This window comes from Thalassophryne amazonica, chromosome 2 (assembly GCF_902500255.1).
Source record: "Thalassophryne amazonica chromosome 2, fThaAma1.1, whole genome shotgun sequence".
NCBI classification, from domain to species: Eukaryota; Metazoa; Chordata; class Actinopteri; order Batrachoidiformes; family Batrachoididae; genus Thalassophryne; species Thalassophryne amazonica.
Window position 1 is genome coordinate 152,651,069 of NC_047104.1, and position 65,050 is coordinate 152,716,118.

General features: G+C 41.6%; 1 protein-coding gene across 1 annotated transcript; it reads left to right on the forward strand.

Annotated features, from left to right (window-relative positions):
- Positions 1-33,881: 33,881 nt before the first annotated feature.
- e2f8 (E2F transcription factor 8) lies at positions 33,882-60,110 on the forward strand. The gene is given in 19 exon segments (XM_034159468.1): positions 33,882-33,957; positions 36,162-36,412; positions 36,536-36,689; positions 40,230-40,544; positions 47,517-47,678; positions 48,837-48,928; positions 48,930-48,975; positions 49,500-49,703; positions 49,783-49,818; positions 49,821-49,863; positions 51,512-51,633; positions 51,636-51,752; positions 51,755-51,981; positions 52,073-52,315; positions 52,318-52,341; positions 53,037-53,064; positions 53,067-53,168; positions 56,667-56,980; positions 59,819-60,110. Coding segments are annotated over 18 exon segments (2,568 nt in total). The 5' UTR covers positions 33,882-33,957; positions 36,162-36,241; the 3' UTR covers positions 59,987-60,110.
- Positions 60,111-65,050: the final 4,940 nt, after the last annotated feature.

Here is a 65,050-nt window from a genome sequence, read left to right on the forward strand (position 1 = left end):
ATCAAACTGTGTCAGTGTCCTACAGCTTATGCCTGGTTCACACGGCAAGATTTTAAAATTGTCTGTAGGTTTCCAAAACCTGAGAGACCACACACATGGAGATAACAAAAAAGTCATAGATCTAACAGTTTTGGTGGTACAGTGTGTGTGTGTGGAGTGTGTGGAGTGTGTGTGTGTGTGTGTGTGTGTGTGTGTGTGTGTGTGTGTGTGTGGTGTGTGTGTGTGTGTGTGTGTGTGTGTGTGTGGTGTGCAACCACACGGCAAAGACAACACACCACACACGAACAGATTTTCGCACACCAACATTCATTCCCAGGTCAGACAGGAAATTTCACAAACCTCTCGAGATTAAACGTGACTTCGGAGTTAAAAAAAAAAACACTGTGGATGAGGAAGAAGTAACGGAGATAAGTTTGTGGACTAATTCTAACAGAGAAAAAAAAAACGATACAAAAAGAAAAAGAAAAAGACGTTGTTTAAAGGAGTGGAGACAGCGCGACCACCTTTCTGGACTTTCTGGTGCACCATAACAGCCGTTTGATTTTGGATTCTGCTCCGTGTGTCCGTCACCTGGCTTTCTGATTGGCTACATGTCACATTCAGCAGGGCTGCGTGCTCGTTTATGGTCGGGGGGGACACCACACATGCTGGGATATCGGGCCAAGACATCCAACATGTTGAATATCCCCGATTTGCGGTCTGAGCGCTCCTGATGTCTTTCCAAGTAGACTACAGCGCTCTTAATGCAACACACACGGCAGGAATATCTGGTAAGATTATCTTTAGAGCCATCACGATAGTTGGGGCGTCCTTAAGATTGTCTGAAAGGGAAGATCGGGGTCTAAACCGACATAATTATCTTGCCGTGTGAACCAGGCTTTACACTCTTATCTATTGTTTTACCACATGTAAAATATGCATTTTTAAATGTGGAAAGTGGTACATATTTGACATATTTTTAAGGTTGTAGAGATAAAGTGCTCAAAGGTGCAGCAACACTCACAAACACATGTACACATTATATATCCCTAAAAAGATTTTTTTTTTAAATCTCATAAAAGCAATATTTGTGTGGATTTTTTTCGGATGCTTTTCCTCACAGAAAGTTGAACAATCGTTTGTGACAGCTTTCAGACTCTAGTTGTCCAATCATGTAGCCCTGAAGCCAACGTCCAGGCTACCCCACCAGCTGCTGCCACCTGTCCTTCTTCCTCCCCCAGGACTTGGGGAGAGGGTGGTGGCCAGATGGCTCTGGAGGCTCAAGCAGCATCCTGGGTCTATCATCTTCCCCACCCCCAGTCTCACAGCTCCAAGCCTGGTCCCGGCTCCACTCGCTGACCTCCCTGCACATCCCCAGTCCAAACCCCTGAGTCCCAGCCCTCGTCAGTGCTGCATGAGTGGGCAAACACAGTCCTTCACCAAACTAAATCCGCTGTTACGTCTCTACAGCTGCCTGACTTGAAGGAGAAGCTTAGCTGTCAACAAACGAGCTCTTATCCCTGCTGACGAAGTGTGATTCAGGAAATTAATATTTTCATTATCACAAACAGCCAGGAAGCTGCTTCTGATTATTTCTGCAACAATTAGGCAATTAACTACAAAAAACAAATAGCAAATATAAAAAAAAGGGGGGGGGGAGCCATATAAGCTGCTCATTGCACTGCAGGAAATCTTGATGAGCATTCTGTCACCTTTTTTGAGACTTTACAGACCAAGCAATAGAAAAAAATAAAGATTTGAATTAAAAACACCAAAAAAAGCACGTGGTTGCTATTTCCTTACCTCTTAAAGGATATGTTCACTTTTTGATAGCTATAACGGTACTACTAGTCTTAGTCTTAGTCTGATATTAGGGAGGTGATGGTCTAGTGGTTACGCGTTGGCTTGAGACCAGAGGATCCTGGTTTAAATCCCATCCTGACCAGAAAATCACTAAGGGCCCTTAGGCAAGGTCCTTAATCCCCTCGTTGCTCCCGGTGTGTAGTGACTATCTTGTATGGCAGCACCCTGACATCGGGGTGAATGTGAGGCATTATTGTAAAGCACTTTGAGCATCTGATGCAAATGGAAGAGTGCTATATAAATGCAGTCCATTTATATAAGAAGGTGGAGTAATGTAATTTTCATTACAATGGAATACCACATGATGAGCGAGAGAGAGAGAGAGAAAGAGAGAGAGAGAGAGCTCTCTTCTAGATTGGAAATATCAAATATGTGTCAATTTATCTTCTTTATTTCTCCAGTACCGAAAGCAGTACCATTAACATCAAACCTTAATGATAATCTGGTGTCCTATAATTTAGCCCCAGGACCCATTTAATACCAAGTTTGGTACCCAACCAAGCCATGAGGTCACCTGGAAAGAGGTTTTTGGCAATGGTGATATCTCTGCAGAACAAATAAGGTCCAAGTCTTATGCTTTCTGGTGTATCCTGTCTAACTGTGTGTTACAAAGATGCTAACCAGTGTCCTAAGGGGACGACTGGAGGTCTGTGATACTGACCTGACCTGATCCACTGACATTATGTCTGCTTGAAAGGCAAGATATGTCCAAAAATGGCCTTACTTTGAGTCCAGGATATCTGTCCCAGTCATTACTGTTGAACCCTCTTATAATAAAATGTTTGTACATCTGCTTCAGTTTGGGAACGGTCTAAATAAGACACTGATCACAAAAGAAACTATTTGTGCTAACGAGTCAGGCGCCAGCTGAGAGAAAGAGGAGTAATGTCGACACTGGGTTAGAAATGACCACATAATACGGCTCCTTCATCATCACACCCTTCTGTTCCTCTGATATTCCACTCAATTAGATTCAGATAGCAGCAATGTGGGGCTTCAAGCACAGGCAATCAATCAAACCTCGCCAGTGACACAGTGTCACCCCTGCAGTCCCGCTCCACACTCAGGCGACTGGAATGTAGAGAGAGAGGTTCAGTAAGTGTAATGGTTTCTTTCAGCGCGGGTGGGACCTGAGCCTCAATTCACCAAGACCAAGGAGATAGGTCATTTTCTCATCCGTGTATGACAGAAAAACACACAATTGTCTGGACCGGTCCAAAGGCTGCACTGTAGACACATTCAACATGAATGTTGTTTTTATTTCGAGCATGTCAACTGACGCTCAGTGGCGGGTTAGCAGATGTTTTCAGGTCCTCACGGACAGGTTTGCACCTCCAGCGGTACGGCCACGGTGACCTTGGCACGTTTTTGGCAAAAGTGCCGCAGTTTCCGACGCACGGTACAAACAACCAGTAAACAGAGTGTTGTTTTAAGATGTCTAATTCATCTTTGATGTTTAAAGATGTGTCAGGCCGTCAAACTGTACAGGAGTAACAGGAAGACAGAGGACGGGAAGGAGAGGAACAGTAGTAGCCAGTAAACCAGTAACAAGCAGTATTTCTGGTATTTATATTTGTGTATTTATATTTACCTTTGCAAATTGTTTTTAACTTTCACTTTTGATACTCTGTGTGCTTCTTACCCTGTGTGCTGCTATACAATGCTGCTGGAACCTCAATTTCCCTAAAAGAGTCTTCCCACGGGATTAATAAACTTCTGTCTATTCTAATCTAAAGAAATGTTCTGTCAGCTAAAATGATCACATACAAGAGCAAGCAGCCAGCAATGTGTCAAAACTTGATCTCTGTCCAGATTATTCACACCACACAGCAGGTGGACTGGTTTTGATTCATCCTGCTATTGTTGGCAAAAGGATGACATCTCTGTTCAACGTGTCCTGCAGATCCAACTACTTTCAAAAATGGCAAGTATATGTTTGTTTTTTACCCTGCAGAATCTGACAGCAGCTCCAAGTGAAGTGCACAGCTCCACTCATCACTCTTACAAAAGCATCAATATACAGTAGATACACACGTATGATATCTGTGCGGTAAAAGTAGGTGATGATGGACATGCATGCATCTCGGTCTGATTTGGATTCTGCAACATAAATCCCATGAAAAGCATGTTGCACTCTTTAACAGAAGATTGAGATGTTTTGCACTTTAGTGTTGTGGAAAAGTGTGGTACTAACCACCATGGAGGTAAGTGCATGGGCTGTATGGAGTACCTTATGTGTGTGCAAGCCCACAAGCACTTGTGGGCTTGCACACACTGCGTCTGGGGCTATCATTGGTATACAACAGTGTGAAATAATAAGTTTGACTTGCTGTTTTAATAAATCAGGTGTGATTTATTTATTTTTTGGAATCGGAGCAGAAATCGGGGTGGAAAATCTACAATGGGAGAGCAGATTAATTTGCAGCGACATCCTGACTTAAGTAAAATTTGTAAATCAGAGAGTCCTATCACCATATACAAACTCTACAATGTTGAATATGGTCCCAATTCATCAATGACACAAATATTTTTAGAAGTTATCATGGAACAGATCAGGGCCCTCATTTATGAAACTGTGCATAGAAAACGTTCTAAATGCTGTCGTGCAAAGATAAATGAATGTGTGTAAGTACAAAAAAGTCTGTATTCATCAAACAGATGCCATTCGTAAGTACATCACTATCAGTTATTGAGAAATCCTACACATTAGCACATGCTTGTGCACGCTTATGGTCATTTGCATTCAAAAACGTACTCAATTCACCACATATGGGAACAAAACATCATTTTGTTGCTTATGTTCCTCACCGGAATAACAGCTAATCAATCAATCAATCAATTTTATTTATATAGCGCCAAATCACAACAAACAGTTGCCCCAAGGCGCTTTATATTGTAAGGCAAGGCCATACAATAATTACGTAAAAACCCCAACGGTCAAAACGACCCTCTGTGAGCAAGCACTTGGCGACAGTGGGAAGGAAAAACTCCCTTTTAACAGGAAGAAACCTCCAGCAGAACCAGGCTCAGGGAGGGGCAGTCTTCTGCTGGGACTGGTTGGGGCTGAGGGAGAGAACCAGGAAAAAGACATGCTGTGGAGGGGAGCAGAGATCGATCACTAATGATTAAATGCAGAGTGGTGCATATAGAGCAAAAAGAGAAAGAAACACTCAGTGCATCATGGGAACCCCCCAGCAGTCTAAGTCTATAGCAGCATAACTAAGGGATGGTTCAGGGTCACCTGATCCAGCCCTAACTATAAGCTTTAGCAAAAAGAAAAGTTTTAAGCCTAATCTTAAAAGTAGAGAGGGTGTCTGTCTCCCTGATCTGAATTGGGAGCTGGTTCCACAGGAGAGGAGCCTGAAAGCTGAAGGCTCTGCCTCCCATTCTACTCTTACAAACCCTAGGAACTACAAGTAAGCCTGCAGTCTGAGAGCGAAGCGCTCTATTGCGGTGATATGGTACTATGAGGTCCCTAAGATAAGATGGGACCTGATTATTCAAAACCTTATAAGTAAGAAGAAGAATTTTAAATTCTATTGTAGAATTAACAGGAAGCCAATGAAGAGAGGCCAATATGGGTGAGATATGCTCTCTCCTTCTAGTCCCTGTCAGTACTCTAGCTGCAGCATTTTGAATTAACTGAAGGCTTTTCAGGGAACTTTTAGGACAACCTGATAATAATGAATTACAATAGTCCAGCCTAGAGGAAATAAATGCATGAATTAGTTTTTCAGCATCACTCTGAGGCAAGACCTTTCTAATTTTAGAGATATTGCGTAAATGCAAAAAAGCAGTCTTACATATTTGTTTAATATGCGCTTTGAATGACATATCCTGATCAAAAATGACTCCAAGATTTCTCACAGTATTACTAGAGGTCAGGGTAATGCCATCCAGAGTAAGGATCTGGTTAGACACCATGTTTCTAAGATTTGTGGGGCCAAGTACAATAACTTCAGTTTTATCTGAGTTTAAAAGCAGGAAAATTAGAGGTCATCCATGTCTTTATGTCTGTAAGACAATCCTGCAGTTTAGCTAATTGGTGTGTGTCCTCTGGCTTCATGGATAGATAAAGCTGGGTATCATCTGCGTAACAATGAAAATTTAAGCAATGCCGTCTAATAATACTGCCTAAGGGAAGCATGTATAAAGTGAATAAAATTGGTCCTAGCACAGAACCTTGTGGAACTCCATATTAACCTTAGTCTGTGAAGAAGATTCCCCATTTACATGAACAAATTGTAATCTATTAGATAAATATGATTCAAACCACCACAGCGCAGTGCCTTTAATACCTATGGCATGCTCTAATCTCTGTAATAAAATTTTATGGTCAACAGTATCAAAAGCAGCACTGAGGTCTACCAGAACAAGCACAGAGATGAGTCCACTGTCTGAGGCCATAAGAACATCATTTGTAACCTTCACTAATGCTGTTTCTGTACTATGATGAATTCTAAAACCTGACTGAAACTCTTCAAATAGACCATTCCTCTGCAGATGATCAGTTAGCTGTTTTACAACTACCCTTTCAAGAATTTTTGAGAGAAAAGGAAGGAGATTGTTGTTGGAGATTGGCCTATAATTAGCTAGGATAGCTGGGTCAAGTGATGGCTTTTTAAGTAATGGTTTAATTACTGCCACCTTAAAAGCCTGTGGTACATAGCCAACTAATAAAGATAGATTGATCATATTTAAGATCGAAGCATTAAATAATGGTAGGGCTTCCTTGAGCAGCCTGGTAGGAATGGGGTCTAATAGACATGTTGATGGTTTGGATGAAGTAACTAATGAAATAACTCAGACAGAACAATCTGAGAGAAAAAGTCTAACCAAATACCGGCATCACTGAAAGCAGCCAAGATAACGATACGTCTTTGGATGGTTATGAGTAATTTTTTCTCTAATAGTTAAAATTTTATTAGCAAAGAAAGTCATGAAGTCATTACTAGTTAAAGTTAAAGGAATACTCGGCTCATAGAGCTCTGACTCTTTGTCAGCCTGGCTACAGTGCTGAAAAGAAACCTGGGGTTGTTCTTATTTTCTTCAATTAGTGATGAGTAGTAAGATGTCCTAGCTTTACGGAGGGCTTTTTTATAGAGCAACAGACTGTTTTCCAGGCTAAGTGAGATCTTCTAAATTAGTGAGACGCCATTTCCTCTCCAATTTACGGGTTATCTGCTTTAAGCTGCGAGTTTGTGGATTATACCCGGAGTCAGGCACTTCTGATTAAAGCTCTCTTTTTCAGAGGAGCTACAGCATCCAAAGTTGTCTTCAATGAGGATGTAAAACTATTGACGAGATACTCTATCTCACTTACAGAGTTTTAGGTAGCTACTCTGCACTGTGTTGGTATATGGCATTAGAGAACATAAAGAAGGAATCATATCCTAAACCTAGTTACAGCGCTTTCTGAAAGACTCTAGTGTAAGAAACTTATTCCCCACTGCTGGTAGTCCATCAGAGTAAATGTAAATGTTATTAAGAAATGATCAGACAGAAGGGAGTTTTCAGGGAATACTGTTAAGTCTTCAATTTCCATACCATAAGTCAGAACAAGATCTAACATATGATTTAAAGTGGTGGTGGACTCATTTACAGTTTGAGCAAAGCCAATTGAGTCTAATAATAGATTAAATGCAGTGTTGAGGCTGTCATTCTCAGCATCTGTGTGGATGTTAAAATCGCCCACTATAATTATCTTATCTGAGCTAAGCACTAAGTCAGACAAAAGTTCTGAAAATTCACAGAGAAACTCACAGTAACGACCAGGAGGATGATAGATAACAACAAATAAAACTGGTTTTGGGACTTTCCAATTTGGATGGACAAGACTAAGAGTCAAGCTTTCAAATGAATTAAAGCTCTGTCTGGGTTTTTGATTAATTAATAAGCTGGAATGGAAGATTGCTGCTAATCCTCCGCCTCGGCCCGTGCTACAAGCATTCGGGCAGTTAGTGTGACTCGGGGGTGTTGACTCATTTAAACTAACATATTCATCCTGCTGTAACCAGGTTTCTGTAAGGCAGAATAAATCAATATGTTGATCAATTATTATATCATTTACTAACAGGGACTTAGAAGAGAGAGACCTAATGTTTAATAGACCACATTGAACTTGTTTTAGTCTGTGGTGCAGTTGAAGGTGCTATATTATTTTTCTTTTTGAATTTTTATGCTTAAATAGATTTTTGCTGGTTATTGGTGGTCTGGGAGCAGGCACCGTCTCTACGGGGATGGGGTAATGAGGGGATGGCAGGGGAGAGAAGCTGCAGAGAGGTGTGTAAGACTACAACTCTGCTTCCTGGTCCCAACCCTGGATAGTCCACGGTTTGGAGGATTTAAGAAAATTGGCCAGATTTCTAGAAATGAGAGCTGCTCCATCCAAAGTGGGATGGATGCCGTCTCTCCTAACAAGACCAGGTTTTCCCCAGAAGCTTTGCCAATTATCTATGAAGCTCACCTCATTTTTTGGACACCACTCAGACAGCTAGCAATTCAAGGAGAACATGCGGCTAAACATGTCACTCCCGGTCCGATTGGGGAGGGGCCCAGAGAAAACTACAGAGTCCGACATTGTTTTTGCAAAGTTACAGACCGATTCAATGTTAATTTTAGTGACTTCCGACTGACGTAACCGGGTGTCATTACTGCCGACGTGAATTACAATCTTACCAAATTTACGCTTAGCCTTAGCCAGCAGTTTCAAATTTCCTTCAATGTCGCCTGCTCTGGCCCCCGGAAGACAATTGACTATGGTTGCTGGTGTCGCTAACTTCACATTTCTCAAACAGAAGTCGCCAATAACCAGAGTTTGATCCTCGGCGGGTGTGTCGTCGAGTGGGGAAAAACGGTTAGAAATGTGAAAGGGTTGGCGGTGTACACGGGGCTTCTGTTTAGGACTACGCTTCCTCCTCACAGTCACCCAGTCGGCCTGCTTTCCCGGCTGCTCGGGATCTGCCAGAGGGAAACTAAAGGCGGCTAAGCTACCTTGGTCCGCACCGACTACAGCGGCCTGGCTAGCTGTAGAATTTTCCATGGTGTGGAGCCGAGTCTCCAATTCGCCCAGCCTGGCCTCCAAAGCTACGAATAAGCTACACTTATTACAAGTACCATTACTGCTAAAGGAGGCCGAGGAATAACTAAACATTTCACACCCAGAGCAGAAAAGTGCGGGAGAGACAGGAGAAGCCGCCATGCTAAACCGGCTAAGAGCTAGTAGCTGCGCTAAGCTAGCGGATTCCTAAAAACACACAAACTGAATAATGTGTAAATAATTTAGAGGTGATTCAGCAGAGGGAGTGCTTAGTTAAGGCACGTGAAGATTACACTGTGAAACAAATCGTTATCTAGGTAACTAGATCAATCTAACTGCGCAGATTAAACAGCTAACAGATACAGCAAAACACCGCTGTGCTCCGGAACAGGAAGTGATGAGTGTAAGCTAAGAGTGTAAAGAAAAGAAACTTTTGTGAAATGGAGATCGAAGTGTTTGAGCACAGCAGTAAGACAAAAATCTGAAAAATTAAATAAAATAAATGTGCTGTGAGGTGGCGACAGTCTGTTCATCAGTAATTTCAAACCCCAGCATTCTTGCCAACCATTCATTCATGGTGTCATGATGTTTCTTAATTTAGACATCAAAATCACTTATAGACATACGAGTATTTTTAACGAGCTTTAAGAAGGTTGAACACGCTTATCACAACAACTCATAAAACTTTGTAATGAACAGAATAAGCAGACAATTATGTATTATTATGGTTATCTCAGAATCTTTTGCACTCCTGTGATGTCACTGCGCTGCTGTCTTTATGAAGATAAAATTCTTCTTGAAGAAATATGGGAAGAGAAAATAACCTGGGCCCATTTTTAATATAAAATTGCAGTTGAGAAATGATTTAATTTAATATTAAAAGGCAGAGATGGAGATGGAGGAATGAAGCTGGACGACGGTTAAACGATGTCTTCGAAAGTCAACGTAAGTCCAGATTTCTTGTTTTGTTTTGTCTTCAGTGTCCTTCGTTAGTGCTGTGTGACAGGGGCTTAAGGCTGGAGGATCCTAGCCTTCAGCTGAACTAAGAGATCCCCCAAAACACTCTGCGTGTCCATTTCTCAGAATACTTCTGTGTGATTCCACAAACAAAGAGTCTGCTTACTGTCACCAAACTGTCTCGCTCTTCTTCAAAAGTAGAATCTCTGCAGACAAAGTCGACCTTTTGGTTCCACGATGCTACACTGCCTGTGTGCACCTGAAGGTCTTTAAATACTAAATGGAGCATTGTGGACATCTCGAGTGTCTCCAAAGACAATGTCCTCTGTTTTATTTGTGTTAAGAAAGAGACAAAACTGCACCATTTTATTAATGCTGTCCAAATATCAGGTCTGCCCCTGTCCTACCTTCCAACAGCACTGTATCATCAACGAGGGATTAGGTACACAGCTGATCCACACACTGGCGTAACATGGAAAAACCATAACAGAGCTGACACAATCCTGAGACACCATACAACAAAGAGTAACCAGGGGGACGTATTATATTCAGTCTGACCAGCTGCTGACTGGTGGAGACGAAAGCTGTGGATAAGGAAAGAGTTTAAATCTCTTCCTCACAAAGTTACAGACACTTTACAAGTATGTTCATGGTGGAAGTTCAGTGTGTTGTGTTGGCTGATAGCTGGAAAAAATAATATCATGAAAAGTAGACCAATGTAACATGGCATTTTTTAACATGTTACATAACAACGTAACATGACCTCCAAATACAATTCTGCCCCAATCCAGAGAAACACCCAAATCCAGTAGACTTTTGTCAGTGATGGGGGTATGTTCTTGGGATACTTGCATTTACGTTAAACAGACCATAAATCATTGCAGACGTAATCATTGGTGCTAGTAACTAGTCTGTCCTGTCCAGTTAGTTCTCCCAGCAAGACTCAAGAGGCCAGGATTGCAATAAAGAATTTTAATCCTGAATAGGATAGATGTCACAATAAGAAATGAGGTAATATTCCAGTCTAAAAGTATGTCTTTGGGGTAGGTTCCTGCTCACTAAGAGGCCCCAGGGACCCCCACATCTCAGATCCTGTCATTGGAAGTAGGTAGGGGTGAGGAGCCTTACCATTAATTGACCCATTGGTGAAGGAGGTGGAGTCTAAGTTGGAGTGCCTCAGGAAGGAGAAAGGTGAGATAGAAGTGACATTTTAAGTACACTCTTGGTCACAAGTTGATTTCTTAATTGACAACTAGGCCACCAAACTGTGATTTAATAGCTAATTATGAAATGTAAAATTTGAGTCTTGGTAGTAGAGCTTTCACAACTGCTAACATTTCTTTATAGTTTTAATACATCAGATTTTTCTGGGACCCACAAAACTTGATGCCATCTGTTGGCGACTGCACTGACAAACACAAGTAATCCCGCTCACTTTCAAATTTGTGTTTGTATGTGTCTACCATGTGTGCCTTAAGCAGGAACTCACTAAAGACTTTCCTGCACATGAAACCTTGAGTGATCCGCTGGCTATGATTCATGAGCTTTAAAAATTATGTCCATGTGTTGTTACAAAAACCATAAATCTTACTGCACTACAACAAAATTTTACCACTGACACAATTTTCCAATCAATCACAAGCACCTGTTTCACTGTGAAGTTATAGTATACAGTTAGTTTTGTTCCTTATGCTGCGTTTACACATAGGCAAGACACGTTATGAATGTCATATTTACGTCATTCTTGGCACATTCCTGACATCCTTAAAGTGACTTAACGCATCTGAATAGGTTTCTTAATAGTGCATGTTGGTGTATGATATTCGTGGAGCATGTTTTTGGCTGTCAAAAAATCTTCCACAAATGTCACGCACCACCCTCATTTCACCTCATGTCGTGGAGGTCGCAACTGAGAGTGTTGATCCATCTTGATTAGTGGTGATCCTTAATAGAGCGTGACAGCATTCTTCTCTGACGTGCGCACAATTAAACCCTGCTGCACCGCATTCAGTTTCATTGCTGCAGTATACTGAAGAAGGACAGTGATGCCAAGTCCACTAAAAGCCTAGTTCCAATGCTCCTCAGCACACTCCTGCAGGTGTTACACCTGCTGCATGTGCCTGATGTTTGGGAAAACGAGCGAGACGAGAGCCGCATGGAGCCACACATCTAGCTCTCTCAGTCTCCTCCTCTGCGTACTTGGCAACTTCACTTCACAGTCATGGGGGCACTTCACCGTCAGCTCGAAAGTGATCGTCTGCTGACTGTTTTCGTGATGATAGCATGAATGGCCACACATTTTCTAAGTGCCAAGCGAACGGTGTAGATGTTCGTGTGTGTCACCTGGAATTTGGCCAACACTTGCCGCAAGAGGGATCGAATGTGCTCTCACAGGGCACACTCTGTCTGTCAGCCAGTGGTGTGTGCAAGTAGTTGTAGCAACAGGTGTACGAGGCGTTGGGAGGCAGCTACAATTTTACATGTATTGTATAGGGTTCGTACTTCATACGCAATTCATACGCAGTTCAACCACATTCGTATTATGTGTGAAGGGGCCCTAAGCACAGTTTTCTTGCCAAGCACAGAAAAAAATGATCTGTGATAGCAAAAAGAGTTCACCTGCCTGGAGTTACACAAGTTTTCCCTGACTTGCTTAACGTGAGGATGTGATCAAGAACAAGGTCAGGCGACAGCTTCTTGAGAAAATCAGTTGAGGTGTGCAGTTACTCAGCACCTTAAAGGAAATTAGTCCATTAATAATACCAAATAATTAAATGCAAGTCGACCAGGCTTATGATATTACAAGGGAAGCACTGTGGTGATGTTACTTCAGTAAAATTATACTCAGGTTGTCATCTAACACCTCTCTGAACCCATTACTGTAATGTTGATTCAAAGTTAAATCCATTTAACTGAGACGGGAGGGTGTGTGGTGGAGTATGAATTTTATTTCAGCTTCTAAAGGGGTTCTTGGCAGGACTTTTGCAAACTACTGATCACAGATCATTTCTCCTTTCTTTCCTGTAGATGGGACAATTCTTTACACAAAAGATCCCATCGCTAGGAATCTTTTTTCCCCTTAATAAAAGGCAGGTTTGTGGTAACAGTATATTGTACTTTGCCGCACACTAAGCCGGGATTCACCACAATACATCTCTGACTCTCCTTTAATGCTCTGTGCTTTGCGACGGAGGTTCATGATTGCTGCTCAGTGTGCATTAATATACGGAGCAGCGGACGCGTGAGACTAAATCTACAAAGAGAAAAAAAAAAATCCAATTACCTCCTGCTGAGGAGAGTATCACATATGGAATTCACGGAGGCAAGGTAATTGTCAGGGGACCCCGAGTTTTGTTGCACGAACGCCGGGGGTAATTCTCCAACAATGTGAGCCGGTGTGTTCAGGTTACTACCTCAGTGCTTTCAATTTATTTAAGTCAACTAATGTCCACTGAGGGAGAAGGTGAATATTTGCTCAGTCTTCCCTGGAGAACAACAAATGACTGGATGAGGATACCGCCATGTTTGCAACTACAGCTCGGGCAGATTTTTTATTTTTTTTAAAGAGGTTGTGTTGTTATCAGCACCAGGCTGTTCTTTTGGCCACTGGTCACTAGTTAGCGCTCTGTTTGGAGTGAGACACATATCACTTTCACAATTTACTGCATACATTTTCTTTTTGAAGATAAATAATGTGAATTATTGCCGTAATTATAGTAGCATTATGATGAGGTCTTTTTTGACTCCGCTTTGCTTGTGGTTGCCAAGTAAGGGCTTCAAATCCTGGAGGTTCTCGGTTTGAGTGCGAACCACTGCTCCACCATGTACAATTTGTTGAATGAAAGCAACAAAAGTAACAACTTACTTGGAAGTTGTTGTTTTTTTATGTTTGATAGAATTCCAAATTTAACCCTCCGGGGCCGACGCCGTCGTATTCGACGGCTAAAACCAAGCTTAACTAAATTATAAATAACTTTTTAATGATATGAAATAGAAAGTCTTTTTTTTTTTTTTGCTGAAACGTTAACGCCACAGACTTTCGAGCCAGCCAGCGGCCATCTTTGTACTCCTCATAGAAGCTGTGTGATGATGTGTGCAATGTGAGTGTCCAATCGGAACTGGTTCACCATCACATGGTTTTCCAAAATCCAATCGTAGGGCAGATTCACCTCACGTGAAAAGCCAAAGATTGTTTTCAGGAGTAATATGTTACTAGTTGGCCTGTTTGAATAGACCCCTGGGTGCTCCAATGAGTACATAATATTGGGCTCCAAATGCACCCTGCGCCATTACACACAGCGATCAGTGAAAGCAGAGGAGCAGACGGAGAGCCTCTGATAACAATCTCACGTGCTCAAACAAAGAGTGTGTAACTATCAGGATTGCTCCACTAGTTTGCATGTGAATGTTACTGGATAATTCTGTAAACGCATAGACTATTTTGTATATATTGTTCAAAATGTGCATTTGTGTTTATTGATTGAACCTTTTTGTTGTACACTCTTTCACACAAGACCTCAAATTACCTTTATAAAGTGTCAAAACAGTTGTTTATTATAGTTTGCTGTGTGTTTTGAATAAATGTGTGTGGAAAATTATTTTCCGCTTTACTTTTTCCCTTCCTTATTTTTGATTGTAAACTTTATTACACTTATAAAACACAACAAAAGCATATATATATTATGAAAGCACAGGTTGTCCTGAAAAAAAGAGATATAAAACTTGATTGTGGGATGCAGGGACAGCTGTTAACAGCAATAATAAAACATTTATGCCAGGCAAGTGAACTGTCCAAAAAATGCCCTCGGACCACAGAGGGTTAATATTTTAAGGTTTAAAATTAAAATTTAAGGTGTTGTCCTTACTGAAAGCAAGCATGAATATCAGCAATCCTTCTTTGCAGGCTATGTTGATTATTGGTGCAAATCATTTGATTTGGTTGATGAGCATCAATACAGAATATGGCCACTATCTCGCGATGTTAAAAATACATATGATGAGTTCAGATGCAAAACCCAGTTACGTATTTTTTTTAAATGAAGAAAAATGCAGTTGAAAATAGGGATTTAAAGGAAACCATATTTGGAATTGCACAGACTTTCATCAATAAAATGAAAAGTTTGTTCAAATTCTTTCATATTTTGCACACTGATGGTCCCCTTGACAGCCAAGTACAAGATGGCCTCAACTAAAAATTTATGGTTTTGGAGATACTGAGTTTTGCATCTGAACTCTTCATATATAGCTTTAAAAACTGCTGGATCTGCCAATTTATCTTTAAATTTATTTGGGATAAGCCCCAAATTGTAGTGGCGGGTCAGGCCTAAACTTTCTGACAACTTTCAAGAAAATCAGTTCATAATTTTGTTTCAGTGATCCTGAGAGCAAACAAACAGAAAGACACAGGTGACCTCGTAATCTCTTCAGTGGAGATAAGTAACCAGTGAAAGTACCCGTCAGAGTGAAATGAATCCAGAAATACGGCCTTTGCACTGCTCAGTGTGTAACATTGCAGGAGAGACGCTCAGCAGCCTGGAAAATTAGAAAATAGCATCTGGGATTTAGGTGCTGACGATTAATATTCATGTTCCACATAATCCCACATGACTAACTTTACATAACTGGCCAAACCAGCAATTTAAAGATGGGGGGAAGACACGCAATAGGACACAGATTGAGGGATGAAATCTTTTAAATAAACGTGAGTCTGAGGATGCTCAGAGAAAAAGGTGTCGATGTCCAGTGTGTCCCCACACATTCTGGGACAAATGAGGCTATTCCACACAGCACCGCTCCCTCACATTTCATCCTGATGAGCAAATCGAGGCATGTTTTGAAGCATCATAGTAACTTCTTGATGCATCTTTGTCAGTTTTGAACAAACCTGATATCCAGCACATCCAGAAAGTATTCACAGCGCTGCACTTTTTCCACATTTTATTATGTTATGTCTATTATGCCTTATTACAAAATGGATGTTCATTTTTTTGCAACAAAATTCTACACACAGTACCCCATAATTAAGACCTTTTCCTTTGCTACATTTAGGCCAGAATGAGTGCAGAGTCTCTTTGCTGCTATAGCGCCCCCTATATGTGGATTTGTTTCCATTTTTGTTGTCTAAATTTCATACAGGGTTTTGTATCAGTTCTGAAAATGTCACCTCCACAGCAAAACTCTCACTTTTAGATGGTCTGCTAGTACAATTAGCTGAACAAGCCATAATATCTGAGATATTTATAATAAAATATTCAGAAAGTACAAACATGGCCAAGTCCACAGCCACTGCTGGCAGGTCCCTAGACCCAGCACACCATGGTACCATGGCCGTAATTATTCATAACTTTGTGGCTTAAAAGAGCTTAAACTGAATCGGTATTATTTTAAAACTCACCCTCATAAAGATGACATGAACAGGGTAACTAGCTGTCAAGACCATAACTGCTTTTAGCACCATGCTGTACATGCTTTTTTATACTGTAAAGTTGTACATTTAACATGGGAGTCTATGGATAATGACTTGTTTGTGGAGACACCCTCAAGTGGCCATTTAAGGAACTGCAGGTTTCAACACTTCCACATTGGCTTTGTTTTTCAGAATCGGGGGTTTCCATTTGACTTCACGTGGTTGCTGCAGATACGTAAAAGGCTACTTTGAGGACATCATTATGGATGCCCACATGGACGTGAGGTAGTTCTACAGTCTAATGGATGCATCGTGTGGCACCAGTGCCAACTCCCAGACCTGACCTGACCACAGCCGAGGACCTGAAGCTTTCAGCCTGCAGATTAGCAGGTTATTCCTACACTGAAAATCTGCATGAACACCCATTAATTTACACACAGGAGCACAACATCAACACGTAGAGAAAATGCAGAGTAAAGCTGAAACTGAGAACATGAGTTGTTCTATTTAAGTGCACCATCAATCTTCATTGAGGTTGCTGAAGTGATTCCACACAACCACAAAACAGCAGATGGCAGGCGTCTGCACTGACTGAACAGCTTTTAAATCAAACCTTTCCCTTACATGTTATCTGAAGAGCATCTGAATAAATCAGTGTGTTCATATTTAAACCTGCTCACGTCAAATGAAATGCACTTAAAGACAAGGTAAGGTAAGGTAAGGTAAGATAAGATTCATCCTGAAGGAAATTATTTTGCCAGAGAAACAGTATTTTTTTTAAATGGAGAAAAATAGTTGAAAATGGAGATTTAAAGGAAACCATTACAGAAACAGTAAACAGCGAACAATGCTTTTTTAAACAATAAGTACAACAAATTTATGCGAAATGACTGGAAGACATGTGCCCAAGATGTGTTTTGTAAATTGTGTCAGGAGTATGGCCCAAGCAGAGGGTCACCCCTTTGAGCCTGGTCTGCTTGAGGTTTCTTCCTCAAATCATCAGAGGGAGTTTTTCCTTACCACTGTTGCTCTGGGGGTTGGTAAGGTTAGACCTTACTTCTGTGAAGCGCCTTGAGACAACTTTGTTGTGATTTGGTGCTATATAAATGAAAATAAATTGAAATTGAAAAATGTCTGATAATATTGCATATAACTCTGAATAACTCTGTCCATGATGTATTCATACTGCAGAAGAGGGAGGAATTATACAGCCTGATTGCCACAGGTAGGAAAGACCTCCTGTGGTGTTCCATGGTACCTCGGTGGTCTCAGTCTGTGGCTGAAGGTGTTCTGACAGGATGTCAGTGTGGCATAACGGGGGTGGGAGGTGTTGTCCAGGGTGCTGAGCAGTTTCCTCAGCATCCTCCTCTCTGACACCTCCACCACGGACTCCAGGTGTTAAAATACAACTCCAAGAAAAAGTTGGGGAGAAGTTCATTTAAAAAAAAAACACACACACAAAAAAATACTGCATCCTTACATTTACTTCCACTCCTATTTCATTGCAGACAGCATGAACCCAATATATTTCATGTTTTGTGTGGTTGATGTTCTTGATTTCTTAAAATATGTCCATTCCTGCAACACATTCCACAATAAAAGCTAGGATTGGGAAATTTAGGACAAGTAATGAGGTTTAAAAAAAAACTAAATCATGATGAAAGTCAATGCCAGTTGACGTTTTGTCTTGTCAACCTGTTGACCATTTAGGACAAGAACGGAACAGTGCAGAATGTAATCAGCCAACGGGAAGTGAAGCCGACTGCAGGAGGAACTTTTACAGACATACATCAACCTTCTTACTTGTTCAGGGATGTTCTTGGTAAATCAGGGGACCCCCCCAGCATGCTTCTGTTGGGAAAGTGTAGGTACACGGACCCACAACAGGGGGTGCAAATGAACGGACAATGGAAGAAGTCAAATAACAATACTTTACTGTTGTGAATGGGCACAACAAATACAACAGATTACAACAATGGACAAAAAGCCAAATCACAAAAGGTGTCGTGTGGGCAGGCTCGAAGATAGGAGACGTCTGTCCAAAGCAGAACCGGAACCACACGATTTCCTCCGCCACCAGACCCCGGGAATACTGGAGCCGCCAAGTCCCGAATTCCCAGGTGGCCACTGCCTCCGCGTGTCGGACCTGGTACTGCTGGCGAGGAACAAAGAAACAATTAAATGTGGGCGCGTTTGCACCCAGCAATCCGCACGGCAGGAAAACTACCTCCACCTCTCGTTGGAAAAGGAGTCTGTTATATAACACACAAAAGTCACAAAAGGTTACTGTCACACAGTTAGCTGAGAATGTTACCTTCCAGGTAGAACGATATCTCGGCAAAGAGGTGGAGACGTCGTCCTGCTGATGTACCCCTGCTGATCAGGTGATTGGTAACAGCTGTTGCAGGTGATGTGTGACAGCTGTCACCCTGGCTGCTCCTGTGAGGCGGCTGCGCCCTCTGGTGCCTGGAGCCCGCACTCCAGACAGGGCGCCCTCTGGTGGTGGGCCAGCAGTACCTCCTCTTCTGGCGGCCCACACAACAGCTTCACCTCCATTCAGCCAGATAATGAACTCCAATTATATAATTATTTATTTTTGTGTGTTGTCTTTGTGGTAAAATCCAGTGTCAAGTCCACTTAACATTTTATCTGCAGAAACAGAACTAGTTAGACTAGTTAGTGTGAAGCAGTTCATCTGGGAGTAACTAAGGTCATTTGGAAATATTTCTCCACAAACAGTCTGCTTTGTTGGGTTTAACTGTTATTCAAATACAGTGATAACATGAAGTGAACCAGAGAAGTGGCAAAAGCAAAGGAAAAGGCATATTGCGAGCTGTACAAGAAGTTGAATAGTAAGGAAGTAGAAAAGGACTTGTACCGATTGGCCAGACAAAGGGACAGAGCTGGAAAGGATGTGCAGCAGGTTAGGTGTTGTGTGCTGATGCGGGTCAGAGAACCGAACCAGCATCTGACAATGGCCCAGCGCTAAATAACCAGAAAGCGGTTCCAAGAAACAAATTTATTCCCCCTCATGTGCAATAATCCGTGTACAACATAAATAGTCAGCTGTCTTGGCAAGGTGAAGGACGGCGCACTCTCCAGCGCCCAAATGGATCAAAGCCCTGCACTTCTGGACTCAGATTCACCGCCGAACACCCCCCAGGTGAATACGACAAACTGACTCTGTGAAGGACGGAAAAGGTGAGGTAAGTCAACAGAGCTACAACAAATATCCTTCAGAGGCACACACTATCAGCAACACATTCAGGTCTGAATTTAAGCCTTATGTAAATGAGCAGCTTCTCACAACAGGTGGAGGATCATCAATCCGTACGCCACGGCAGTGAGAAGCAAACTGCACAATTCTCATCAATGTTCAAATATACTGCGTAACAAAACGCCAAATTACTATTAACGATTATTCAGACGATAATCACCTCTGATGTGTGCTGACAGCATGTGTCCCTCACCCATCCTCCTTCACAGGCACGATGTGTCAAACCCTGGCACGGTCCTCAGTGTCTCACAACCGAACGTCACAAGGTCGAGTTCCCGGCAATTCTGCTCAAATCACTCATGGCTTAAATGCAGAACGCCATCTCATTATCTGCTTCAGCTGAAAGTCTTTAAGTCTGCACGTGAGCATCATCCACAGGTGCTGCAAGTTGTTAGGCCTGCACGTGAACATCCTCCACAGGTGCAGCCAATAGTTCTGATGAGGGTGAAGGACTCTTCCGCCAGCACCTTCTCCACAGAAAAAAACCAGTTTACATACCACCTGATGAGCAAAGAAAAGAAAACAGCACCCAAATGTCCAGCCAAACCCCCCAACACACAACATTAGGGTGGTAAAAGATGCACATGGTAATGTGCTGACAAGTGAGGAGTGTGTGCTGAGAAGGTGGAGGGAATATTTCGAAGAGTTGATGAATAAAGAAAATGAGCGAGAGAAAAGGCTGGATGATGTGGTGAGAGTAAATCAGGAAGTAAAAGAGATTAGCAAGGAAGAAGTGAGGGCTGCTATGAAGAGGATGAAGAGTGGAAAGGCAGTTGGTCCAGATGACATTCCAATGGAGGCATGGAAATGTCTAGGAGAGATGGCAGTAGAGTTTCTAACCAGATTGTTTAATAAAATTTTGGAAAGTGAGAGGATGCCTGAGGAGTGGAGACGAAGTGTGCTGATTCCTATTTTCAAGAACAAGGGTGATGTGCAGAGCTGCAGTAACTACAGAGGCATAAAGCTGATCAGCCACAGCATGAAGTTATGGGAAAGAGTAGTGGAAGCTAGGCTTAGAAAACAGGTGAAGATCTGTGAGCAGCAATATGGTTTCATGCCGAGAAAGAGCACTACAGATGCAATGTTTGCTCTGAGAATATTGTTGGAAAAGTACAGAGAAGGACAGAAAGAGTTACATTGTGTGTTTGTGGACTTAGAAACTTAAAAGCTTATGATAAGGTGCCAAGAGAAGAGTTGTGGCATTGTATGAGGAAGTCTGGAGTGGCAGAGAAGTATGTTAGGGTAGTGCAGGACATGTACAAGAATAGTGTGACAGCGGTGAGATGCGCAGTCGGAATGACAGACTCATTCAAGGTGGAGGTGGGATTACACCAAGGATCAGCTCTGAGTCCTTTCTTGTTTGCAGTGGTGATGGACAGGTTGACAGATGAGATCAGACAGGAGTCCCTATGGACTATGATGTTTGCAGATGACATTGTGATCTGTAGTGAGAGTAGAGAGCAAGTTGAGTCTAGCCTGGAGAAGTGGAGATATGCTTTGGAGAGAAGGGGAATGAAAGTCAGTAGAAGCAAGACTGAGTACATGTGTGTGAATGAGAGGGAGCCTAGTGGAATAGTGCAGTTACAAGGAGTAGAAGTGGTGAAAGTAGATGAGTTTAAATATTTGGGGTCAACTGTTCAAAGTAATGGAGAGTGTGGTAGAGAGGTGAAGAAGAGAGTGCAGGCAGGGTGGAGTGGGTGGAGAAAGGTGGCAGGAGTGATTTGTGACCGAAGAATATCAGCAAGAGTGAAGGGGAAAGTTTACAAAACAGTAGTGAGACCAGCTATGTTGTATGGTTTAGAGACAGTGGCACTAACAAAAAGACAGGAGGCAGAGCTGGAGGTGGCAGAGCTGAAGATGTTGAGATTCTCTTTGGGAGTGACAAGAATGGACAAGATTAGGAATGAACATATCTGAGGGACAGCTCAGGTGGGACAGTTTGGAGACAAAGTCAGAGAGGCGAGATTGAGATGGTTTGGACATGTGCAGAGGAGGGACCCAGGGTATATAGGGAGAAGGATGCTGAGGATGGAGCCACCAGGCAGGAGGAGAAGAGGGAGACCAAAGAGGAGGTTCATGGATGTGCTGAGAGAGGACATGCAGGTGGTTGGTGTGACAGAGGAAGATACAGAGGACAGGGTGAGATGGAAAAGATTGATCTGCTGTTGCGACCCCTAACGGGAACAGCCGAAAAGACAAAGAAGAAGAAGTGTTAGCATACCTTGCTAATGCTAACTGCTCCAAACTTCAGCTATGATAAAAAATCCTTCTTTAACTGTCATGAGCTAAGTAAGCTAAGAAACTAGCCAATAAGAAAACTACTCCAAAGCTTACTGTGGATTTGGTGTTTTTCTGTAAAACCGCTCAGTCGCTGCTGTTACGTCTAATTGTCTGTTTTTCCTCACTTTGATTATGCTGCATTCAGTAACACTGGGAAATGGGAAAATTCCTCCACACACTTAAAAGTTTCAAGTACTTCCCACACACACACAAACACACACACACTCATACTGACGTCAGATTGTTGCCATGCAAGGCGCGCAACTGCAGCACGAGCACCGACATCAAATATAACATAATGTGATGTGCTTTACTTTTCTAAGGAGTCGTTTTCTTTAACCAGTCTTTTTCTTTAACCAGAGTAAAGAGAATAGTATTTTCTTTCAAATTTAGACATTACAACCAAAAATATCACTGCTTGCATTGGACATATAACTATGTCCAATGCATAAAATACCAAGTGCAACCGTGTGTGCACCAGATTATGGTGCACAAATATATTGTATGCAGAACTGCATACAGCACCAGTACCACTGGTAGTACTCTAACACAACAGTTTAAAACAATTAATATGCAAAAATTGCAACAATGCAATGAAAAGATGTGAGTTGCAGTTTAGCATATGAACAGTAGAGGCAGTATATCACAATGAAAGCTACTGTAACAGGGCTGTACAGTGTGAGCGTTTTGCTCGCATATTGCGCCTAAAATTTGATTGTGCGAGGAAAAAAAATAAAACGGGCGCACGTGTGCGAGAATGTATTTCAACCCTTTCATTCGCATTTTGCTCCTAAAATAAATACAGTGGTTCCTCGCTATAACGCGGTTCACCTTTCGCGGCCTCGCTGTTTCGCGGATTTTTTTTAGGCCAATTTTGCATGCTTTTTTTTACAGTGCATTGTGTTCCGCGGCCTCATCAAGCAGCCGGTTGCGACACCGTGAAGGGAGAGTACGCACATTGTGTTCTGCGTGTCTGTTTATAAGAATCTTCTCGCCCAGAAGAAAAAGAGTGCCAACAACTACCCATAACTGTGTTCTACACTCGGAAAAAGACACCTGCAGCGAGGTGTGAGTCAGTGGAAAAAGACGCGACAGCGCAGCGGCGTCAGGACGAAGAGGCGCGATCAGGAACTGTGAAATACTGGTCAGTCATTATTAATAATTTCTTATGTGTCCAACCTCGTACGTTGATCGTTAAAATTAAATGTGTTAGTTCTAAAAGCCATCATAATTATTTATAGGAAAACGTTCCATTTTTATTTCTCAAACAAATGTTTGGGCCTGAAAACAGGTTGGTCTTATTTTTCTACTCAGGTTTGAACTTTGAGAGTGTTTACACACGAGAGAAAAGTGAGAAAATGTTCATGCCTGATTAAGAAAAGTGTATAAAGTGTGTAGTGAGGGGTTTTACAGCTTTAAAACGTCTAAAAACGTTAAAACGTTAGTTGAATGTAGCTAAGCGTAGCAGGCGACCTGAGTATAAAAAGCGGGACCGGGATGTTATGTGTGTGTGAGGGTTTAAAATAATACAAGAAATACACAGCAAAAAGTAATGAAATGGACAAAAGCAATGATGTAAATAACGATAGAAAAGGAAGTAAAAAACAATTAAATAAATACAACAATAGAATCATATAAAATGTGCATGTGTGTGTGGAAAAGGTACTCTCTGTACAGTATGTGTCTTTGCGTTAATAATAAAATTGTATCAAGAAATTTCACAGTGCTCCTAAATTTTTATCTGTGCTCCTAAATTTTTTCATTTAGGAGCACCTGTGCTCCTAGTGAAAAAGCTAAGTGTACAGCCCTGTGTAAAGTCTGCAGACACTGAACAAAAGTATGGCAGAAGGTTTTCAAGACAAATTTGCAAACTCCCACACATAGGATGCATCTCTGTGTTTTCACCAACAAGACATTCTAGCGTCGGACAGAACAGTCCGGTGCCGATCTACTCCACATTTGTCCTACTGATTGAAGCAAGTACAAGCCAAACTGAAAACTGAAACATGGAAGAAAACTGACCCGGTATTGACTCACCCTTTTCTGGTCCTCCAAGCCGTGCAGCACGGGTTTCCTCATCGGGTGCTGTTGCGGAGCCTCTGCGCCTGCATCCATCTTCCCATAGGTGACACTCCCACAGATTAATATCCAGCTCAAAGTACTTCAGCACCCTTTCCACTTTCTTCCCAATTGTGCTACATGAATGTCTAATCAAAAACAAAGACCGTGCGCCCATCAACTTTGCTTGATGCAAAAGATTACGCCCAATCTTTGGGAGGATGTAGCAGCCACATGTCTTGTTTCAGTCATGTCCTTTGAGTGGATTCACTTTGCAGTCCTTGGTCCGTGAAGGCGGACCTGAACTGACCACTGGGGCAGAAAACAGTATCCTGAGATAGCAGGCATGGTCTTCTCTTCCACAAGCATCACCACATCCATGGAAGTATGATCCCAGCAGACCGTGTCATCCCCATCATCCTCTTTGGACAAGAGTTTCCCACTGAGGACAGTAACACTGGGACACTCTATAGCAGGATCCAAAAGCAAAAGCAGCAGTCTTCAGTTCTTTTGTTAGATTCCACCACCACAAAAAAAACGTCAACACACTTAAGGGCAGAATCTGACGTGTTGACGGCGCTTTCTTTCACAGCTCAAAGGTCAACGGGTGTTCTCTTGGCTGTCAAGAAATGCCTGTGTTGAGAAAGAACAGACTTAAATTCAAGCGTTTTAAGGAAACACTGCAGGACGACTCAACGGGTATTTTCACAGTTGCACATTCAGGCATGTAGCAGTAAAACTGTTCATGTAATGACGTACTTATAAAGAGTAACAAGTATGATGGAACAGCTACAGTTAACTAGGTTTCTACTTACATACAACATGTGGACAGTAACTTTGGTGACAGCAGCGATGCTGTACTAGTCACACCGATATCAGAGCCGAGCAGCAATCAAACAGCTAACGGATTCAAATCTGCACCAAAATGTGACAGGTTGTAGAGCAACGCAAACACCCGGCACCTCAGAGCACCTCGGCTGCTTTACCCAAGCAGCCCTCACCTTGCAGTCAGTGAGCCAGACAGTGAGTCAGTCAGTCAGTCAGTCAGACAGCGAGTCAGTCAGTCGGTCAGTGCATCAATCAGCAAATCACTCAGTGAATCACTGATTCAGTCAGTGAATCAGTCAGTGAGTCCATCAGTGAGTCAGACAGTAAGTCAATCAGTTTGTCAGTGAGTCAGGCAGCATGTCAGTCAGTCAGTGAGTCAGTTAGTCAGTAAGCCAGACAGTGAGTCAGACAGTCTGTCGGAGAGTCAGTAAGTCAGTCTATGCGTAAGTGGGACAGTCTGTCAGTCAGTGAGTCAGACAGTCTGTTAGGGAGTCAGTCAGTGAGTCAATCTGTCAGTGAGTGAGTCAGTCAGTCTGTCAGTAAGTCAGACAGTCTGTCAGTGAGTCAGTCAGTCAGACAGTCAGTAAGTCAGTGAGTCAGACAGAGTCAGTTAGTCAGTAAGCCAGACAGTGAGTCAGACAGTCTGTCAGGGAGTCAGTAAGTAAGAGACTGTTAGTGAGTCATACAGTCTGTTAGGGAATCAGTTAGTGAGTCAATCTGTCAGTGAGTCAGACAGTCAGTAAGTCAGTGTGTCAGACAGAGTCAGTTAGTCAGTAAGCAAGACAGTGAGTCAGACAGTCTGTCAGGGAATCAGTAAGTCAGTCTGCCCATAAGTCAGACAGTCTGTCAGTGATATGATGATGACATGATATTTTTTTATTTTCAAGGTGTCATACACCAAAGAGGTGCCCAGCCCTCATGGGCTTATAAGACACACCATAGAAAATAAAGAACAATAAACAGAGGGATGCCACAACACATCCACCAATCTAGAACTGACATTTACAGTTTACAATACTCAAAACATACTTTATTATCAATCAGTTTCAGTGTGCAGTCATAGCTTCATAATCAAACATAAAGTGTGCCCCTGCGGAGCAGATAGGCATCCAACATAAATTGAGCCATCTGGAAAACCTTTTTGTTAAATAGATATGCAAGTCTACATTCATCTGTCATATAAAATAAATCGGAACATTCAGTAGTCATTTTAAGAAAAAAAAAAGTGAATCAGTCAGTAAGTCAGTGAGCCAGACAATCTTTTAGGGAGTCAGTCAGTGAGTCAATCTGTCAGTGAGTCAGAAAGTCTGTTAGTGAATCAGTCAGTACGTCAGTGATTCAGTCAGTCTTTTAGGGAGTCAGTCAGTGAGTCAATCTGTCAGTGAGTCAGAAAGTCTGTTAGTGAATCAGTCAGTACGTCAGTGATTCAGTCAGTCAGTCAGTGAGTCAGACAGCGAGTCGATCAGCGAATCACTCAGCGAATTATTGATTCAGTCAATCAGTCAGTGAGTCCATCAGTGGGACATGTCTAAAACATTAAATAAATCAGACCTATCCAGTTACCTGCTCGTACATGATTTTAACATCAGACTCTGGGTGGCCCCTGTAGAGACATATATCAGACAGCAGCCCAATGTTACGTTCTACCACATGATGGCGCTGCTTGTGTACAGCCTAATTACCTTGTAATTATCTGTTTTCACGGACATCTTAAGTTTTCGCGGCCCTAGTTTAGATGGTTCAATTCCCACCCGAGTTTTGGAACCCACTGACTGAAAAACCCAAGAGCTCTGACTAAAACTAACTTTTTGTGAGTCTAAACCTTGCTCCTGACGAATTGTTCTGAGTGCACAGATCGAGCCCGCATAAACGTAAGAGTTCGGTGGAACAAACTGGTTGGGTGCAGGTTCGAGCTGCTGCAGCATCCCTGCAGGAGGAGAAGCGCAGCCTCCGAGCTCCGAGCGCCGCACCTGCTCCTCACAGCCGCAAACACGCAAACTGACAACAAGCTGCCGACACTAACTGACAGAGGACAGCGCAGTGTCCGGAGAAAGGACTCATACTTACTCCACGCGTCCCGGTGCGGACGGTCCCGGCTGCCGCGGTCCGTTTGGGTTTTTTCCTCCCGCGAGCGGAGCAGCCGATGCTGCCTTCACGGACCATCGGAAAAAATAAATCTCAGCAAGGAGCTGTTGGCGTACTGAAGATTTGGCTTGTTTTCCCTTTGGACTAAATACAAACACACAAATGATGTTTTTGGTGAACTCAGCTTGAGTAATATGAAAATATATTTCTACATAATACATACTACATACATGTTTGTGTTTAACAAAGAAAAATATCATATGCATTAGTATCTAATTCAGAAAGGACCACACACTAACTTTGTCATAGATCAAAATAAAACTTTGTCAAAATAAAACCAAAAAAAGGTACAAAATTCAAATTGCACATGGATTAATGCACAGGCTTATCTGGGCTGACACGCAAACACCTCAAGTGCCATGGAATACAACAAAATATTTTAAAAAAATTACACAATGCTAAAATACCCTTGGCCGTATTGTGTTCTTTATAATTTGCAGTTGTTTAATTAATTATTAAGATCCTACTGTCATACAAACAGTTTGTACATGTTCAATAAAGCCCCTCTATCAATCAATCAAACAATATTTATGTTTTAATGGCATCTGCAGGAGGCTTTGCATGTGTGCATACATGAGTGGAAGTTGTGCAAATCAAAGAATATTTGTAGATCACCCTCTGTGCATTTGCAGGTCTTAATAAGACAAATTTAACCCATAGCAAGTTAGCTTTGAGTTAGCGGATGTTAGTGTTAGTGGATGCTAGCGCGCATGCTAACATCTTATAAATCACTCCAGAGGTGTTATTTTAGGTTCCAAAAACCAGCATTTTCAGTTTTTAGAAGTGTTTATTTCTCCCTAGCTTTGACATAATATATGACAAAGAGGTTATATTTATACACAAACAGTTTCCACCTAGCTAGCAGCCTGTGACATCACCACGCTAATGTCCACTAAATGGTTTGTAAATCCTCTCAGAGGTGTTATCGGTTTATAAAAACAACATTTTCAGTTATAGAAGGGCTTATTTCTCACTAGCTTTGACATAATATATGACAAAGAGGTTATATTTATACACAAACAGTTTCCACCTAGTTAGCAGGGCTGGTACTTTTTGGCTTATGTGCTGCCCTGATCTACTGGAAAATTGGCAAGACGGCGGCATCAAGAACCGCGGCCCCTCGCTTGTCCGTTATGATTAACAAGGTTGGCAAGGCAGTGCATTCTCAGACTGCGATGACTCTTGAACTCAGACGCAAATTGGATGACATCTTGGAGCAGATGCGTGCCTTGCAATTGAAGTTGAAGATTTCAGAGACTGGTGAATATTCTTAATTCATAATTGGGAATATTCTTAATTCATAATTGGGATTTGGTTGCTCAAGTGAAACTGTTAAAAGTGTTTTTCACTGCTCAACCATAACACTACAGGCTTATCAAGGCTGAAGGTCAAATTGCCCGACTGTTTTCCTCCAGAGTAATTTCTTTGGCCTGGGGATCATTTGGCTGTTTCGTATCTCAACTCACAAAGACAATAAACTGCTTTTCACAGGACTGAAGCATGCTCCATTCCCTCCCCCCCATCAACACTCCCCACTCTGGCGTCTGCTCACGTCACTCCTTCCCCCTTCTGCGGGGACAGTGCAGTTTTAGTTGCAGCCTCCGTTCTTCCCCCCAAGCTGACGGAGGCACATCTCAGGGTTGCTGCATGGCCTTCACCCACTTGCCTCAATTCAAATAACGGACTTCTTCAAACTTAGTGCACATAAACAATGTAAAATGTGTATGTGCTGTCTTTAATTCTGATGTGTGCCATTATTACGGTAAACAAGTAATAATTGTGGACTAATTGCTGTCTGAGGTAACTGGAGTGTAAACATCATTTCTCCACTGTGAGATCAATAAAGTATATCTCATTTCATCTCAAATGCACAAAACGAAGCGGTTTTGAAGAGATCAGCGACTGACGTTACGGTCTAGCTGTACTCTGATTGGCTGTCACCCACGTCACTCAAACACAAAATGGTTCAGATTGAAACAGAATGTGACTTTTTAATCTTTTAAAATACATCATGGTTAACAATCTTGTACTTGAACTTGTTGTTGAACTTGTTGAACTTGTCCAAGGTCTGTGTCCCAAGAATTTTTCCTCTGAATTTCAAGAGTCTGGCAGTATTAGGACTGGACTCATGCTGAGCACAGACACACAAACGTATGGACGGACGTTGGCAGCGTAGACGTTATATACAGTTCACAATACCTGAAGCCTATATTTGATGGTCTCAGGTAATGACAAGCAACTAATATAATGTACTGACAACACCTAATGCGCCTAATGCAGAATGTTTTGAAGATCTCTCTCTGACAAAGACTTTTATTAAATGGATACATTTGCACATTTGAATTTTAAAAGTACTTGAAGTGGTAAGAAGTACAGGTTACAATGTTTTCAATGGATACTCTTCACTTACATCAGGGGTTTCTAACTATGCTCATGGACCGCAAAATGGCCTGCATGTTTTCCATGTCAACCTGCTGTATTCACAACTGAATAATCAAGCTCTTGATTGGATGAGCACTCCAACAGAATAAATTAGCTGTGAGTTCACCAGGGCAGGTTGGAAAACCAGCTGAGCAGGTGGTTTCTGGAAGCAGGACAGGCGATCCCCTGGCTCACATCAGTCACAAAGTGTGTCTTATGTAGGTACTACAGCTGAATTGTTTTTTGATGAAATATGGGGTGCCTCAGGGTTTTGTTTTAGGCCCATGGTTATTTTTGCTTTATATAGCACCACTGCATCAGATTTTACATGGTTTTTAGATTATTTTCCATTTCTATGCCGCTGACACATAAATGCACATGCCTGTCATTTCAAGAGGCATTTATAATATTGTGAATTTGGAAGATTGTTTGACTGTTGTGAAAAACAAAATGTCAGTTTTTTTTATGGTAAATGCATAAAAACTGGAGTGATTCTCACATTTACTTTAACTTTTATTTCATTGCAGACAATTATTTCATTATTTCATTGATTTGTGTGGTCAAATTCATTTAATTTGTCAATATACATCCATTCCTGCATAACTGGCCTGCAACACGTTCCAAAAAAAGTTGCAACACTAAAGTATGTATCAATTCGTAATGTTGCTATTCCCTCATAACACTTAAAAGATGTTTTGACATTGAGGACACCAAGTGATGAAGCATCTCAGGTGTTATTTTGTCCCTTTCTTCCTGCAAAGACATCTTATGGTGTGCATCAGTACAGGGTCATCATTGTTTTTTCATTTGAAAATTCTCCACACATTTTCCTTTGGGGACAGGTCAGGACTGCAGGAAGCCCAGTCCAGTATCCGTGCCCAATTCTTTCAGTCATATTTTCATAATGTGTGCAAAGTGTGGTGTTGCATTGTCTTGTTGATAAATGCATTCTCATCCTGAAGGCAGCATATGTTGCTCTAAAAGCTCTCATTACATGACAGTCTCATTACATGACAGATGTTGGCTTTTGGACTTGGAGTTGATAACAGGCTGGTCATTTTCTTCTTTGTGCCAGAGCACGCAGCTTCCATTTCCTCCAGAAAAGATCTGGAATGCTGATTCATCTGACCACAATGCATGTTATCACTGTATGATGGTCCAACCCAGATGCCTCAGAGCACTGAAAAATCAATGCTACTTCTAGAAAAGGTTAAGTTATGCTTTCTTTTTTGACATTTGCAAGCATAACTCCATATTGAGAATCATTTTCCAAAGTAATCCCTTGCCCGTGTGGTTATATCAGCTATTGATGAATGACCATTCTTGATGCAGTGGTGTCTGTGGGATTGGCGATCATGTGCCCTTGTTCTTTGCGTGCTGAATTTCCTCCAGATTTCTTGACATTATGCACTACCAATTGTTTTTTGAAGGGCATTGTTTTAAAACATTTCACTAATTTTCTCACATGTGCTGACAAACCTCAGGTCATCTGCCCATTTTTTTCTCCTCAAAGCCTTTTGTGGATACTGCTTTTGTACCAAACCATGTGCTGATATCAGTTGTTTGAAATGACATCATTATTTAATTTTTTTAACATCATTACTAGCCCTAATTTGCCCCCATCCCAACTTTTTTTTTTTTTTTTTTTTGGAATGTGTTGTAGGCCAGAAACACAAGAATGGATGTGTATTAACAAATGAAATGAAGCTGACCATGGAAACATGAAATAACTTATGAAATACAAGTCAAAGTCAAAATAAGAACCCCTTTTTTGAAATATGCATTTTCCATACTATCCAAACTTTTTCTGAATTGTGGTTGTACTATAATAAATCTTCAAATGATTCCAAATTCACTTCCTAGGTATTTTGACCATATCTCCTACATATTAGTGTCATTGTTTTGGTTCCCTGTTTATGTTTGAACAGATTTCAAGGTTTTGTTGCTAAAATACTGAATGGAAATGCAAAAATCTCAACAGTGTTGAGTGTAGACTTATTACATATATTCAGTCGGTTTCATGTAGTCACTCCGTAATGTCAATGTCAGGTTTGACTTGTGGTTCTGTAATTATGTAATTAGAATTTAATGGATGCAATGATTTCATTTTTCTTATTAGTTACCTGCTGTTTTTATTGTCTTTTAATGGCTAGTGTAATGTTGCGTTTATCTTTTAGTGTATTGTTGTAAAGCAAATTGTAGCAACTGCTTGAAAACCTTCAAGAAAGATATGTATTATTAGGATATTTAAAAGAATAAATGTCTCATCTGATCATTACTGAAGTACTAGAGGCACTCTGATCCTGTTCAACCACGTCATGTGGATCTTAGAGGCCGTCAGTCTTTTTCTACTGACATCTCAAACCAAAAACCACAAGAATCACTGCCGAATGATGGAGAGTTGTAATTTCCGAAAAGTCCCTGAATGTATCATCAGGGTCCCGCTTGCTCTGTAACATGACGTCACTGGCTGCTTCAGACTCTCAACATCCTCGAAAGCGGCCGCCGGTTTCCATGGAGACTTTCCGTTAGAAGGGCTCTGCCGCCATCTAGCGTCGTGCAGTCACAAACACCTGACATTTTTGAGACGAGAGAATTATTGTTTGTTTGCTGAAATCAGAGTCCCTGAGACCATCACAGGTCTGCTCATAGATCAGTTCAATGATTAATTTGACGAAATTTCTATCAGAAATTATGTCAAAGAAAGAGAGAGACTCAAACAGCTGAAAGTCACATGTCTCTATTTCTCAGCAGTAAAATAACAGAAGCACAGACAGGATGTTAATGTGGTCACCGCTTCACTAACAGTCTCAGAATTTAGATATGCGGACAGTGAGACCCGCCCCATTATTAGTAACGAAGTTAAGATGGAGGGGAAAAAATATCTTAGTTATACAAAAATAAAATACATAATCTTTTTCATATGTATCTTTAATGTGGACATGAATGTCTCCAGAGAATCAGACGGTTTTATCTCTCGAGAACAGGAACACAGTAAGAGAAGGCTCTGTGACCTGCTGACGTCTTCTTAATCTTTGGAGCCCACGGCAATCCCGCCTCCTGAGAACACAGTGCACGGCAGGCACATAAGGTTTAATTAAATCAACCAGATTGGGAGATGCTGGTCATGGAGGATTTTGTATGTTAATAAGAAAACCTTAAAATCTGACCTCACATGGACAGGAAGCCAGTGCAAGGAGGACAAACGTGGGGTATGGTCAACCTTGTGCTCTGAGTCAGAATTCCAGCAGCAGTGATTTGAACCAGTTGGAGACCTCTGATGCTGGACCGCGGTAAACCAGAGAACGGGACGTTGCAAGAGTCAAGTCTGGAAGAAACAAAGGCATGGATCGGGGTCTGTGCGTCAGCCGCAGACTGGACAGGTCGAATCTTCACAATATTGCAGATGTGTTTTAGTGTTTTCTCCAATGTGTAAGTCAAAGGATGGTGTGTCAAAGGTCACCCCAAGGTGTTTCACTTCATCACTGTGCTGAACCTTGTTATTCAGCACAGTGATGAACATCCAGTGGTCAAACTGATGTCTGTCTCTCGCAGGACCATTGACCGTCATCTCAGTTTTGTCAGAGTTTAAAAGTAAGACGTTGCTAGACATCCAGTGTTTCAGTAAAGCCACACAGTCGTCATGGTGAAAGATACATCTTACATTTGCACTGGGACACACCATCAGTGATGTAACCTGGGGTCAGTGGGTGTGTCAGGTCTTTCAACATCAGATATGTTGATATTGAGATGGTGGAGAGCTACAAATATTTGGGTGTGGTCCTTGATAATAAACTTTGCTTCGAACCTCATGTTGATGTTATCTTCAAAAAGGTTCAGCAAAGATTGTTCTTTTTGAGGAAGATGAGAACCTTCCAGGTTTCTTCTGAGATGATGACTCTCTTTTATAGAAGTTTTATTGAATCGGTTTTGACTTTTGGTATTGTTGCACGGTTTGGACATTTGAATTGTTCCAATAAGAGTCGTCTCGGCAGTCTTGTCAAAATGGCTGGAAAAATCTCAGGAAGTCAGCAGGCCGGGGTAATGTCTATTTATAACAGACAGGTCCTGAGAAAGGCTAATGCTATTCGGGATCATCCTAATCACCCACTGAAAAAAGAGTTTGAGCTTCTGCCCTCAGGCCATCGTTTTAGGGCTCCTATGAGGAGGACTAAAAGATTTCAGGTCTCGTTTATCCCCAGTGCAATTTTATTACTTAATGGCAATTAGCCTTTGATGTTCTTGTTTATTTTGCACTACTATTGCTTATTTGCACATCCACATATTGTACTTTTGCAATATATATATATATATATATATATATATATATATATATATATATATACACCAGGATTCTGGTTGTTTTTCTCAGCCTGCCTTATGATGTCACAAAGGTTTACAATCAGTTAAAATCCAAAGGAAAAAAGGCAGCCATTCTGCTCCGGGTCTTGCCAAAATATTAGGGACAGCCTGTGTGAGTGCGCACGTGCACGATGGGCGGGTCAAACCCCTGCTGGTCACGTCCAGCTGAAGAAGAGAAACTTTTGAGAGCCTGGGAGGAGTTCTTAATTTGTTTCTGTTGTGGATACTTTTTAGCGCTGTCGTTAAAAAAAAATAAATAAATAAATAAATTCTCATTTTGTCTGAAGGAAACAGACTTTTACCGCGGTTTATCCTCAGCCAGGCGGATATTGTGTATTTTAGGTAAGTACTGAAACATGTGTTGACTTCAAAAGCCTGATTGCTGGTTATTGCTCTTAGATCGGAACGTTTCCTTGATTAATTTGTGGTTTTTGTGTCACTCGTTTTTGTCTTCACTCGTGTGTGATCGGAATGTTAAACTTAGCAATGATCTTTACTTGGCATTTAGATCTGAGTGTAAATCCTCTGGTATTTTATTATTTATTTGTGTATTTGTTTGGGTTTTTTAATGTTTTGTTGGGATCAGACGGCGGGCACTCGCTGTCAGTTTCGCGACAGCAGACGTCGCTTTATGGCAAAACTTTACCCGCCAGAATCGGTCACCTTGGAGACGAGCGACATTCCTCTTTGCGGGGTTTGAGCTGCGTTTATCTCGGTGTATCAAACTTTTAAACTGGCTGTTACTGTGGGGAAAAGTTCCGCGCCAAGCGTTTGAAAAATGTCCACCTGCGCGGGACGGACTTGTCACGACACGGCGCCGCCTAGCTCCGCCTTCCTATTGGCGGGCTTCCTCGCAAAGAGGCGGGGCCTGGCCGTCCGTTGGGCAATTCCATTTGACGGAACGCGCGTCAGTTACCGCCAAAGACAACTCAACGACACGTCACCAAAATCATTGAAAATATTTCCAATAATGTGAAAAAAAAATTCCAATAATGTGACGAAGACGAAGAGTCAGGCTTAAATAAACCCCTTAAAATAAGATGTTATCCTGAGATTAGCATGAGCAAGGTCAGTGTGTTACAGAAAAGTAAATAGAAATAGAAATACAGTGGCTTGTAAAAGTATTCAGCCCCCTTGGTATTTCACGCTTTTAAATTTGTTTATGGCATTTCAAATACAAAAAGTAAATCAGGCTTCTCAAAATAAAAATTTATAAAATTATCTTCCTTAGACTCAAGCTGAAAGTAAATCTCTACAACTTGATATAAATTGATTAAAAATATAAAAGCCAAGATGAGGGATTGCATAAGTAATCAGCCCCTTTTTGTATAATACCTGTAACTAATCAGTTTTATTGCCAGTTTTCTTAAGACAAGTCAGGGGATGGATACATGAACATTTCCAAGTCGCTGAATATGTCTTAGACTTTATTTACATAAATTATAAAGAAATACAAACAGTATGGCACTCTATGGTAAATCTGTGGAGTAGACAGTTCTCAAAAACTGAGTTACTGTGCAAGAAGGAGAAGAGTGAGGAAAGCCACCAAGGCACCCAGACAAGCCAGAAGAGGTTATAAGCTTCTGTGGCTGTGATTGAAGAAATTGTGCACAGTGCAAATTCTGTGTTTTGTATCTCCAGTTATGGTATAGAGGAGGGTCTTCTTTTACTCGAACATCAAATCTAGGCTTGCAACCTAGATGTACCTTCTGACAAATTGTAGCTGAACTTTCAGGTCTTCTTTTTAATAAAACCCTAAAATAAGATAAGACCATTTTTATTCAGTCATCACAAAGGAAATTATTTTGCCACAGTACTGAAACAACAAACAGTTTTTTTTTGTTTTTTTTTTACTACAATAAGTACAACAAATATATGCAAAATGATTGTAAAACATTTGCACAAGATGTTTGACAATATTGCACATAACGCAGAGTAACTGAATAACTCTGTCCATTATGTATTCATCCTGCAGAAGGGGGATGAATTACAGTCTGATTGCCACAGGTAGGAAAGACCTCCTGTGGCCTTCTGTGGGGCACCCCAGTGGCCTCAGTCTACGGCTGAAGGTGCTCTGAAAGGACATTATTGTGGCTTGCAGGGGTGGGAGGTGTTGTCCAGGATGCTGAGCAGTTTCCTCAACATCCTCCTCTCTGGCATCTCCACCACAGGCTCCAGTTCAACCAACAGGACAGAGCCAGCTCTCCTGATGAGCTTTATTGAGTTTGTTCATGTCAGCTGCCTTCAGCCTGCTGCTCCAGCATCCCCAATGTGACTTTAGTAAGCATGGTGAAGAAGTTGACTGATGGACATTGAACAGAGTTTTAAACTGATCCATGTGAACTCTGGGTGGAAAAAGGAAATTAAAAAAAAAAAAAAAACTGTTTCTTGAGATGTGCTAAGGTGGCAAAGACTGATACTGGGGCTTGAATCTGGAATCCTGAATGATTTCAGAGTCAGCAGGTCCTAAACGTTGATCAGGTAGGACCTGTTTGGCTTGTTCAGTCTGATACATCAGCTTTGTTGTGTTCCTTTGTAGTCTCTAGGACGATGCCTTTGCAGCACCCCAGGTTCCAGTAACAGCTCAGACTGAAGTGTTGCGGAGTCAGCGGAGACACAACTTGCCATGGGTCCCCTCACCACACCGAAAAAGGGAAGAGAAGTGGGTTCTTCTGATCCCTGGACACCAACTTCTAACTTGAAAATGCTCATCAGTGCTGCGAGTCCAGACATCAGGAATCGAGAAAAGGAGCTGTGTATGGACATATCTGGTCAGGACGCACCGGGATCAGTACAGGTACCAAAAAATGAACATGATGCACATTTTATGACAGGTGGAGGTGTTCTGAAGAGTACATAGTTTTTTGTTTTGTTTTGTTTTATCTGATTTCTTCCTTTCTTTCTTTCTTTCTTTCTTTAGGACTCTGAAAATGGAGACGAGTCTGAGAAACTAATCAGCAGAAAAGAGAAGAGCCTGGGTTTGCTCTGTCATAGATTCCTTGCTCGCTACCCAGACTACCCAAATCCTGGCCTCAACAACGACATCTGTCTGGACGATGTGGCTACAAAGCTCAGTGAGTCCAGCGTGAAAAATTATCAGGGGGTTACTTTTAATGCTTTTTCTGTATTTGAGGGGATCAGTGGTAAGAAAAGTAATAAAGCTTTGGTTTATAAATTGCTCATGTTGAATCATCTTTGGATAGTTCTGAACATCGTTCAGTCTTAACGTAACACTGTTTGTGATCTACATTTTTATATATCACTACCTTTCTCTCTCACACACACACACACACATATATATATATATATATATATATATATATATACATACGAGGTCTGTGAGAAAAATATCCGACCTTATTTTAAAAAAAAAAAACCATATGGATTTGAATCACGTGTGATTACATCAGCCAAGCTTGAACCCTCGTGGGCATGCGAGAGTTTTTCACACCTGTCGGTGACGTCATTCGCCTGTGAGCACGCCTTGTGGAAGGAGTGGTCCAGCCCCCTCGTCGGAATTCCTTTGTCTGAGAAGTTGCTGAGAGACTGGCGCTGTGCTTGATCAAAATTTTTTCAAAAACTGTGAGGCACATCCAAGTGGACATCATTAGAGAAATTCAGCTGGTTTTCGGTGAAAATTTTAATGGCTGATGAGAGATTTTGGATTGTTTCTATCGCTGTAAGGACTTCCCACGGAGCGGGACGTCACGCAGCACTCGTCATCCTGTTTCAAGCTGAAATCCCCCAAATTTAAGCCTCTGTTGACCCAGGATGTCATGAGAGAACAGAGAACTTTCAGAAGAGGTCGGAATCAGCAGTTTATCCGGACATTCCACTGTTAAAGGAGATTTTTTTAATGAAAGACGTGCGGACGGATTGGCGCGGCGCGCCCGCCACAGGAAAAACACCTCCGTTGGAAGCATTAAGGACAAGTTGGAATATGCCCTGCTGTTAAACAATTTCTCAGATACTCACTCATCTGAAAGCCACCAAAAGCCGCCTGGATTTTACAAATGGTTATCAACACGGAGGTGTTTTTCCTGTGGCGGGTGCGCCGCGCCGGCTGCGAGCCGATGCACCAATCCGTCCGTACGTCTTTCATTAAAAAATCTCCTTTAACAGTGGAATATCCGGATAAACTGCTGATTCCGACCTCTTCTGAAAGTTCTCTGTTCTCTCACGACGTCCTGGGTCAACAGAGGCTTAAATTTGGAGGTTTTCAGCTTGAAACAGGATGACGACGTCGCCTCGGAGTGCTGCGCGACGTCCCGCTCCTTGGAAAGTCCTTACAGCGATAGAAACAATCCAAAATCTCTCATCAGCCGTTAAAATTTACACCGAAAACCAGCTGAATTTCTCAAATGATGTCCACTCGGATGTGCCTCACAGTTTTGGAAAAAAATTTGATCAAGCAGAGCGCCAGTCTCTCAGCAACTTCTGAGACAATGAAAATCCGACGAGGGGGCTGGACCACTCCTCCCACAAGGCGTGCTCACAGGCGAATGACGTCACCGACAGGCGTGAAAAAACTCATGCATGCGCACGAGGGTTCAAGCTTGGCTGATGTAATCACACATGATTCAAATCCATATAGTTTTAAAAAAAATAAAACTGTCGGTTTCTTTTCTAATAGACCGTGTGTGTGTGTATATATATATATATATATATATATATATATATACACAGCAGTGTTCAGAATAATAGTAGTGCTATGTGACTAAAAAGATTAATTCAGGTTTTGAGTATATTTCTTATTGTTACATGGGAAACAAGGTACCAGTAGATTCTCAGAAGTCCAACAAGACCAAGCATTCATGATATGCACACTCTTAAGGCTATGAAATTGGGCTATTAGTAAAAAAAAAGTAGAAAAGGGGGTGTTCACAATAATAGTAGTGTGGCATTCAGTCAGTGAGTTCATCAATTTTGTGGAACAAACAGGTGTGAATCAGGTGTCCCCTATTTAAGGATGAAGCCAGCACCTGTTGAACATGCTTTTCTCTTTGAAAGCCTGAGGAAAACGGGACGTTCAAGACATTGTTCAGAAGAACAGTGTAGTTTCATTAAAAAGTTGATTGGAGAGGGGAAAACTTATACGCAGGTGCAAAAAATTATAGGCTGTTCATCTACAATGATCTCCAATGCTTTAAAATGGACAAAAAAAAAACAGAGACGTGTGGAAGAAAATGGAAAACAACCATCAAAATGGATAGAAGAATAATCAGAATGGCAAAGGCTCACCCATTGATCAGCTCCAGGATGATCAAAGACAGTCTGGAGTTACCTGTAAGTGCTGTGACAATTAGAAGACGCCTGTGCGAAGCTAATTTATTTTCAAGAATCCCCCGCAAAGTCCCTCTGTTAAATAAAAGACATGTGCAGAAGAGGTTACATTTTGCCAAAGAACACATCAACTGGCCTAAAGAGAAATGGAGGAATATTTTGTGGACTGGTGACAGTAAAACTGTTCTTTTTGGGTCCAAGGGCCACAGACAGTTTGTGAGATGATCCCCAAACTCTGAATTCAAGCCACAGTTCACAGTGAAGACAGTGAAGCATGGTGGTGCAAGCATCATGATGTGGGCATATTTCTCCTACTATGGTGTTGGGCCTATATATCGCATACCAGGTATCATGGATCAGTTTGGATATGTCAGAATACTTGAAGAGGTCATGTTGCCTTATGCTGAAGAGGACATGCCCTTGAAATGGGTGTTTCAACAAGACAATCACCCCAAGCACACTAGTAAACGTGCAAAATCTTGGTTCCAAACCAACAAAATTAATGCCTTGCAGATGTGAAGAAATCATGTAAAACTGTGGTTATACAACTAAGTACTAGTTTAGTGATTCACAGGATTGCTAAAAAAGCAGTTTGAACATAATAGTTTTGAGTTTGCAGCGTCAACAGCAGATGCTACTATTGTCAACACCCCCTTTTCTACTTTTTTTTTTTTTTTTTTACTAATAGCCCAGTTTCATAGCCTTAAGAGTGTGCATATCATGAATGCTTGGTCTTGTTGGATTTGTGAGAATCGACTGAATCTACTGGTACCTTGTTTCCATGTAACAATAAGAAATATACTCAAAACCTGGATTAATCTTTTTAGTCACATAGCACTACGATTATTCTGAACACTACTGTATGTGTGTGTGTACACACACTCCACAGGCTCTAGATTGGGTCATGTTTATAAAATAGATAGTTGACATTTTTAAAGGGTGGTAATGAATTATGCAAATTTTTCTATCATGAGTTGGAATGGTGCGTGAGTCCAGAATGTAATTAACAACATTCACTGTTCACTATTGTTAGCTAACCTACTGATGTTACGTTTTGGCAGTGTTCATCCTTGACCCAAAATACATAAGCGTTCCAAGTGGCAACTGTCAGCTCTCCCCGGTTTGTCCGTGATCAAAGCCATACACGCGTGCATGCATACATGTACAGAGGCCACTTGGTTTGTAATATATAGATATATTGTATAATTGCTGCAACTATGTCACTACAAATGTAATAATTTAGGGAAGTGACATTTTATTTACTAGTGATACGCACTTTAAGTGTATTTGTAACTGTCCTCTTTGACTGTGGCTTCCTGTGTTTCTACCAGGCGTGGAGCGGCGGCGTATTTATGATATCATGAACGTACTGGAGAGCCTGCACATGGTGAGCCGCTCTGCCAAGAACCGCTACATGTGGCACGGCCGCACCAAGCTGACCCAGACACTGGCTAAACTGAAGCAGGTGGGTGAGGAGCACCGCTACGGGCAGCAGATGCAGCAGATCCGCCAGCGTCTCCTGGAGCAGGAATTTGACTTGGACGGGGAGGAGAAGGAGAATGAGGAGGTGGCAGAGCTGGAGAGTGGCGAGCAGGGACAGAAGGAGCTGTTCTTCGTGGAGCTCCCGGGAGTAGAGTTTAAAGCCGGTGAGACTTCATCAGAACCTGAGTACTCAAACTCGAATTAGTTTTCAGTTAATTGTTAAATGTTCCAGTTTTGATGGGAATGTTGAAGCTGTACAGAGATTCGGATTTCATAAAAAATCCGAGCTTTATAATGTTGATTTATTTTTGAAACTTGTTGCAAAATTACAGCTTATTATAATGAAGGGAACATATATAGTGTTCAGAATAATAGTAGTGCTAAGTGACTATTAATCCAGGTTTTGAGTATATTTCTTATTGTTACATGTGAAACAAGGTACCAGTAGATTCTCACAAATCCAACAAGACCAAGCATTCATGATATGCACACTCTTAAGGCTATGAAATTGGGCTATTAGTAAAAAAAATAAAGTAGAAAAGGGGGTGTTCACAATAATAATATCTGCTGTTAACGCTGCAAACTCAAAACTATTATGTTCAAACTGCTTTTTTAGCAATCCTGTGAATCACTAAATTAGTATTTAGTTGTATAAACCACAGTTTTTTCATGATTTCTTCACATGTGCGAGGCATTAATTTTGTTGGTTTGGAACCAAGATTTTGCTTGTTTACTAGTGTGCTTGGGGTCATTGTCTTGTTGAAACACCTATTTCAAGGGCATGTCCTCTTCAGCATAAGGCAACATGACCTCTTCAAGTATTTTGACATATCCAAACTGATCCATGATACCTGGTATGTGATATATAGGCCCAACACCATAGTAGGAGAAACATGCCCATATCACCACGCTTCACTGTCTTCACTGTGAACTGTGGCTTGAATTCAGAGTTTGGGGGTCGTCTCACAAACTGTCTGCGGCCCTTGGACCCAAAAAGAACAATTTTACTCTCATCAGTCCACAAAATATTCCTCCATTTGTCTTTAGGCCAGTTGATGTGTTCTTTGGCAACTTGTAACCTCTTCTGCCACGTCTTTTATTTAACAGAGGACTTTGCGGGGATTTCTTGCAATAAATTAGCTTCACACAGGCGTCTTCTAACTGTCACAGCACTTACAGGTAACTCCAGACTGTCTTTGATCATCCTGGAGCTGATCAATGGGTGAGCCTTTGCCATTCTGGTTATTCTTCTATCCATTTTGATGGTTATTTTCTGTTTTCTTCCTGTTTCGTCTCTTCTTTTTTTTTTGTCCATTTTAAAGCATTGATCATTGTAGATGAACAGCCTATAATTTTTTGCACCTGCGTATAAGTTTTCCCCTCTCCAATCAACTTTTTAATCAAACTACACTGTTCGTCTGAACAATGTCTTGAACATCCCATTTTCCTCAGGTTTACAAAGAGAAAAGCATGTTCAACAGGTGCTGGCTTCATCCTTACGTAGGGGACACCTGATTCACACCTGTTTGTTCCACAAAAATTGACGAACTCACTGACTGAATGCCACACTCTATTATTGTGAACACCCCCTTTTCTACTTTTTTTTTTACTAATAGCCCAACTTCATAGCCTTTAAAGATGTGTGCATATCATGAATGCTTGGTCTTGGTGGATTTTTGAGAATCTACTGGTACCTTGTTTCCCATGTAACAATAAGAAATATACTCAAAACCTGGATTAATCTTTTTAGTCACATAGCACTACTATTATTCTGAACACTACTGTACATGGAGGGAATTCCATAATGAATCTTTTAGTGGTATCTGCAGTAGTTACTGCGTGTGCGCATGCTTGAGGTTTTGAAATTACCACAAGTTACCTTTGACCCTCACGTGATGTGCGTTAACGGGGATGCACTCTAACATCCGTACAGTGTCTCGTAAATCACTTCAAATGTGTTATCCGATTTCAAAACCAGCATTTTTAAGTTTAGAAGTGTTTATTTGTACTTAACGTTTACATGAATAACACAATAACACTTTAGGTTTATGTAGAAATAAGCCGTTCTGACTGTTTTCCCACCATCTTAGTTTATTTTATTCAAGAGGGCAGCCAGCTGATGTCATAATGCATCTCTACTCTGATTGGCTGTTGCCAGATGCTTCCCAGCATCCCTTGCACAAGTCAGGGGAAGCCCCCATGTGATCTATAACATCATATCATAGACTGTACGGGTTGCTACCATAAGTAGCTCAAGGCGTATGTTCTTAGAAATTTTCTTCTTCATGGGAACGTTTATAAAACAATTTCTCAACAATGTAATATTGGTCATTTTGGCATTGTCATATTATGAAGCACCTATTTTGAGGGTAATAAATAAAATTATACTGGTGCCAAAGAAAATAAGTTTTTATGACTTGAATCTTAGAAATTTGGAAGGTTGTAAAGTTTTAAATAATTTGTCCCTGGATTCTGATTCACAGCACTTATAATTCCTGTTGTCACCTATAGTAAAATAATTTGGTATTTTTAACAGTTTGGGAAGTTTGTCTCATATTTGACGGCTCTTGCTTGCCTCTACTGGTGGTTGGCTCTACACTGCGGTCTTGTATCACTTCCTGTTCCGGAGCACAGCGGTGTTTTGCTGTATCTGTTAGCTGTTTAATCTGCACAGTTAGATTGATCTAGTTACCTAGATAACGATTTGTTTCACAGTGTAATCTTCACGTGCCTTAACTAAAGCACTCCCTCTGCTGAATCACCTCTAAATTATTTACACATTATTCAGTTTGCGTGTTTTTAGGAATCCGCTAGCTTAGCGCAGCTACTAGCTCTTAGCCGGTTTAGCATGGCGGCTTCTCCTGTCTCTCCTGCACTTTTCTGCTCTGGGTGTGAAATGTTTAGTTATTCCTTGGCCTCCTTTAGCAGTAATGGTACTTGTAATAAGTGTAGCTTATTCGTAGCTTTGGAGGCCAGGCTGGGCGAATTGGAGACTCGGCTCCGCACCGTGGAAAATTCTACACCTAGCCAGGCCCCTGTAGTCGGTGCGGACCAAGGTAGCTTAGCCGCCGTTAGTTTCCCTCTGGCAGATCCCGAGCAGCCGGGAGAGCAGGCCGACTGGGTGACTGTGAGGAGGAAGCGTAGTTCTAAACAGAAGCCCCGTGTACACCGCCAACCCGTTCACATTTCTAACCGTTTTTCCCCACTCGATGACACACCCGCCGAGGATCAAACTCTGGTTATTGGCGACTCTGTTTTGCGAAATGTGAAGTTAGCGACACCAGCAACCATAGTCAATTGTCTTCCGGGGGCCAGAGCAGGCGACATTGAAGGAAATTTGAAACTGCTGGCTAAGGCTAAGCGTAAATTTGGTAAAATTGTAATTCACGTCGGCAGTAATGACACCCGGTTACGCCAATCGGAGGTCACTAAAATTAACATTGAATCGGTGTGTAACTTTGCAAAAACAATGTCGGACTCTGTAGTTTTCTCTGGGCCCCTCCCCAATCGGACCGGGAGTGACATGTTTAGCCGCATGTTCTCCTTGAATGCTGGCTGTCTGAGTGGTGTCCAAAAAAATGAGGTGGGCTTCATAGATAATTGGCAAAGCTTCTGGGGAAAAACTGGTCTTGTTAGGAGAGATGGCATCCATCCCACTTTGGATGGAGCAGCTCTCATTTCTAGAAACTGGCCAATTTTCTTAAATCCTCCAAACCGTGACTATCCAGGGTTGGGACCAGGAAGCAGAGTTGTAGTCCTTACACACCTCTCTGCAGCTTCTCTCCCCTGCCATCCCCCTCATTACCCCATCCCCGTAGAGACGGTGCCTGCTCCCAGACCACCAATAACCAGCAAAAATCTATTTAAGCATAAAAATTCAAAAGAAAAAATAATATAGCACCTTCAACTGCACCACTGACTAAAACAGTCAAATGTGGTCTATTAAACATTAGAGTCTCTCTCTTCTAAGTCCCTGTTAGTAAATGATATAATAATATGATCAACATAGTGATTTATTCTGCCTTACAGAAACCTGGTTACAGCGGATGAATATGTTAGTTTAAAGAGTCAACACCCCCGAGTCACACTACACTGCCAGAATGCTCGTAGCACGAGCCGGGGCGGAGGATTAGCAGCAATCTTCCATTCCAGCTTATTAATTAATCAAAACCCAGACAGAGCTTTAATTCATTGAAAGCTTGACTTAGTCTTGTCCATCCAAATTGGAAGTCCCAAAAAACAGTTTTATTATTATCTATCGTCCACCTGGTCGTTACTGTGAGTTTCTTCTCTGTGAATTTCAGACCTTTAATCATATCTTAGATCTTGTTCTGACTTATGGTATGGAAATTGAAGACTTAACAGTATTCCCTGAAAACTCCCATCTGTCTGATCATTTCTTAATAACATTTACATTACTCTGATGGATACCCAGCAGTGGGGAATAAGTTGCATTACACTAGAAGTCTTTCAGAAAGCGCTGTAACTAGGTTTAAGGATATGATCTCCTTCTTTATGTTCTCTAATGTCATATACAAACACAGTGCAGAGTAGCTACGTAAACTCTGTAAGTGAGATAGAGTATCTTGTCAATAGTTTTACATCCTCATTGAAGATAACTTTGGATGCTGTAGCTCCTCTGAAAAAGAGAGCTTTAAATCAGAAGTGTCTGACTCCGTGGTATAACTCACAAACTCGCAGCTTAAAGCAGATAACCCGTACGTTGGAGAGGAAATGGTGTCTCACTAATTTAGAAGATCTTCACTTAGCCTGGAAAAAGAGTCTGTTGCCCTATAAAAAAGCCCTCCGTAAAGCTAGGACATCTTTCTACTCATCACTAATTGAAGAAAATAAGAACAACCCCAGGTTTCTTTTCAGCACTGTAGCCAGGCTGACAAAGAGTCAGAGCTCTATTGAGCCGAGTATTCCTTTAACTTTAACTAGTAATGACTTCATGACTTTCTTTGCTAATAAAATTTTAACTATTAGAGAAAAAATTACTCATAACCATCCCAAAGACGTATCGTTATCTTTGGCTGCTTTCAGTGATGCCGGTATTTGGTTAGACTCTTTCTCTCAGATTGTTCTGTCTGAGTTATTTTCATTAGTTACTTAATCCAAACCATCAACATGTCTATTAGACCCCATTCCTACCAGGCTGCTCAAGGAAGCCCTACCATTATTTAATGCTTCGATCTTAATTATGATCAATCTATCTTTATTAGTTGGCTATGTACCACAGGCTTTTAAGGTGGCAGTAATTAAACCATTACTTAAAAGCCATCACTTGACCCAGCTATCTTAGCTAATTATAGGCCAATCTCCAACCTTCCTTTTCTCTCAAAAATTCTTGAAAGGGTAGTTGTAAAACACGTTAACTGATCATCTGCAGAGGAATTGTCTATTTGAAGAGTTCAGTCAGGTTTTAAGAATTCATCATAGTACAGAAACAGCATTAGTGAAGGTTACAAATGATCTTCTTATGGCCTCAGACAGTGGACTCCTCTCTGTGCTTGTTCTGTTAGACCTCAGTGCTGCCTTTGATACTGTTGACCATAAAATTTTATTACAGAGATTAGAGCATGCCATAGGTATTAAGAGGCACTGCGCTGCTGTGGTTTGAATCATATTTATCTAATAGATTACAATTGTTCATGTAAATGGGGAATCTTCTTCACAGACTAAAGTTATTATGGAGTTCCACAAGGTTCTGTGCTAGGACCAATTTATTCACTTTATACATGCTTCCTTAGGCAGTATTATTAGACGGTATTGCTTAAACTTTCATTGTTACGCAGATGATGCCCAGCTTTATCTATCCATGAAGCCAGAGGACACACACCAATTAGCTAAAACTGCAGGATTGTCTTACAGACATAAAGACATGGATGGCCTCTAATTTCCTGCTGTTAAACTCAGATAAAACTGAAGTTATTGTCCTTGGCCCCACAATCTTAGAAACATGGTGTCTAACCAGATCCTTACTCTGGATGGCATTACCCTGACCTCTAGTAATACTGTGAGAAATCTTGGAGTCATTTTTGATCAGGATATGTCATTCAATGCGCATATTAAACAAATATGTAGGACTGCTTTTTGCATTTACGCAGTATCTCTAAAATTAGAAAGGTCTTGTCTCAGAGTGATGCTGAAAAACTAATTCATGCATTTATTTCTTCTAGGCTGGACTATTGTAATTCATTATTATCAGGTTGTCCTAAAAGTTCCCTGAAAAGCCTTCAGTTAATTCAAATGCTGCAGCTAGAGTACTAAACGGGGACTAGAAGGAGAGAGCATATCTCACCCATATTGGCCTCTCTTCCTTGGCTTCGTGTTAATTCTAGAATAGAATTTAAAATTCTTCTTCTTACTTATAAGGTTTTGAATAATCAGGTCTCATCTTATCTTAGGGACCTCATAATACCATATCACCCCAATAGAGCGCTTCGCTCTCAGACTGCAGGCTTACTTGTAGTTCCTAGGGTTTGTAAGAGTAGAATGGGAGGCAGAGCCTTCAGCTTTCAGGCTCCTCTTCTGTGGAACCAGCTTCCAATTCGGATCAGGGAGACAGACACCCTCTCTACTTTTAAGATTAGCCTTAAAACTTTCCTTTTTGCTAAAGCTTATAGTTAGGGTTGGATCAGGTGACCCTGAACAGCCCTTAGTTATGCTGCTATAGACTTAGACTGCTGGGGGGTTCCCATGATGCACTGAGTTTTCTTTCTCTTTTGCTCTGTATGCACCACTCTGCATTAATCATTAGTGGATCGATCTCTGCTCCCCTCCACAGCATGTCTTTTCCTGGTTCTCCTCCCTCAGCCCCAACCAGTCCAGCAGAAGACGGCCCCTCCCTGAGCCTGGTTCTGCTGGAGGTTTCTTCTTCTGTTAAAAGGGAGTTTTTCCTTCCCACTGTTGCCAAGTGCTTGCTCACAGGGGGGTCGTTTTGAACCGTTGGGGTTTTTACGTAATTATTGTATGGCCTTGCCTACAATATAAGCGCCTTGGGGCAACTGTTTGTTGTGATTTGGCGCTATATAAATAAAATTGATTGAGTGATATTTTCTGATATTTCAAGCTGATGTCTTTCAGTTGCTGGTTTTATTTTCCTGATGGTCTCATCCCATTTGTTGTTCCAGCTTCTGTGAACAGTCGGAAGGACAAATCTTTGAGGGTGATGAGCCAGAAGTTCATCATGTTGTTCCTGGTGTCTTGTCCTCGTGTTGTCAGTTTGGACGTGGCCGCCAAGATCCTGATTGGCGAAGATCAGGTCGCAGATCAAGACAAGAACAAGTTCAAGAGTAAGTGACTCTCAGCTACACTGTGTCAAAGATGATTACGCTTTGTTCTCAAACATGCATTGACTTGGAAAAACTTCCTCTGGCCCGGTAACTGTGCCACATTTTGTATATTTGGCGAGAATTTGATGCCAGCTGCACTGTTTGAACAGAACTAACGGGGGAAAGCAGAGCAGTGTGTGGACACTTCTGCTGTTGTCCAATTCCCTTTGTGGGTAATACTGAACAAAAATCTGCTTCTGAAAACATTCTAACGTAACATGAAAGCTGTGGCAGCTGCAATAGAAGAGTGTGGTAACAAGCTTTTATTGTAAAAGTTAGCAGACTAAAACTTTATTCTGACAAGATTAGTTTCACATGGGGTGATGGGGGTTTGGCAAGTACCATTTATTTTTTTTGTGTCCTGTAACAGTGATGATTCTGGAGACTTTTACCTTCTGTAAAAGTGTGGGGGCGCGTAAGAGACATTGCTTAGTTCCTGCCTAACGTCTCCTTTTCCTCTTATATAGTGACAAATCACAACATAAGTTGCCCAAGGTGCTTCTCAAAGTACAACAAAGAACTGTCAAACATGCCAGACCGGAGATGATGCAGGTAAGAGTCGCGTCCAAACAATCAAGCAGCAAACGGCATGTACCTCTTGAAGCCAGAAATACACTAGGGATCATCCCTGAGTTCAAAGTTCTGATCCCTGTAACACATCACAAGTCCCAGTCCCTAGAGAACCCCACAGGTCGCCAGCAGGTCCCACAGTTTCAAGTCCCTTCAAGTCCTCAGTGAAGGCGTGGCTTGTCCCAAAGATCTGCTCGTTCCAAACAGTGGTTTGTCATCTGAATGGTCACTCCAGCGTACAATCAAGGCCGTCCCTCTCAGCAGTAAATCTCCTGGGTTGTTGTGGTCATCTGCAGACTTGTCATCCGCTGAGCCCTCGGTCAGAGAAAAAGAATCAGCTGGAACCAACAACACACAGCAACACGATATCACAACACCTGTGTGCCCGATTGCGTTCACTTTCATTTCTGTAGAGTTTCTAATATATCTGTCTCGGTAGGTTTGTCAGGCGGCACTCTGATGTGTTTTATTTTAGCAGGAAATGCTGGAATATGGGACTGTTTCCACTGGCTGTAGGTTAACTGACTGTTTGAGTGTGTGTGTGTGCAGCTAAAGTGCGGCGGCTCTACGATATCGCTAATGTGCTTCGAAGCCTGAAGCTCATTGAGAAGGTCCATGTGACAGAGGAGAGGGGGAAGAAGCCCGGCTTTTAAATGGGTGGGACCTGAAGAATTCCCAGAAGTCAAAGGTACAGTTAGATAATGTTTTCACATTTAGGAAAATGATCAGAACTGAAACGTAGTTATTTGGTTTGAAATCATATTAGTGGTTAAAATCCTGTGTTAGATGTGAAATGGTACAACCCCAAATCAGAAAAAGTTGGGACGATATGGACAATGCAAAAAAAAAAAAAACTAAAATAAAACACAGTGATCCTCGTTAACTTCTGTTTAACTGCAGACAGTATGAACCCACGATATTCATGTTTTGTGTGGTCAAGACCTTCAACACATTCCAAAAAAAGTTGGACAGTTAAACAGAAGTCACAGTAGTTAAGACAAAATAATGATCTAATATACAGCTGAATTAGTTGGGGCATCTTGTGAGTTTGCCTGCTGGTCGTCCTTAAATTTATTTTCATTTTTCGCCATACACTCTGAACGTTGTCAGAGGAGTTCGTATTCTGTTGTGCTGTTCTGCTGTGTGTGCTTCTAACAGGTATTCAGTCCCGTCCAAACACACACAGAGATTAAGGTTCCACTCTCCTTTCAGACTGCATGAGCTCCCCGTCTGCACAGAGAAGCGCACTGGAGCCTCGTGCCTCCGCAGAGAACTGTGCCAAAAACCTCTTTTCATCGCCTGCAGCTAAACGCAGCTTTACCCGACACCCCTCCCTCATAAAGCTGGGCCAAGAGCATCCAAGACGACGCCGCAAGATTAACTCCGCCCCCAGCAGCCCCGTCAAGACGGGCCTGGGTCAGTACAGCCAACACTGTGTCCGTTAAACTCCCTGTTTGTGAGCGATATTGTTACTTTGCTGTCTTTTTCTCCTCAGGTGATTTATCGAACACTGATGTCGCGAACAAAATGGCCCACTTGCTGCTATTTGTCAGATTGAGCTCGACCAGGAGTCTGAGTAAGTTTGTCTTCACTGCCCTCTGGTGTCGTGCCCTGTGTGTCTGCCGGTCAAAATGTTGACAGAAGGTGGTCACATCATAAACACAGTGAGCGTGTCTCATTGCTGCACTGTAAAATGTAGGGATGTCCCGATCAGGTGTTTGTTTTTTTTTTTGTTTTTTGTTTTGGTTTTGTTTTTTTTGGCCCCGATCCGATTCCAAGTCATCTGATTTTGAGTATCTGCCGATACTGTCTCGATCCGATACTTTAAAAAACTGAATGAAGAATAAACAAATGCTAAATATATAATATTTTCATTTTAATCACCTTATTTTATTATTTATCACTTCAACAGTGCACTTCTCCTTGAGGTAGCTTGAACAATCAAGTAATAATCTACCAGACTTAAAAAATGTACAAATTTCCATGTTATTTTATTTGTCTAAAAATAAATGTCCGAGGTTCCTTATGTTAAACAAGAAATTATCTAATCTGAAATAACAGGTGGTTTTAATTTATAGATGAAAGGTTTCTAAGACCCATTTATTGATTTATTTAGCTATTTTAATTACAAGTGTTCTAAACTTTTTTTAAACTAATCAGAAATTTTGAGGTAACAAACAACAACAACAAAAACATTTCTAAGGATTTTTCTTCAGAAAACTGCTCTATAAATGAGCAGTCCTGTGACACGTTCTGTTTTGTACAGATCAGTGGTTTCTGCACCAATCTGTTTTGTAGAGATCAGTGGTTTCGGCCACTAGTCTTCCGTGTTTTGGCCCGACGCGTCGTTCCTATTGGACAGTGCTAAGCTCCGTCACAGCTCAGAGCATCGAAAGTTGGACTGGTTGAACTTATGTTTTTTCTTTTTTCAATAAAAAAAAAGATTGGGTTGAACTTTAACCTGCGTCAGCCTGCCAACAAGCGGCAATCCGTGCTCCCGTCAGAAGCGTCGCTTTAGTTCGGCTTTTGCCGCAACGCTTCTGACGCCTCTAAAAAGCAACACGTCTCATTGAAAATAATGCTTTTTAGACCGATTCTTGACACCTCTGAAGCTTCAGACACGTGAAAGGCCATTAATCTGCAATAATGAGCTGAAATAGCGCTGATCAAAATAACGAGGATAAAATATATATCAGATTCCTGATCGGGATGCACTGTCCGATTTCGATCAAGTCTGAAACCACATGATCGGGCCAGATTTCCGATCACGTGATCGGATCGGGACATCCCTAGTAAAATGTACTTTAAACAACGATTTGGCCATCGTTATGCTTCAAGGTTCTTGAAATGGAGCACTATCTCCACCTACTAAACATTTACCATTAATGCGGGTATAATAGATTTTCACCAAGAGCTCTCGATTTAATTTATTTCTAGTCACCTCAATTAAAGTAGTGCTGCTGTGTCATGGTATGCGAATTTTTACTTTGCATATGAGGGTGTTTTTCTGTGATTTTTGAAATACAGTAGTCAATCTCTGTGTGTGTTGAGGGGTTGAAAAATCAGGTAAAATTAGGTTGTAATTTTGCTTAATTATTAGTGTTTGGCATTTTTTCTTTTCTACATGTGTCACAGAGGTCTAATTGTTTCCTGTTTGGGTTTCTGTCCACTCTTCACCCTGTGGTCTGTGAAGGTTGACTCTGATTTAGCTGCGTCTCTTCCAGGACTGGAGGTGATGATTGTCAGTCTGCTGACACCGACAAAGCAGCAGGCCACGAGGAAAGCACTGAACACTAACGGTCCAACGCCACCATCACGTGCAGCCTTACTCGTCCAACCCAGGACTCTGAGTCAACACTATGGTCTGCCCTACCCCCTCCCAGTCTAAAACCAGAGTTTCCTACATCCCTGCACAATGCCCCCCCCTCATCCCAGTGCTGGTACCTCACAAGCGAGGAGGCGGCCCTTCACCATGTATTTGCCCTCGTCCTCAATCAGAAACCCTCTGGCCAGACCGCAGCCAACCAGCCTGGCTGTGCGCTCCATGACCTTTGAAGATAAGACTGGGCAGAGCCCAACGGCCAACAGTCAGCCTGTCTCCCAGGCGCCAGATGTCAGCCAATCAGTGCCCAAAAGGATGTCCAGAGAGTCTGTCTGTGAGACCAGCCCTCCAAAGTCAGGAAGACAGACCCCAGCTCAAAGTACTTTGCTGCTTCCACACAACCACACAAAGCAGACTTGCATCACAAGATTGTTTAACACACAGCATTTTCTCCTTTCTGTAGGACACGTCTCCAAAGCTCAGTCATGTCCTTCAGGCTCACCCGAGGCCCCGTCATGGTATCTTACTCTCCACTCGACCCTCCAATCGGGCACTCCATCTGGACCCGGAGTTTGTCAACACCCCAGGCAGCGCTTGTGGCCCAAGAGGCTCTGGGCAGAGCATGGAGACCTTCATGGACAAGGAGGACAGGGTGGCAAATTCCGACAGTGAAGCTGGTTTAACACCAGTCAGAACTGTGCCTCTCCACCACGGGGACAGCTCCGCACCGAGGTAAACGCACTGTTTCACTTGACAGCACAATAACTTCTGAGGGACAGATACTGTCGGGAGTGTTTTCTGGATATGAACCAGTTTCTTTTTTTTTTCTCTCTCTTTTTTTTTTTTCTCTCTCAAACCATTGAAATGTCCCAGAAAATGGAAGTCAGTCCTCTGTGTTGGGATTGTTTTAAGCTCAAAAATGTTCAAGATACTGAAACTCCTTACCAAGCTACAAGTTACACTCACTACGCTAGCTTCTCATGTGCAGCTGTCACAGTTGCTCGGCGATGAGGGGTAAGGACAGGGTAAGCCATTCAACGCAAACACAAATGCTCCGTGAGACAGACCGTCATTTCAAAACCGTTTGTTTGGCCTCCACATTCTCAGAAGACCAGATCTTTGTAGAACGCACCTTCACAGGACGTGTCACCTGAATGGAGACACGACATCAGAATGAGCTTTATTTGAATCCCTGTCTGGACTCGTGGATGATAGAGGACGACAACTGTTAACTACATGTAACTTTGTTTCCCCTCTTTGGTGTAATAGCAAACACACCATGAGCTAAAGTCCATCATGACATCATTTTGTTTCTTTGGCTGTAGTTACCTTGCAGAAGAGCACTTGAGGGATTTTGTTCAAAGACTTTGCACATTTTGTTGGATCAGCAGCACTTTGCCTGACAGTTTATTTCTCTGTCTGCTCAGACTTTAGTGCCAGCAGGATATCTGATCCCAATTCCCAGCAGCCTCTCATCAGCTTCAAGGAAGGTCAGGAGTCAGGTGGAGAAAACATCAAGAGTTCAACTCCTGCTTACATCTATCACACACCAACTGCAGGTAAATGGTGTTTTATTAAAGTGAAAAATTGACACCAACATTCAAAATTTTTATTTTCTTACATTTTAAAGCAGCAGTTTCTTGAATTTGCTTCCTTATTTTAATGGCATTAATTTATTTTCTTCAAGCCTGTCATAGTACAGGGTCATTGTATTCTCTGTACAGGACTTCAGGCAGGTCAGTCCAGGACCTGGACCCCCTCTTCTTGTGCAGTTGTGCCTTTGTAGTGTGCAGAATCATCATGGTGAAAAATGCATGGATGTCCTTGAGAAGATTTCATCTTGAGGGCAGCATATGTTGCTCTAAAATCTCACTGTACTTCTGCATTAATGCTGCCGTCACAGAAGTATTAATTTCCAACACAACCCCACATCGTGACAGACCCTGGCTTTTGTTGAAGATAACAGTCTTGGTCCTGAGCAATCGCTTCCATTTCTTTCAAACGATATTTGGAATACTGATTTGTGTGACTACAGTACACTTTTGTCAACGCTGATTCTGATCCAGTTTAACATTAGGCTTCTCTTTGCACAGTCATGTTTAAGTGTCATTTGTGAATGTGACTCCTCATTGTAGTGCTTGACAAATGTTTCCCAAAGTAGATTCAGCAACTTTATTGAACCTCAGACAAAAATATAGCAATTAATCCACAATTATTACTCATAATAATGAACATAATAATGGCAAACATTAGAATTAAAAGTGATGCAACAAAGACACGCGCATCCAAAACATGTAAAAGGCGTGCTGGATCAAGAAAAATTGCACCAAAAATAGAAACCGAATGATCCGCACAACCACAGTGCCCCGATAGGGGGAAAAAAAGCTTTATTTAACAAAACGTAGAATTTAGGGCAAACTCTTCATCTGACGAAGGGCAGTTTTGTTAAAGCTTTTTTGTATCGGAGCAGTGTGGTTGTGCGGATCATTCGGTTTCTATTTTTGACACATTAGAATTAAAACAACAGCGCATTTGATTGTTTATGTACACGAAACTTTGAAACAGTCAGTCGTCCAAATTGAGGCAATGTGAGCTTCATGCTGTGCAAACAAGCTTGGGGGTGGAGGTGGGGTGCAGCACGGCCTCCCGGAGGGGGAAGGGAGTGGCAAGTGCGGAGGACGGGGTTGGGGGGACAGAAACACAAGGAAGGGTGGGGGGGGGGGTGCGTCCTTGTGTGCTGGTGGTTCATATCAGTTCCTGTCTGTGTGAGTGTAGAGTCTGGGGGAGGGCAGATGAGAAAGAAAGCCGTGTGCGTCACCAGGGCCGTTGAAATCTTTTGGAGGAAACACATGCAGGGCATTTTGACCTTTGGTAGAAGGGGCTCAAAATAGTACGTGCATGTGCTAGTTTGTGCATGTATATTATTCGAGCGGTGCACGGAATTTTATACGGCACTAGCACTGGTGCAAGTAACTTTATCCACTTTTATCAACTATAAGCACCAGTAGAATGAACCAATAAAGGAATAAATAAGGACAAAACAATTTTCAGTGTGTTGTCTTCATCTTCCCTGTGTTTTATGACTCTCACACACGGAGCGAGTTGCTGTGCTCTATTTGTTGTGTTGCCGCGCACATGTAAACAAAGAAAGAAAAAACTGGCTGCCGCTGTGGTTCCCTCTCTCTCTCTCCCACTCAAACTCTGTAGTCATTGTGTTATAAACTAGTCACCATTTGTTTTATTATATATGTGTAGTTAATAAAATTATCTTCATGGACGATTAGTTCGCATGCGCATGTAAAAAAAAAAAAAAAAAACTGTCTGCTGCTGCAGTTCCTTTACGGAACCCGGGAGAGGTCACTTAAAGTGATTTTTTTTTTTTCTTGCCATGATAATTTGTGCGCACGTTTTCCTTTAATTGAGCCCACAAATTAATAAAACGTGCGCACAATATAATAAAACGTGCGCACATTTTCCTGGCCGTGATCATTCATGCGCATGTGCAGGTGTCAAGACAATATTGAGTGCACGTTTTACAAACTGGCCACATTAAGTAGATTGTGTCCTTGTGTCACTCAAACGATGCTTAAAACGTGCGCACAATATAATAAAACGTGCGCACATTCTCTCCACATGCAAAACATTTTGTGATGACACTTCCAGGGCTCCATAGTTCCTCGCTCTCTCTCCCCCTCAAACTCTGTCATAATTGTGTTATAAACCAGTCACCATTTGTTTTATTATACATCTGTGTTGTTAATAAATAAAATAATCTTCACGGACGCGTGAGAAAAAAAAAACTGTCTGCTGCTGCTGCTGCTCTCCCCTCAAACTCTACCCAGACAGGAAGAGTGTGACACATCAGAGGAGGAGTTTTAAGGTTGATATAAGACTGACTTTTGGTTGTGCAAGTAACTTTTTTTTTTTTTTTTTTTTTTTTTTTTTGGTGAAAGTAATTTCTTTGTTACTAGCACCAGTGCAAGTAGGTTAAAAAAAATATTTCGACCCCTAGTAGCTGATAAGACTGCCGTGTTTGGGTTAGGCAGAGAAGCACAAGGCCAAACACTGCTTCTCTTAACTGTTCGATCCAATTGTGTAAATGAATATTCACTTGTTTACAACATCAATGCCTTTGCAGGGCAGACAGCTGCTCCAAGATGCATTTCAACTTGCGTTTCAGTTCAAGAGTCAACAGGCTGTATAGTCTGAGACTGTATAGCCTTGCCAACCTCGATAATCATGACAGACAGACGTGGGGTTATGGTTTTGGTGGCAGCCATCTTGCCAATTTTCCAGTAGACCAGGGCAACGCATAATCCTGACAGCAGAAGCCCAACTACCATAAAGACGAATAAGAATAAATCCTCGACATCTTCCATGAAGAGTGGTGCCAAGCACGCCACGCACCACTCCTTCCAGGCGTCGAGAACGTAGCCCACAGGATAGGTGTCAATAGCGTTGAGAGACCAGCTGATCAATTCCACGGTTATCCCGAATGTAATTTGAAGAATTCAGTCTGGTGAAGTTGGGACTTTGAAGGTTGGAGACGGAGATAGAGGAGGATGATGAGGGAGGAGGAGATGCGACCACCCTCGCCGGAGTCCCAAGCTGAAGTAATAATAGTAATTACCCTTGTGGTTATATCAGCTATTGATGAATAACAGTTCTTGATGCAGTGCTGTCTGAGGGATTGGGGATCACTGGTTTTCTTCTCAGGCTTGTGGCCTTGCCTTTTATGCACTGGAATTCCTGCAGATTCCTTGAATTCTTTAATATTATGCACTGTGACAAGAAACACAAATTGCTTCCATTCTTTCTTTTTGTTTTTAAACATTTCAATAACTTTCTCACACATTTCTTTGCTCCTCAGAGACTCTGCCTTTCATGGATGCTGCTTTGGTACCAAATTATGACTCCACTCACCTGTTCATGTCAGATGTTTGAAATATCAGTATTTAATTGCTTTTACTTTATTCCTGGCCCAAAATTGCCCTCGTCCTTGTCCTCATATTTGAAAACATGTAATTAGTGTAAAGTACTGTGATTTCTCTCCACAGGCTCCAGACCAGCTGCCACTCAAGAGGCCACACCCACCAACCTTCATCTACACAGGCTGGTCGCCGTCTCGCCTCATTCCACACAGCAGGCCCACCGCATCCACAGTCCCAGTCCTGCCATCGTTAACTTCACCCTGCAGAACATGGGCCTGATCCCAGGCTCAACCCCCAACACCCCAGAGGGTCCCGCCGGCTTGTCCAGCCCCCTGCAGGGGGCGCTGTCTCTGCAGCAGAGAGGAATGGTCTTCATCAGGCCAGCGTCCCCTGTCCAGGCCACGCCTGCGCAGTCACTGGCCCTCCTCAGTGTGCAGCAGGTATCAGCCCCACGCTCCGCAGCTTCACCGCTTCCTCACCAAACACCAAAATACTCCTGATTGAAGTCGATCCCCTTTAATGGCGAATTATATCGACATGAAGAGAATCTCTAGTTGGAAAGATTTGCTGCCTGAATGCTAAAATGATTGTCCTGTTAATAAGAATGTTTTGGTTTGTCTGACATCGGATTGAGCCTCAGTCTGAATCTGGAGCTGGAGACTGTTTTGTCCCTGTCTTCTCCTAAACATACTGTTTTTCCCTCGATTACGTGGGCTTTATTTCAATGTTATCATGTTTTAAGGGGATTCTCGTACCCTGACACACACAGGAAGTGCTACCAAAGCCCGGGGCTGCTGTGTATGATTAGATTTCAAAGCAATTTTTGGAAAAGTTTTTTCTTTAAATCCCAACAGCAATCATAGAATCAAGTACAACCCCTGGCAAAAATTATGGAATCACCGGCCTCGGAGGATGTTCATTCAGTTGCTTAATTTTGTAGAAAAAAAGCAGATCACAGACATGACACAAAACTAAAGTCATTTCAAATGGCAACTTTCTGGCTTTAAGAAACACTATAAGAAATCAGGAAAAAAATTGTGGCAGTCAGTAACGGTTACTTTTTTAGACCAAGCAGAGGGAAAAAATATGGAATCACTCAATTCTGAGGAATAAATTATGGAATCATGAAAAACAAAAGAACGCTCCAACACATCACTAGTATTTTGTTGCACCACCTCTGGCTTTTATAACAGCTTGCAGTCTCTGAGGCATGGACTTAATGAGTGACAAACAGTACTCTTCATCAATCTGGCTCCAACTTTCTCTGATTGCTGTTGCCAGATCAGCTTTGCAGGTTGGAGCCTTGTCATGGACCATTTTCTTCAACTTCCACCAAAGATTTTCAATTGGATTAAGATCCGGACTATTTGCAGGCCATGACATTGACCCTATGTGTCTTCGCAAGGAATGTTTTCACAGTTTTTGCTCTATGACAAGATGCATTATCTTGAAAAATGATCATCATCCCCAAACATCCTTTCAATTGATGGGATAAGAAAAGTGTCCAAAATATCAACGTAAACTTGTGCATTTATTGATGTAATGACAGCCATCTCCCCAGTGCCTTTACCTGACATGCAGCCCCATATCATCAATGACTGTGGAAATTTACACATTCTCTTCAGGCAGTCATCTTTATAAATCTCATTGGAACGGCACCAAACAAAAGTTCCAGCATCATCACCTCGCCCAATGCAGATTCGAGATTCATCGCTGAATATGACTTTCATCCAGTCATCCACAGTCCATGATTGCTTTTCCTTAGCCCATTGTAACATTGTTTTTTTTCTGTTTAGGTGCTAATGATGGCTTTCATTTAGTTTTTCTGTATGTAAATCCCATTTCCTTTAGGCGGTTTCTTACAGTTCGGTCACAGACGTTGACTCCATTTTCCTCCCATTCGTTCCTCATTTGTTTTGTTGTGCATTTTCGTTTTTTCAGACATATTGCTTTAAGTTTTCTGTCTTGACGCTTTGATGTCTTCCTTGGTCTACCAGTATGTTTGCCTTTAACAACCTTCCCATGTTGTTTGTATTTGGTCCAGAGTTTAGACACAGCTGACTGTGAACAACCAACATCTTTTGCAACACTGCGTGATGATTTATCTTAAGAGTTTGATGATCCTCTCCTTTGTTTCAATTGACATGTCTTGTGTTGGAGCCATGATTCATGTCAGTCCACTTGGTGCAACAGCTCTCCAAGGTGTGATCACTCCTTTTTAGATGCAAACTAACGAGCAGATCTGATTTGATGCAGGTGTTAGTTTTGGGGATGAAAATTTACAGGGTGATTCCATAATTTATTCCTCAGAATTGAGTGAGTCCATATTTTTTTCCTCTGCTTGGTCTAAAAAAGTAACCGTTACTGACTGCCACAATTTTTTTTTCCTGATTTCTTATAGTGTTTCTTAAAGCTAGAAAGTTGCCATTTAAAATGACTTTAGTTTTGTGTCATGTCTGTGATCTGCTTTTTTCTACAAAATTAAACAACTGAATGAACATCATCCGAGGCCGGTGATTCCATAATTATTGCCAGGGTTGTACTTCAAATCAAAATCCAAAAACCGTCTGTTTTTGGATTATATACAACACACCACAGGACCAGAAGCATTTAGGGATAAGTCCTGGCTCCATCTGAAAACAGTTTGACATGTGATATGAACACTTATTTACACCACAAATAAAAGTCTTCACTTTTATCTTCACCCTCTGTCAGGATGTTAAAGGCTTCTCTGAAAGCAGACTCATTCTGTTGTTTCATAAAGGGCTAAGAAAGAATCTAAATAGATTTGCTGGGTATCATGGCTGATCACACAAAATCGTCTCCTCCATTCATGTCATTTTAAAACGTGCTGAGCGGCACATTGTGGTGGAGCGCATGCATGCACAGTTTGTTCAGCTGAATACAAAATGCAATTAAAAGGAAAATTTGTATGCACAAGTTCAGAACAGATGCCACATGCCATGTTTTCTGTTGTTAGTGTCAGGAAATTAGCAGTGAAACAAAAGGTGAATTATTCTGACTCGAGTACAAAGTGCATTAATGCAGCACAGCCGGTGTGCACGCTCATCAAAGCCGAAAGTCGACGCTACGAGTATGATTGTTTCATTTTAACTTCGCTGTGGTGGTACACAGAAACAAAATAACAAAAATAACCATGTGGCTGTCCAAGTATTTCTGCATTTTCTGTTGAATCCTGTAACTTACTGTCATGATTAAAGGCTGGAAAAATAAAATACAACAGCTGGTTGACGTTGTCTTGTGTCCTCTTGTCGTAGCCTCTGATGACCACCCCCAAAGGCACAGCCCTCCCCCAGCACAGCTTCTTCCACACACCCGTCTCCCTCTCGCCTCTGGCTGCCGTGGTAACCAGCAGGGGCACCACCTCCACCAAAATGGTTTACATCCCTCAGAGGAAGCTGGACGTGAGCACTGAGGACTCCTGAACCTGAGCGGGAGCCCGGACACAGCTGATTACCTCTGAACGTTTCGCCGCGGTGACACCGTTTCACTCTCAGATCATTTCATCACGTTGTTGTGAACAGAGAAAGGTTTATATTGTGGTTTTTTGTGTTTTTAATGATTTGTGCTGATGTGGGTGACAGGAGCAGCAGTTTGTTCCTCAGACTGCTGACGAGCAGCTGATGATTGATTGTTCGGTGAATCCATCTTTTTGTTCATAAAGAAAACACGAGCATGTTGAGCTTTGCACATACCGACATTAACTGTTACTGAACGAAAAGACGCCGGTTGAGAATATGTGAATTTTTGTGGTGAATTCTAAGATTAATCAGACATTTGGATGCATTTAATTTATAAGGAAATTTACTTTCTGAATTCATAATGAATGGAAAATGCAAAATAAAACTTAATTTCTAGCAACATTGTGTCACTTTGTTGATGCCCCTGTCCCCAGTTTGTTACATACCGCCACCAAGAGGTCCAAACATGTAGAACTCCATTTGAAGTTAGGATGCAACTAAAACTAATGATTTTGAGTATTGTCAGTGCTGAATGAGTGAGCGGATTAGCGGGTTCATGTAGACAGCGTGGTTGGTGGTTTAGGGGTTAGCAGTATTACCTCACAGCGAGAACGTCCTGACAACGCGTCCTGCCTGGTCCTCTGTGTGGAGTTTGTATGTTCTGCCCTGTGTCTGTGGGTTCTCTTCCTCCCACTCCCAAAGACAGGTTTAGGTGGATTAAAAACTTTAAACTGACTGTTGGGATGAATGTTTGTGTCTGGCCCTGTGATAGACCGCCCACGTGTCCAGGGTCTACCCAAGCAGTAAGAGTCCATGGGTTCACATGAAGCCCACCTGGAAGAAAAAAGTTGTAGTTCCTTGACTGGCCATTTGAGGCTGGTCCCAAACATTGAGCAGGTTCCCATTCAAGTCCATGTTAAAATGTACAATTTCAAAGCAGGAATAAACATTTTTTACAGCCTGGTTTTAAAAAAATAATTTTGGGCTCTACGGATAGTCACCCTCTATGAAAACTATGGGGGGTTCTCGCTTTTTAGTTTGACATTTCAAGCAATAAAGTTATGTATAATTAGGGGAGTGGTCACTTGGACAGCTGAGCCCAGTTTCTCCAACTCTTGTAACATCTGAAATGTGGCCGCGAGCTGTTGTTGAGGGCTGTGACTTTGTTTTGAGTATTTTATTACAAACACCTGAAATAATGCGGTTTGTGTGGTGAAATGTTCAAACAGATCATCTAAATTGGCTGCTGAAATATTTACAGAGTGAAGCTCATATTTGATGCTGTTTGCTGACGATGTTAACTCTTTAATCAGCGATTGGTCATCTAATCTTCTAGGTGTTTTTAATGCATGATTACAGAGAAATATTGCTGAAATATTTTGAAAACAGGATGGATATGGACAGGATAAAAATCGATTTTTATTTTTATTAGTTAACGAGGACTTTTTTTTTTTTATTAGGGTTACCAAAAATTTTCGTGCACGATGCGCAGGCAATCTCACTCCAGCCAAGGTCCCAAAGTTGGCAACCCTGTATCAATGACACACTGATAACACAATGAAGCATAAATGCTTATTTCTATTGTCGTCTTTGTAAAATTACCACGTGACAAAATAGAGGAGCTTGATTGAAGATAAGACAACAGGATCTTAACAGTTAATGTAAATAACAAATGTATAATTCATTACATACTGTATATAGTTTGTACTGAGATTCCAATTAAACAACTGCACAGGGCTGTAAAAACTGCGGATCCGCGGGATTCCGTGGATTTCAGCAAACTTTTAGAACTTTCAAGAGTTTTAAAGAAGAATTTTGCAGCATGTCTGTGTCATGGAGCGACACCAGACAGAGCGAAGACGGTGAGAAAGACGGTTTGGAAAAGTGATAAGGACAAGAATCCGTGGAATTGTTGATTTCATGAACACATCTGTTTATTCAGTAGATTCTCACAAATCCAACAAGACCAAGCATTCATGATATGCACACTCTTAAGGTTATGAAATTGGGCTATTAGTAAATAAATGTAGAAAAGGGGGTGTTCACAATAATAGTACCATCTGCTGTTGATGCCACAAACTCAAAACTATTATGTTCAAACTGATTTTTTTAGCAATCCTGTGAATCACTAAACTAGTATTTAGTTGTATAACCACAGTTTTTCATGATTTCTTCACATCTGCAAGGCATTTATTTTGGTTTGGAACCAAGATTTTGCTGGTTTACTAGTGTGCTTAGGGTCATTGTCTTGTTGAAACACCCATTTCAAGAGCATGTCCTCTTCAGCATAAGGCAACATGACCTCTTCAAGTATTCTGAAATATCCAAACTGATCCATGATACCTGGTATGCGATATATAGGCCCAACACCATAGTAGGAGAAACATGCCCATATCATGCTTGCACCACCATGCTTCACTGTCTTCATTGTGAACTGTGGCTTGAATTCAGAGTTTTGGGGTCGTCTCACAAACTGTCTGTGGCCCTTGGACCCAAAAAGAACAATTTTACTCTCATCAGTCCACAAAATATTCCTCCATTTCTCTTTAGGCCAGTTGATGTGTTCTTTGGCAAATTGTAACCTCTTCTGCACATGTCTTTTATTTAACAGAGGGACTTTGCGGGGGATTCTTGCAAATAAATTAGCTTCACACAGGCGTCTTCTAACTGTCACAGCACTTACAGGTAACTCCAGACTGTCTTTGATCATCCTGGAGCTGATCAATGGGTGAGCCTTTGCCATTCTGTTTATTCTTCTATCCATTTTGATGGTTGTTTTCTGTTTTCTTGCACACGTCTCTGGTTTTTTTGTCCATTTTAAAGCATTGGAGATCATTGTAGATGAACAGTCTATAATTTTTTGCACCTGCGTATAAGTTTTCCCCTCTCCAATCAACTTTTTAATGAAACTACACTGTTCTTCTGAACAATGTCTTGAACGTCCCATTTTCCTCAGGCTTTCAAAGAGAAAAGCATGTTCAACAGGTGCTGGCTTCATCCTTAAATAGGGGACACCTGATTCACACCTGTTTGTTCCACAAAACTGACAAACTCACTGACTGAATGCCACACTGCTATTATTGTGAACACCCCCTTTTCTACTTTTTTTTACTAATAGCCCAATTTCATAGCCTTAAGAGTGTGCATATCATGAATGCTTGGTCTTGTTGGATTTGTGAGAATCTACTGAATCTACTGGTACCTTGTTTCCCATGTAACAATAAGAAATATACTCAAAACCTGGATTAATCTTTTTAGTCACATAGCACTACTATTATTATGAACACTACTGTATATATATATATATATGTGTGTGTGTGTGTGTGTGTGTGTGTGTGTGTGTGTGTGTGTGTGTGTTGCAGGCATCCATTTCAAAATGAGCAAATATTTGCACAAAAACAACAAAGTTTATCCATTTGAAGATTAAATATCTTGTCTTTGTGGTGTGTTCAATGGAATATACACTCTAAGAAATAAAACGTTGGATTTAATTGATAAAGTTAAGGTAACTTTTTCCACCTAACATTGTCAGTTAAGTGCAAAACAATATTGTTGTTGAAATTAATGAAATCAAATGAAACATTACTTAAATCCCTAAAATTAAGAATTATAAGTATATTGAAAATAATAGTGTTAATTACATTTTAAACCCCTGTGTTTATAGGTTAAAGAGGATTTGCAAATCATTGTATTCTGTTTTTATTTACATTTTACACAACATCCCAACTTCATTGGAATTGGGGTTGTATATATATATATATATATATATATATATATATATATATATATATATATATATATATATATATATATATACGAGGGCTGTCAATAAAGTAACGGTCCTTTTTATTTTTTTCAAAAACTATATGGATTTAATTCATATGTTTTTACGTCAGACATGCTTGAACCCTCGTGCGCATGCGTGAGTTTTTCCACGCCTGTCGGTGACGTCATTCGCCTGTGAGCACTCCTTGTGGGAGGAGTCGTCCAGCCCCTCGACGGAATTCCTTTGTCTGAGAAGTTGCTGAGAGACTGGCGCTTTGTTTGATCAAAATTTTTTCTAAACCTGTGAGACACATCGAAGTGGACACGGTTCGAAAAATTAAGCTGGTTTTCAGTGAAAATTTTAACGGCTGATGAGAGATTTTGAGGTGATTCTGTCGCTTTAAGGACTTTTCACGGTGCGAGACGTCGCGCAGCGCTCTCAGCCGCCGTCGTCAGCCTGTTCAAGCTGAAAACCTCCACATTTCAGGCTCTATTGATCCAGGACGTCGTGAGAGAACAGAGAAGTTTCAGAAGAAGTCGGTTTCAGCATTTTATCCGGATATTCCACTGTTAAAGGAGATTTTTTTAATGAAAGACGTGCAGACGGGTCCGCGCGTCGGGACGCAGCCGCCGCGACGCTCCGCCACAGGAAAAACACCTCTGTTGGAAGCCTTAAGGACAAGTTGGAACATGTCCTGCCTGTTAAACAATTTCTCATATACTCACTCCACTGAAAGCCATCAAAAGCCGCCTGGATTTTAACAAATGGTTATCAACACGGAGGTGTTTTTCCTGTGCTGCTGCACCGCACCGGCTGCGTCCCGACGCGCGGATCCATCCGCACGTCTTTCATTAAAAAAATCTCCTTTAACAGTGGAATATCCGGATAAAATGCTGAAACCGACTTCTTCTGAAACTTCTGTTCTCTCACGACGTCCTGGATCAATAGAGCCTGAAATGTGGAGGTTTTCAGCTTGAACAGGCTGACGACGGCGGCTGAGAGCGCTGAGCGACGTCTCGCACCGTGAAAAGTCCTTAAAGCGACAGATTCACCTTAAAATCTCTCATCAGCCGTTAAAATTTTCACTGAAAACCAGCTTAATTTTTCGAACCGTGTCCACTTCGATGTGTCTCACAGGTTTAGAAAAAATTTTGATCAAACAACGCGCCAGTCTCTCAGCAACTTCTCAGACAAAGGAATTCCGACGAGGGGCTGGACGACTCCTCCCACAAGGAGTGCTCACAGGCGAATGACGTCACCGA